This window comes from Odontesthes bonariensis, chromosome 7 (genome assembly GCF_027942865.1).
Source record: "Odontesthes bonariensis isolate fOdoBon6 chromosome 7, fOdoBon6.hap1, whole genome shotgun sequence".
Taxonomy (NCBI): Eukaryota; Metazoa; Chordata; class Actinopteri; order Atheriniformes; family Atherinopsidae; genus Odontesthes; species Odontesthes bonariensis.
Window position 1 is genome coordinate 39,058,183 of NC_134512.1, and position 70,619 is coordinate 39,128,801.

Consider the following 70,619-nt stretch of genomic DNA (forward strand, 5'->3'; position numbering starts at 1 on the left):
AAGTGTAACGCTCGACTTCACATCGGGAGATCCGTCCCCAGTTAAAGCAATCCCAACAAATTATAAAGCACTTTCAATCTTTCCTCAAACATGTGCTCCACACAGAACATTCAGAACTAAAGTCCTAACAAGAGAAGGTGGTAATCCACAAAGAAGATTTTTAATCTGAACAAATGCAAGGCTTCTGATTGGTAGTTCCTGTTGCTGCTCTCAGGTGAATGTTTGCATATCTGCCGTAAATATTGTTGTTGATTTAAGCCAATTATTTCTCTGCAGTGTGACTACGTTGGTGTCTCTTTAGACTACCTAATCCAGTGAAAGCTGCCCCACACTGACCACAGATGAAAGGTTTCTCTCCTGTGTGAATACGTTGGTGTGTCGTTAGACTACCTAATCTAGTGAAAGCTGCCCCACACTGATCACAGCTGTATGGCTTCTCTGCAGTGTGACTACGTTGGTGTGTCTTTAGATGAGATAATGTAGTGAAAGCTGCCCCACACTGATCACAGCTGTAAGGCTTCTCTCCTGTGTGAATATGTTGGTGTGTCTTTAGATTACCTAATTGAGTGAAAGCTGCCCCACACTGATCACAGCTGTAAGGCTTCTCTCCTGTGTGAATACGTTGGTGTGTCTTTAGATTAGATAATGTAGTGAAAGCTGCCCCACACTGGTCACAGCTGTAAGGCTTCTCTCCTGTATGAATATGTTGGTGTGTCTTTAGATTACCTAATTGAGTGAAAGCTGCCCCACACTGATCACAGCTGTAAGGCTTCTCTCCTGTGTGAATACGTTGGTGTGTCTTTAGATTAGATAATGTAGTGAAAGCTGCCCCACACTGGTCACAGCTGTATGGCTTCTCTCCAGTATGAATTATCTGATGATACCTCAGATTTGATCGTTTGATAACTTTCCCACAGTCCTTACAGCAGTGCCATCTGGATCCCTCTTGGGCTCCATGTTTCTGCAATGACAGAGAGGAAGAAGACTTAGATCCTTTTGAAGTTCACACAAAAGATTTCTCTAAGCTAACCTACGCTGACCAACATATTCTAACTGGACCTGGACAGACCGAGCCACACAGGTCTCAATATCTCAGATCAAACGTGAACGCTGAGGGTGCGTTTATAAGTGCCCTCAGCTATCAGCACTGTGCTCTGATGTGTTCTGCACACGTTCAGCTTTTTAAGCAGTAAACTCTTGCTTTTTGCTCTTTCACTAATTCTTTTTGTCATGATGAAACTCTGAAAAGGAACTCGAGCTACAATATTTCTAAATGATGGAAGGAACCAGAGTCTTGTCCAAGTTGTTCACTTAAACACCATGTAGAGGTCGGGCTGAAAAAGGTTGATGGCCGCTGGTTTAAAGGAATAAAAGTGACAGCGGTGGTAATACATGACATTCTTTACACTTAACCCACTTGATGTGGTTCAACACTTTAAGTACCTCGGGGTAATCTTTGATTCTAATCTTAATTTTAAGCAACACGTTAAAAAAGTCACAAATACAATTAAATTTAACTTATCAAATTTCAAACATGTGAGACCCTTCCTGACTATGGAGTCAGCAAAGACTTCCACACATGCAGTGACACTTCCTCGTGTTTCCTGCTGTTATACAACATGGTCACATACATCAGAGTGCAAAATCTTGGACTTTGATAGCTATCAGCTGTTTTTGGATGTCTGTCTCATGTTTCAGGTTTCCAAAGGATTAGCCCCTCCACTATTACAGGATTTCATAAAGACAGAATCCTCTAGAGTAAACCCCAGAGCACTAGAGCAGATTGATGTGCAATGATGCAGGACTAAGTTTGGCCAAATGGTGGAGTCCATCAGAGGAACAGTGCTGGAACACACTGCCAACTGCTGTTAGAAACTGGGACAATTCCACCACCTTTAAAAAGAGCCTTAAACAGTGGTTGCAAACAGCCAGAGCTGCTCTCATGGGTCACCTCTCCGTCTTTTCCCTTTTGTGTACGGACTCTTAACTTTGATGTGAATCTTTCAAAATATTTTCTGTTTGTTTGTTCTTTAGTTTTTTGTCATGGTGTATTGTCTGTACAGTGTTTCCCACACATAGACTAATTCGTGGCGGTGCGCCACAGATTCAACACCGGCCGCCACATATTGCGTTTCGTTATTATTATTTTTTTAACGCTATTTAAAAAATACTCGTATTCGTACAGCTGCATTTCCTTTTCCTGCTCTCCCTCCGTCTCTCTGTCAGTCTACACACACACACACAGCCCCTCCCCTCCGTGCTTCCCTGGAAGCGTGGAAGCTTGCTAGCTTCAGCGTCGCGTAAGATTAGCTCAACCGAAAGAATTCACGAAAGGTTGGTATCACGTGCACCTTTATAAAATCACACATTAAAAAGTCCTATAAAAATATTTTATATTTTCAATACAATGTTGTCCCGTCCCGACCCGTCCCATAGCAAACAAGCGATTACGCCTTCTTTATAAAGTTAACTAGTCAAAAGTTTGCCGTAAAAAAAAAAAAAAAATGGAGTTGGGTTGTCGAGGTCTAAACACTAGCAGGTGTGAATCAAATAAAGTAGTTTTTTTAAACTCTTACACTGAATGTTTGCTGCTTCAATCCAGATGAGTATTGCAAACTATTTTCTGCGATTGAAAAAGAGACGTGCGTGTTGAGGATGAGGAGCAGCCTGAACCGGAGGTATCAGTCTGAAACAGCTGAACAGCCCCACCAGGGTAATTAATGTTATTCATTTGTTTACAATGAAGATGTGAATATTAATACAATAAAGTTCTGTGTGACCAATTATTAACCAAGGAATTATTTTGAAGAATTTTTATTTCTAAACCCCCCCGTGGCCCACCACCACACATTGCCTTCACATCTGTGGGAAACACTGAGTGTCCTAACCAAATAAATAAGAAATAAAATAAAAACCTCCTCCTCACTGACCTGTGGCCCGGTGGACCCAGAGGATGAGCGGGCTCGTTTCCTGGTGGAGGGGTTCTGCTCCTGGTTCTGCTCCTGGTTCTGCTCCTGGTTCTGCTCCTGGTTCTGCTCCTGGTACTGCTCCTGGTTCTGCTCCTGGTTCTGCTCCTGGTACTGCTCCTGGTTCTGCTCCTGGTACTGCTCCTGGTTCTGCTCCTGGTTCTGCTCCTGGTTCTGCTCCTGGTACTGCTCCTGGTTCTGCTCCTGGTTCTGCTCCTGGTACTGCTCCTGGTTCTGCTCCTGCTTCAGCTCCTGCTTCAGCTCCTGCTTCAGCTCCTGGTTCTGCTCCTGGTACTGCTCCTGGTACTGCTCCTGGTACTGCTCCTGCTTCAGCTCCTGGTTCTGCTCCTGGTTCTGCTCCTGCTTCAGCTCCTGCTTCAGCTCCTGCTTCAGCTCCTGGTTCTGCTCCTGGTACTGCTCCTGGTACTGCTCCTGGTACTGCTCCTGCTTCAGCTCCTGCTTCAGCTCCTGCATTAGCTCCTGGTTCTGCTCCTGGTACTGCTCCTGCTTCAGCTCCTGCATTAGCTCCTGGTTCTGCTCCTGTTTCTGCTCCTGGTTCAGCTCCTGGTTCTGCTCCTGGTACTGCTCCTGCTTCAGCTCCTGCATTAGCTCCTGGTTCTGCTCCTGGTTCTGCTCCTGGTTCTGCTCCTGGTACTGCTCCTGCTTCAGCTCCTGGTTCTGCTCCTGGTTCTGCTCCTGGTACTGCTCCTGCTTCAGCTCCTGCATTAGCTCCTGGTTCTGCTCCTGGTACTGCTCCTGCTTCAGCTCCTGGTTCTGCTCCTGGTTCTGCTCCTGGTTCTGCTCCTGGTACTGCTCCTGCTTCAGCTCCTGCATTAGCTCCTGGTTCTGCTCCTGGTACTGCTCCTGCTTCAGCTCCTGCATTAGCTCCTGGTTCTGCTCCTGGTACTGCTCCTGCTTCAGCTCCTGGTTCTGCTCCTGGTTCTGCTCCTGGTTCTGCTCCTGGTACTGCTCCTGCTTCAGCTCCTGCATTAGCTCCTGGTTCTGCTCCTGGTACTGCTCCTGCTTCAGCTCCTGCATTAGCTCCTGGTTCTGCTCCTGGTTCTGCTCCTGGTTCTGCTCCTGGTACTGCTCCTGGTTCTGCTCCTGGTTCTGCTCCATTCTGGTTCTCCGACTGATGGACTCTGAAACTGTCAGCACATACGATAAGATCCAGCTGTGGCGTGCAGCGTGTTAAACCACACCCACTTTTCTTCTTCTCTTGATAACCTTTCTGCACAGTTTTTAACCATCCAGTCACATTCCATTAAACTCATTACTGTGCTTTTATTTAAATCCCTGTGAACTTTAAAATGCTTCTTTAAAGACCCACTAAGGTCACAGTTCAAAATATTTGTAGCTTTTTGATCAAATTCAGAAAAAAAATGTAATAATAACTCTGTAGACCGACAGCCACTGTGTGCAATATCCCATAAATCTCATCTGAGTCAGTGGAACACCATCAACTTAAATCATTTTACTACATTAAGACAATGATCCTGTTTGAGGAAAGGGTCCCAACATCATCCCAAAGACTGAGGTTCAGATTCTCTCCGTTTCTAAACCTGTTCTCATTTCCAGAACCTTTTTATCATGTGCTCAGTCCTTGTTGGTTCCTGGATAAAAGAAAATATTGGATATGTAAAGGAAAGTGAATAATGAAGCTTTCATGAGACACTTCTGAAGAGGACAGTCAGACTGTCTTTTAATGGGCTTTGAGTGTAAATCTGAGAAATCAGACACTGATACTGAGGAGAACTGGATTTCTACTGCTCCTGTGATACGTTCCTGGATCACCCACAAGTCTTTATAATAATGCTATGACTCCTCTTCACACAACTTAAACTCTTCATGTAACTAAAGTATTCATATTGAGCATAATTAAGTCCCATTTTAAGATCTAATCATGAAATATGGCATATTGCAGGCATCACCAAATGGCGGACCGCGGTCCGGATCCGGACCGAGTAATGGTTCTGTCCGGACCCGTGCCCAATGGTAAATTAACGAGATGAAGTCATTTTTCTGACGCATTATTTTGGACGGTCGTGGCTAATTGACAGCGGGCGCTGCTACTCCAGTTAATACGACAATAGCTTCATTCAGTTGAGCCAATAAAATCGTCAGTTTAACCAGCGCATCACAGAGAACAAGAAGCAGAGAAGAAGAGTTTCGTTAAGAGACACTACCGAAGGAAACATGGCTTGCTCCAAAAGGAGGAAAGTAGGCGAAGAAAATCGTTGTTTTAAAGATGACTGGACGGAGAAATTTATGTTCATTCTTCCGGCGAACAGTTCAAAACCAGCGCGCCTCATATGCTCTGAAAACGTGGCATTAATTAAAAGCGGCAACATGAAGCGCCACTATCAAACAAAGCACAGCTCTTTTGAGCAAAGTTATCCCCTGAAGTCCGAGCTGAGGGCAAAATAACCGAACTGCAAGCACAGTATGACAGGTCTACCCGACTCATCACACATACATTTACAGCCCAGCAACGTGCAAACGAATGTTTGTCAGAAACAAGTACCGTTCTAGGCTCAACAATGAACACCTACATGTCTGCATGAGAATGGCCAAGATTTAAATTACTGGCAAGTCAGCCACATGCCCATGTTTCTCATTAAGAAAAGTAAAAGAAGAAGAATTAAAAGAGAAAAGTTCAAAGAAAAATCCCCCCGCCCTAAAAAGCCACTTGTTTCCTGAAGATGTGGACTTACCTCCTTATTTTAAGAACAAAGAAGAGAAAATGTTAAGTCAATGCTCTGTTTGCACTTTTTAGTTGTTTTCTGAGTTGACTTTTTTACTTGAATTGTAGGCCTTTGATTCCTCAGGTTGGGATCTCTTTCATTTAAGAGAAAAATGAGTTATTCCACTCAGTTTGCACTTTTTTATTTATTTATTTTTATTTATTTTTTCTTTAATCTGAAATAAAGGCCTTGAATTGATTTGATTGGGACCACTTTTATTTATGGTAAAAGAGATAGTTGTACACTCAGTTCATTTCCTGCATTGGATATTAACCATAGATATTGTTGAAACCATATGAAAATGTGGACATAGGAGAAGGCTATAAGACACAAGCCGGACTTCGGTTCGGACCTGGACAGAATTTAACAACTGGACCTCAGTGACTTTTAATTGAACACACCTGGCATATTGTGTATGTTAAACACACCAAATCACATGTTTTGGCTGCACACTTCTATCAAAAAGCCAAATGATACTCAGATAAGTCTGGAGAGAACCATTCTACATTTGACATTGATCATTAAACTTTTTAAATCACAAAAGATTTCAACAAAACTACAGAAAGAAGTTAAGAAAACTGCAGCTTTAGTGGAAAATGTGACAGGATGGTCAAAAACTGCCCCAAAAGGTTAGAAAAGAGGAAGAAAAGGGCCCAGAAGTATGTTTCACACGCAGCTAAAAGGATAAAGCTCCATCTTATTTGGCGGTTAACGGTTAGCATTAGCATTAGCGGGACGTGCTAACTGTGAATAGCAGCTAGGTTATTTGAACTTTTTACTCTCTGCTGCATGTTCTGACTGCCCGTGTCCAGGAGCAGGAATCAAACCAATGACACAGAGCACTTTGAAGACATTTCTGCTAACGTCTGGCCGCTAAATTCATTCTTTTTCTGGACTCACCTGCTTGTAGCTTTCTGTTGCTGTGTTCATAGATCCAGAATGGCTAGATGTCCCGTCCGCGTTGCTGGGCAACGGAGTGGAACGTCCGCAGATGGCCGCCATCTTACCACAGGCAGCTCTCTCCCCGACTACATTGTGTTGATGGTGAAACATTCAAACATTCAAGACATAACTTGCTTAATTCTCAAACGTTTAGGTTATTATAAACATCAAAGTAGTAAGCTAATTATCACACTGCAGACAAAGTCCATATATATATTTTTTTTTAATAAAAACATAAATATTTCACGTTTAGTTGCCCCATGACTCAACTTTATTTATCCCTTAGGATGACTCCCTCAGGGAAATTCAAGTCCCCAGTAGCTCCAAACACACACATAGGATCTCTATAAATCTAAAATACAGTGTAATATAGAATAATTAATATAATATATAATTAAAATATAATTAATATGAAAATTTAAAACAAAGTGTAAAAAAGAATATAGGCTATACAAGATATACAAAGTAAAGAGAGTTAAATCAAATAGGTTATAGCACTATGGTTGAGTTATTGCCCATATTGCACTACACTTGTGTTAATTACACATTGTATGTACATAGTCTGACCATAAATAGATAAGATATTGCACAGTAGTGAATTATTGCACAGATGACTGAATAAATAAAATATGGCACAGGGTCTTTTAGTATGTAAAATAGTGTAAAATTGTTGAGCTTTCTGCGAGATAAGAGTAATAGCGTCAGAGCAGATCACTTAGCGTAACTATGGTTACCTCAGGTTTGACTGTCTCCAGGACATCTCACCCTGTGGTAAGATGGCCGACTTGTGCGGACGTTCTAAACTCAGACGTAACACATCTAGCCATTCTATACACATCTATGGCTATGTTACCAGATGAGCCGAGATGAGCCGAGGCTTCGTAGTGTGTGTGCGGTAACTTCGGATGTATTTGGTGAAGCGTGTATCGTGTCGATGACTATCTGGTGACGTCAGAGGCCTTTGGAACCGGCCGTACCGTGACCTCTCCACTCAGTGTAATCTGTCTGGCTGGAGCCATGAAGTGTCAGCGCATTTAATCAATCACAACTCGCTGAATACAAAACTGATTTTCACAGGATTTTTGTTTCTGCAAACGTGATACATGCAGGCATGATACGGGACACATGATTCAGCGTATTTTAACATTCATAGTAGACTCAGCAGTAATAGAATATTCTGCTCTGTAACATATGTCATGTATGATAGGTGGGTTATTTTGCAAAAGACACCATATATGAAATATAATGCAAACACACACACACACATATATATATATATATATATATATATATATATATATATATATATTATGTATATACATAACCAAATATATAATAGAGAAGCAGAAGCAGATTGTGTACTACTCAGATATTTTATTAAGCTGAAAAATGTAGAAATAATACATTATACATATAAGATAAAACACAATAGACCGAAGTTATATATCAGAAAAGAATTATATCTATATCTACATATGTCTCAGAAGAAATGAAAATCTAAATCAAGATTGATTCAAATTGTCTTCATTAGATTTCTCAGAATCTGCCGGACTACAAACCCTGCAAATGTAGAGCAGAGCGTTTTCCACCAGAGCACCAAACCCAGTGGGAAGATGGCTCATAGACATTCCCTCCTCAAAGCAGCTTCCCACTTCTTCCTCACATCTTTGTCTTTGGGAAACCTTCAAAATAAAAACGGGAGATTCCACAAAGTCCACACAAAAACATTTCAAAAGGAGGTCAAGCTTATTTTCTTCCTTCTTCTGCCTTCACATTTCTAAAGATACTAAATACAGGTGTGAACGCATTCAGATCCGATGGCTCAGACCACATTCAGAGGTGCTCTGTGACACTTGTGTCCACATTCTCAGAACAGTGTGAACACAAATCCATCCTGGGCCACATTGAAGGACCTACTGACCTGACGGGACTCCACACAAGCAGTCCAGGTTCCACCAGGATGTTTTCTGGGAAAAATACATTGTGTAAAAGCAGCGTCCTGAATTCATGTGTGAATGATGATATAGTTGAGTTAGTGAACGTATCAGTGATTTTACAGAAACATCAGTCGACCTGCTGATGTCCTGTTTGTCCAACATTAAATATTCATTCTTACTGTTGCCTTAAAACTTAGATTTTTATAATAAAAGTAAAAAATGTCAAATATTCTAAAATAGAAATCTAATACCTAAATATATTCAGATAAATATGCAATATTTTACAATAAAAAGTAAAAAACATGACTGAGATAAAGAGTAAAAATGAGAGAAAAGATCTGAGACAAAATTTCACCAACTTTGAACTTTAATGAATAAAATAATCAGATAAAAACATGAAAAATGAACATTGTGATAAATAATTAAACAAAAAGTCCCATTTTTGAGATGAAAAATCTATAATTCAATCAATAATTCACCAGGTGAAAATGTCAGAAAGTCAGAATAAAGACAGAATGAGCCAAACAGACTAACAGTGAAACTCTGGCAGGATTCTGATGCTGAACATCAGGAACTTTCAGTCCAAAGCAGATGTTGTGGACTGTTAAAGTCTGTAGAAACAGGACGGTGGCTGCTGGGGGACAAAAAGCTGCTCTGAGTTAAAGAAAGGATGCTGCTGGGCTCTTCTCCTCTCCCTCTCCAGCCGGGAGGAAGAGGTGATCCAAAGTGAGGAGTGTGGCAGCGCCTCCTTTAAACTCTGTGGGCAGGCCCTCATGCTCATGCAAATGTTGTTTGTAAAGGATCATTTCAGTCCTCTGTGTGAGCGTTCAACAGCAACATTCAGCAACATTCTGCATCAGAAAGCAGCTCCAGCCCAGGTGTCCTTTCATCATCTAACAGGAAGTGAAAGTGAAGAAACATCAGGATGAACCCCGGCTGCTCACCAGACTTCTGCTCATTGCAGCAGAATCAGTGAAGATCTGTCAGCAGGTTGGAATCCATCTGGGCTGATGCAGCTCAGTGATTCCTCTCTGATGTCACAGTTTGTCACATGTGCAGCAAACTAACTGCAGCTGACATCAGCTGAATGGGCTCAGCTGAAGTGAGCTGCAGAGAAACACAACCTGCTGATACTCAGTGAGAAGCTCTGACTGGAAACACACAGAAAAACAACATCCTGGAAGAATGGCAGCTTCCATCTTTAAAGGACCGGAAGAGGAAGAAGTTTCCAAGGAATCATTCAGAAGAGTTTCAGACAGAAACTGACTGAGTCCATGAATCTGAAAAGGTGTTTCTGAGTGAAGGAGACAGACATGAACAGACTGAACTATCTGTTCAGCAGGGATTCTCTGACAGGAGGACACTCTGTGTACTCAGCACAGAGACAACCAGGAACCAGGTGAACAGACTGCAAATCCAGGATGCAGAGGTTCTTCAGTGAATGTGGTGCTGAAGGTGTGGAGGTGGATCAGTGTGTCAGAGGAGACTCTGTAGAAGGACAGAGTGCCAGCAGGACGGTCCACATACACTGCTGCTCTGTTACAGACAGAGGAGGAGGAGGAGGAGGAGGAGGAGGAGGAGGAGGAAGAGGAGGAGGAGGAGGAGGAGGAGGAGGAGGAGGAGGAGGAGGAGGAGGAGGAGGAGGAGGAGGAGGAGATGTATGTACTTCTGTTATTGTGCCAGACAGAGTATTTACCTTCATCAGAGCAGAACAGACTCCAGGACTGATCGTTCCCTCCAAACAAACACTCACTGCCTCCTCTCCTGCTGATTCCTCTGTAACTCACTGATATATAAACCTCTCCTCTCCACTCGACCTCCCAGTAACAGCGACCAGTCAGAACATTTCTACACAGCAGCTGAGGATACAGGCCATAAAACCTGCCTGGATGATCAGGATATGACTGAACCTCCACATGTGTCACCTTCCTGTTGCTGTCAGACAGTTTCAGGTCTCTGTTCACTGTGTTTGTGTCGATTGTGAGTTGGCAGGAATCTGATGGAGAGAACAAACACAGTCCAGCTGCAGTTATTGATCCATCATCTGTTGACTTTGATCAATGAGTGATGTGACAGTGTGAAGATGGCTGGATGTCATGAATCAGATGAAGAACACACTCACACTTCCTCAGCCCTGGTGTCAGCCATCGTTCTCCAGCAGGCTCCACCCTGAAAGGAGGAGGGGGGTCAGAGCAGCATCAAACATGGACATTACATGGCTCTCACACACACTGTTCTACACTGAGAAAGGAACAGTCCAACATCTGGACACATCCACTGGAATGGAGCATCTGGAAACTAGAATGAAAGCTGTCTGATCAGCACTGACACCAACAAACTGCTTCTTTCAGCCATCTGCTCCTGATCTGAGCCAGAGCTGCAACCTCTCTTCTTGGATCATTAGAGCTGTTGTTAAAGCTAACAGCACAACAGTGGTGAGTGTGTCAGTACAGCTGCTTTTAATTCATGCTACAGAGCTATCTCAGCTAGAAAACATGGTTAGCTTGTGTCCTCCAGGTTGTTCTCTGCTTCATTCAGTCAGAGTTCCACGTCCTTCATCAGAGACTGATCAGCAGCACAAATGTTCAGAGGAAAGATGGCTAATCCTTTCATATTTTCCTGTTGGAAAGCTGACAGGTGGAAGCACGGCAGACTGACTGATGAGCTACAGCAGCAGGTTACATACACAGGATCCAAAAAGCAACAAGATGCGTCTGTCAGAAACATTCAATCTGCAAACACAAAGCACAGTTAAAGATCCTGAAGGTTCAAATGCTTCTCATTTCCTGAGCTGATCATTAGAGACTGAGGGATGTCAGTGTCTCTGACCCAGGTGATGGAGCAGTGATCACTAACAGCACAAACTCCAGAGGCAGGGCATCTGTGTGCTCCATCAGTCTGATGTCATGTGGAGCTCAGAGGATAGTTGAAGTTTGCTCTGGTGGCTTCATCTCTGAGCTGAAACACATCCAGTTCCACACACTGTTCTCTGAATGTGTTGGAGCTGTCAGAGAGCCGCTCCAGGGGAAGATCCCCATGATCATCAACTCACAGGAGGCACAAAGTGACTCATTTAGTCATCTGTAAAAACACGGGAAAATGTGCACACCTGTACACAAACTCTGAGCCATGTGTACGAGCGTTTAGGACACACAGATGGTGAGGGGGAGTTAGACCTGAGAGTCTCTCATAGAACAAATATTCAGAGCAGCTGTTACTTAAAGCACCAGAACTGTTCCATAGTAAACGTTCAGCTGTAAGAGGCAGAAGCAAACTCAAATCCTGGATCACATTCATCTCATTACTGAGTCAGCGCCATCTCATCATCCAGCTTTGAAAGCCTGACTGCAGAGGAGACGTTGGACTGACACTGGTGGTCAATGTTAGCTGTGAATATACCGAGTCCTTTTCACATCAACCCCGTTAACCGGGCTAACTGATGACACCTTCATCATCCCAACACACACACTCTGCATGGTCCAGGCACCTCCCTCGTGTGTCCTACCGACTGTAAAGGGACAAAGTCTGGACAGAAACCCAGGGACAGCTCTCACAGTCATCCTGACTCATGATGAGTCCATATCAGAACGCAGCGAGCAAAACCTCAGGAGCCTGAAGAAGGAAACAACTTGTGCTTTCATTTCAAATCCTATCAGGGTGAGGGGTTCCACTGACTCACCTTCATTTTGATCAGGTGACTGAAGGAAAACGATGAATGCTGCATTGACACTTGTGTGTGATGTTGCTCAGAGCATTGGCACCAATGAATAACAACATGGATGAAAGAATTCGGATGGAACGAGTGTTCAAATTGCTTCCTTCTGCATATGGACCTTGATGTTCGTCTCATCTAAATTCACTTTCTGGGTCTGTTGCTGTGATCAGGAGCCTCCAATCAGCAGGAGCTGTGCATCAACATGCATGATGTGCTCTGCATCCACCATTTATGGTTAAACCTGGGCGTATGGAGGGAGGGACACAAGTCTAATCCACAGGTGCACATTTCCACGTGGACTGTGATTTATAAAGGGAACTTCACCTGAACATGTGCACACAGTTTTATGAACCTTTGTGCTAAGCTAGGCTAACATGTCCTGGACCCATCTCTGCGAATGAATCAGAGTCAGAGACAAAAAGGATGTTTAAATGACAGACTGTCCCTTTAACATGCAGATACCTGTCCAAACTGAATCAACTCTGACCAACAGACACTTCTCACTGTTGTTCCTGCAGATGTTCTCCTTGGAGAGCTCAAACACCTGCTGTTTCTGTCCAACCAGTGTTTCTGCTGAGCAAAGGAAACAGGCTCCTACATGTGTGATTGTTCATGTAACACTCAGCAGGAAGCAGAAGCACAGGGCTGAGTGCAGCACAGAGAACATGTTCCCTGCTCTGCCTCCTCTGTCAGACACTGTGAGGCTGCAGCAGGCCTCTCCATACCTGAGTTTGTGTGGATCCTTCAGTGCAGCCCTCAGCAGCTTCCCTCCTGAGGCTCCTGGATGGTTGTAGCTCAGGTCCAGCTCTCTCAGATGGGAGGGGTTGGAGGTCACAGCTTCAGCCAGAGAAGCACAGCCTTCCTCTGTGATCAGACAGCCTGACAGGCTGCAGACACAGAGCAACACAGCTGCTGTTAGAACAGATAATAATAATATAATAACAGATGTTACTGCATCACAGAGACTGTATGAAGCTGAAACAGCAGAGAATCCTGACCTGAGAGCTTCCAGCTCACAGTTTGGACTCTTCAGTCCATCAGACAGCTGCTTCACTCCTGAATCCTGCAGGTTGTTGTTACTCAGGTCCAGTTGTGTCAGGCTGGAGGACTGGGAGCTGAGAGCTGAGGACAGAGCTGCACAGCTTCTCTCTGAGAGGTTACAGCCGCTCAGCCTGAGGAGGGAATAATGAGATAAATCTGGGACTTTCTCTCCTATAGAAACAGCAGCAGGATATTCATACACATCCCTCTATATCTGTACTCACACAGCTTTGTTGGAGGCTTTGACCACTGGCAGCAGCCTCAGAAGAGCCTCCTCTGAAGCAGAGTACTTCTTCAGGTCAAACTCATCCAGATGTTTTCCTGATGACAGTAAGATGAAGACCAGAGCTGACCACTGAGCAGGAGACAGTTTATCTGAGGAGAGACTTCCTGAACTCAGGGCCTGTTGGATCTGCTCCACCAGAGAACGATCATTCAGTTCATTCAGACAGTGTAACAGATTGATGCTTCTCTCTGCAGACAGATCCTCACTGATCTTCTCCTTGATGTAACGGACTGTTTTCTGATTGGTCTGTGAGCTACTTCCTGTCTGTGTCAGCAGGCCTCGTAGGAGCCTCTGATTGGTCTGCAGGGAAAGACCCAGGAGGAAGCGGAGGAACAGGTCCAGGTGTCCGTTTGGACTCTCTAAGGCCTTGTTCACAGCACTCTGATGGAGATAATTCAGATTAGGTTTGTTAAATAGTTTTGACCACACAGAGGTTGTTTGTTGCTCCTCCATCAGGTTGAGTCCAGAGCTGATGAAGGTCAGATGCACATGAAGAGCAGCCAGAAACTCCTGAACACTCAGATGGATGAAGCAGAACACCTTCTCCTGGTACAGCCCTCTCTCCTCTCTAAAGATCTGTGTGAACACTCCTGAGTACACTGAGGCTGCTGAGATATTGATGCCACACTCTGTCAGGTCTGACTCATAGAAGATCAGGTTTCCTTTCTGCAGCTGCTCAAAAGCCAGTTTTCCCAGAGACTCAATCATCTTCCTGCTCTCTGGACTCCAGTGTGGATCTGTCGCAGCTCCTCCATCATACTTGAGCTTCTTCACTTTGGCCTGAACCACCAGGAAGTGGATGTACATCTCAGTCAGGGTGCTGGGCAGCTCTGCTCCCTCTCTGGTGTCCAACATATCCTCCAGAACTGTAGCAGTGATCCAGCAGAAGACCGGGATGTGGCACATGATGTGGAGGCTTCGGGATGTCTGGATGTGGGAGATGATCCTGCTGGCCTGCTTCTTTATTCTGAATCTCTTCCTGAAGTACTCCTCCTTCTGTGGGTCAGTGAACCCTCTGACCTCTGTCACCATGCCAACACAGCCAGCAGGGATCTGATTGGCTGCTGCGGGTCGTGTGGTTATCCAGAGGCGAGCAGAGGGAAGCAGCTCCCCCCTGATGAGGTTTGTCAGCAGCACATCCACTGAGGTGGGCTCTGTAGCATCAGCCAGGGGCTCCTTGCTGTGGAAGTCCAGAGGAAGTCGACACTCATCCAGACCGTCAAAGATGAACACGACCTGGAACTGTTCAAAGCTGCAGATTCCTGCTGCTTTGGTCTCAGTAAAGAAGTGATGAACAAGCTCCACCAAGCTGAACTTTCTCTCTCTCAGCACATTCAGCTCTCTGAAAGTGAATGGAAACATGAAGTGGATGTCCTGGTTGGCTTTGCCTTCAGCCCAGTCCAGAGTGAACTTCTGTGTTAAGACTGTTTTCCCAATGCCAGCCACTCCCTTTGTCAGCACTGTTCTGATTGGTTCATCTCTTCCAGGTGGGCCTTTAAAGATGTCTTCCTGTCTGATGGATGTTTCTGCTCTGCCTGCTTTCCTGGATGCTGCTTCAATCTGTCTGACCTCATGTTCATCATTGACCTCTCCGCTCCCTCCCTCTGTGATGTAGAGCTCTGTGTAGATCTGATTCAGAAGGGTTGGCTTTCCTGCTTTAGGAATCCCCTCAAACACACACTGGAACTTCTTCTTCAGAGCACATTTAACTTTACGTCCACAAACTGCAGCAACAAGTTCTGAATGAAGGCAAGAAATAACATCAGTAAACATACATTTCAACCATGTACAGAATGAGTATCTGAACATCTGCTGTTCTGTGTGCTGAGACATCAGTAAATGTGTCATTTATCCAGCAGGTTAAACCTTTAGAGAAATCCTCTTACTGCTCTGCAGACGGTCAGCCAGCTCCTCCTGCTTCATTCTCCTCAGGAAGTGAACTGTGATCTTCACTAATGCCTCTCTGCTGCTCCTCTGCTCTTCATCCTCACCCTCCCTCTGACTCTCTAAGCATTCTGGGTAATCTGGACTCAGAGCCTTCTGCATCTTCTTCAGCTCCTCCTTCACAAAAGTGAGCATGTTGTCCTCCAGCAGCTGGAACAGAAAACTATATGAATGAGCCGATCAGACTGAAACCATGGAGCCAAACATTAGATCCATGTTGGACACACTGACAACCCACTGGTCTACAGAGTGCAGCATGGAGATGGCTGTGAGCAGAACAGATGGGAAAGTAGTTGTTGCTCATGTACAGACCATAAATATGGAGTCCAGCTGTGTTTGATGCTGCTGGGCAGACGGACCACTGGGACCCTCTGAGCTCTGCTGGTCCACTCTGTGGAGGAATCATGAAGAATGAGCTCACATTGTGTCTGTCCACACAGAGAGCAACACAAGCTGAAGCTCCATGAAGGGATGTGTGGGTGTGAGCAGTGGATCAGAGGACTCCCTGGACAACCTGGTTTTCGCTGGAAATCCCAGAGACATCCATTTAAGGTAAACACAAGAAACTTGTGCTAAAGAAAAAAAAATGGACCAGACTCAGTGAATAATTCCCTATAATCCCTATAATACAGATCAGTGAGCAGTGCTGACCAACATGTCATTGGGGTCATCAGGTGGGAACCTCCTTTCATCAGTGTTTCGTCTAGTTGGGCCCACGACACCTCCAGGAGGCTAGACAGTGATCACTGGCGTCCCAGAGTCACTCCCCTAATGCCAGCCAACACTGCTCCTCACACCACAACAACCATCTTTTTTTTTTTCCACAGTCACAAGCTACCCCAGCCTCTCACCAACTGCACACCATTCACAGCGGGGTGGGGATGCAAACCCTGGTCCGGGTAGGGGGTAGAAATAGAAGAGGTAAAGATAAGTAGGAATGGGATTCAAACCCTGGTTCGGGTAGAGGGTAATGAAAGTATAAAGGCTGCCAGAGGTGGAGGCAGGACAAGACACACGAGCAGATTCAGCAGACAAACTCACCTAAACAGTCCTACAATCAATAAAAACATCAGTAAAAACAAAACCATACAGGCCAACTCACCTAAAATGGCCGCCTGGTTTCAAAAGGCTCACATGGGCCACACCCTCCACTTAAATATCTGGAACTTCTTCTTTGCTTCTTCCAAAAGTCTGTTTACACTGAGTGCTCCCCCTGCTGGGCCCCCAGCTGCTATTGCTTCTTCTAATCCAAATCCACTGACTGGACTTTACTGCCTCATCTGACACTTCCTTCACTATTTTCCTCACACTCTGTCCACTTACACCCAGCTCCCTCAGCAATGAGACAACAGACTTTGCAACAAATCCTCTACATCCTACTTCCACTGGACAGATTCTAACCTTCCATCCTCGCTGCTCTGCTTCTGCCCCCAACTCCACATACCTAAGCTTTTTCCTTTCATATGCTTCTGCTACTAATTCCTCCCAAGGAACAGTCAGCTCTATGAAATACACTCTCATTCTACTCCTAGACCACAAGACTATATCAGGCTTTAGATTTGTACCACCTCCATCAGTGTTGGTGGGAAACATCCAACACACACCGCTTCACATATGAACAGAGAAATGGATGTGAAGCAGAGCTGAGCTCACATTAAACACATGTTGGAGTAAAAACTGTTCAAACTGACTCATTTTACTCTGTTACAGCATTTACACTCAGCTCACCTCTGAGGGGACGGATGTTGGGCTGATTTGAAGTCATTACGCTGACCCATCGACCAGTCGCTCTGCATGGACACACAGCTGGGTCCAGATCCAGATCCAGGCCCAGGTCCGGGTCCAGGTCCAGGTCCGGGTCCGGGTCCAGGTCCAGGTCCAGGTCCAGGTCCAGGTCCAGGTCCAGGTTCAGGTCTGGGTCTGGGTCTGGGTCTGAGTCTCTTAAGGATCCTGACAGAAAAACACTTGTTTTCTTCAAACTAAAGTATCAGTGATAGTGTTTGAGTCTGCAGTGAGACGGCCTGTCAGAGAGTCAGTGTGGCTGCTGTGGAACAATGTTACAGCTCCCCCTGGTGGCAGCTCTGTGATCTTACAGAGCTCAATGCTGATAAACACACACACTCTGAGGCTTTTAACCCTCAGATTCAGACCAATCACCAGCGACCCTCAGCTGCTGCATTTTACTCTGTTACAGCATTTACACTCAGCTCACCTCTGAGGGGACGGATGTGGGTCTGATTTGAAGTCAAAAGGATGATCCATTGACCGGTCGCTCTTAAGGGACACACAGCTGGGTTCAGGTTCTGGTCCAGGTTCAGGTTCAGGTTCTGGTTCTGGTTCCTGGTGGATCCTGATGGAAAAAAAAACACTTTTCAGCCTTTATGCATGATATACTTAATAACCTCTAAACCAATGACCTGATGCTAACTTACTCTGCTTTCGAGGCCTGTAAGCTGAAAAGTGGGAGATCCTTCTGCAAGTGGCTCTGTGAGGACCCCCTCCTGGGTCCAGGTCTCTGTCCCTTCCTGTGAATAAAGGTGGTTTGGTGCTGTGAGCGCTGAGCTGGGACATGGAGGAGAGTCATGGACAGTTAGAGATGGTCACCTCACCTCTGAGCTTTGCTCTGGCTCTCATGTTCCCCACACAGAGAGGTTTCAGTGTCCTCACTCTGATCCATGCTGCTGAACTCACAGCAGCTCACACACACTTTCTACCTTCTTCTGCAGAGGAAACACACATCATTCATCTGCACAGCAGCTCACACACACTTTCTACCTTCTTCTGCAGAGGAAACACACATCATTCATCTGCACAGCAGCTCACACACACTTTCTACCTTCTTCTGCAGAGGAAACACACATCATTCATCTGCACAGCAGCTCACACACACTTTCTACCTTCTTCTACAGAGGAAACACACATCATTCATCTGCACAGCAGCTCACATCCTCCTCTCCATCATTTATGTAAAAAGATCAGCTCCTCCTCTGATTGGCTCAGATTCTCTGTTCCACATCACTTTCAGTTGAATCATTATTGTCATTAAATGTGTTTCTCAGCAAAGTGATGCTATAGAATAAAGCAGATATTTTAAATGAATACATGCAATAAAAGGTCAAAATTAAACAGAAAACTTTTCAAAACTCCAGTTCCAGTAATTTGACTCTTCATTCAGAGAAACTTATATCAGAGACGCCACTAAAACCTGTTTTTGGGTGATGTTTTCAAAAGAAAAGTATAAAAAAACTCTAAGATACTTGAAAAGGTCACAAGAAAAACAATCACTTTCAGCTAATCTCCAGATAAATGACGTGTTGTTGCAGCTCTAATTTAGCGACACATGAAGCAGATGTAAAACATGCTGGAATTTAAGTTTGTTTGTGGGATAAAGAGACATTTTTATTCAGTGAAGACGGGAAACTGAACACAGAGAAACAAGGAAAAACTGGCCTGACCTGTACCGACTGTGCTGGAACATGGAGGTGGTTATGATCAAGCTGATGGAATTTAAAAACCTTGAAAAACCTGTCTGACTCACTGAGTTACACAACGAGAAAACCACACCTCCATCCAGAGTGTTACCTTTAGTCTTTAAGAGAAAAACAGCAGAGTTTCTGTGTCTGACTTCAGTGGAAGAAACCGCAGTTATCCCCACAAATTAAAACACAATGGGATTTATTTTGGCAATAAAACAATAAATAATATGCTTCTAATCAACAACAATGGAAATGATAATCATGCAGATTTTTCTTCAAAGTTCTTCGAGTGACAAACTGGACCTGAAATAAGAAGTGAACATGTTCCCCAAACATTACAGAGCAGAAACAAACAGGAAGGTTACTGAAGACAAAGTCCAAACTCACAGTTTGTTCAAGCCAAGTGTTGAAGCTGACGCTCCGCTCCACAGACACAGGTGAGCTGCTTCCTGGAATCAGTCAGAGCTCCACCCCTGATGGGGCAGGACAGGTAGGAGGGGGGGCAGCAACAGGATCCCACTTCATTTCATCTGAGTTTAACAGCAGCTTGTAACCTGGTTGGGTTTGTTTTAAAATGAATAACCTTCATCAGTCTTACTCTCACTCCTGACTCCTATCAGCCATCATCTGCTTATTTCCTCCATCATGTCCTCACTGAGGAGTTATCTCATATTAGGCAGGGATCCCAGTGGAGGTCAAAATGGTAACTGAGCATCTAACAGCCAGTCTGGGCCTGGGAGGCATCCTGCTTTGGTATCAGGTAGACTGCTCATGTTGGCTCTGAGGCAACAATCAGATGGAGGAGGGAACATGCTCATTAATATCGCTGATGTTGGAAAGAAAGAGAGCATTTTCTTTCCATCTGAGCAGGACTGAAACAGATGACCTGCCTGAACACACATACAAATGTATACATGTACATTTATAAATGACAAACATGTCCATCCATCCATTTTCTATACCCACTTATTCTAATTCAGAGTCTCGGGGGGCTGGAGCCTATCCCAGCCGTCATTGGGCGAGATACATATTATTATATTAGATATTGGGCGGGTACACCTGGACAGGTCACCTGTCCATCATGTGGGAGAGCAAAGCCGTGACACTTGTCCTAATTACACAGTGTCCGCTTGTTGTCCGGATGCCGAAGATTGTTTAAGGTTAGAATGAGCTTTGTTTGGGGTGGCGTGCGGTGGGGTGTGGCGGTGCTTCTCCCCTTTTGGGGGCGGCTTGGGTGGGCCTGGGTGATGGTGGGTCTCAGGCCCGGGCTGTTATGACTGGAGTGATTATGTGGTTTGTTTGTTGTTTATTTGTTTTTGTTTGTTGTGTTCAGTTTTGTTTGTTTTGTTTTGTTCTTTTCTTTATTTGTAGGTGCCGTCTGGGGTGGGGTGGGTGGGTGCCTTCGGGTTGCCAAGTGGCTCCCTGAATACGCTGCGGGCCCCGGACCCGGTGAACATCGGGCCCTCCTGCTCTGTGGCGGATCCCAGGAAACAGGGGTGCCTGTTGCAGCCAATCCTTGGCTGCCCTCTCCGGGGGAGCCTCTCTCCCCCGGTCTCATAGACCCCCATACCCCTCTCCCTTCTGGCTCCTGTCCACAGCACACATTCACACACGTAGGGTTTGAGGGCGGGTGTGTTCTGTGGGGGGCGGCGGATGGGTCCACGTAGGTGGTCCCCTCTGCTGCAGTCTGCAGCCCCCCGCCCTTGTTTTAATTACACCTTGGACATCACTAATCATGAGACACACATACACACACACACACACACATTAGGTTTTGGGAGGTGATAGCACTGAGTGGCATCTGGTGGGCGGGGCTCTTTGGGTATGTAGGCTGCCCGGAGGGCCACGCTCCCAGTTCCACAAGGTTGCCTGCCCCTCAATTTTAAATGCTCACTATTAGGAAATATGAAAGAGCCAGAGGGGAGAGGGGAGGGGTCTTCCCGCACCCCTGTTGCCTGGTTGCTGCCTGGGGCGGGGGGTCCAGGAGGAGGAGTTGTCCTGCTGGTTCGGGGTCTGTGGTGGCTGGGGGGCTGCTGGCCCCCGGATGTGCCCACTGCGTCACACTCCAGTGGAGGTGGGGGATGGATGCATGTGCTGTGCGAGTGTGTGTGGATGTGTTTTTATTTATTTTTTATTATTATGTATTTATTTATTTATTTATTTATTTATTTATTTATTTATTCATTTATTCATTATGTTATTTTATTTTATTTATTTATTTTTTTTATTCCTTATATGATTTACGGGGTGACTGGGTCTGGGTCCTGCTGTCCTCTGGCCTGCTTGTGCTGTTCCTGATGGGGGGGGGGCATTGCTTCTCCCCCCTGCTCGCGGCCTCACCCACCTGTGGGCACGTCTTGACTCCCGGGGCGCTTGCCCAGGAGCACTGGGGCAGGCGCTGGCCCACTGCGCTTGGCTGTCTGGGGCGCCTGGCCCTCTCGGGTGTTGGGCGGGGCCCCTGCCGGGGGGTTTGGTGGCGCTCGGGCTCGCGGGGGCCGGTTCCGGCGCACGGCCCATGTCTGGGTGGCGGGGGCCTGGTGGGGCTGGTAGGCTGCCGCCTCTGGTCGCCGGGGGGCTCTGCCCGATGCTTGTGGGGGCTCTGTCCGGGGGCTTCCTCTGCTGTCTTCTGGGGGGATGCGTGGTTGTCCCTATGGTGGGCTTCCCGGGTTCTGTGCTCCTTGGGGGCTGTTGGTGGCCTGGGTCTGGGGGCCCTCTCGGCCTGCTTCTGATTGCTGGGGGGGGGGGGGGGGGGATTGTGATTGCATGTTCATGCACACACACTCACACACACACACACACACTCACACACACACACACACACACACACACACACACACACACACACAAACTCTCTCTCACACACACACACACACACACTTACACACACACAGACACACACACACACACACACACACACACAAACTCTCTCTCACACACACACACACACACACACACACACAAACTCTCTCTCACACACACACACACACACTCACACACACACAGACACACACACACACACACACACAAACTCTCTCTCACACACACACACACACACACACACACACACACACAAACTCTCTCTCACACACACACACGCACACAAACTCTCTCTCTCACACACACACACACACACACACACACACACACACACACAAACTCTCTCTCACACACACAAACACACACACGCACACGCACACACGCACACACACACACACACACACACACACACACACACACACACACACACACACACACACACACACACACACATTCATTAGCCCAGTAGCATGCTCACTAAGCAGTCCTGTGGTTTAAGGTCACCTGTGTATTAAATGAGATTGCTGCTGCTTGTGTTTTTTGTTTGTTTGTGTGTTTGTTCTCTGCTTGTCTGCTTCCAGATGCTCCTGGTGCTTCTAAGGCTGGATTCCCCACGAAAGCCGTGGATCGTCTTCAGTTTTGTTTTTACAGGTGTAGCAGCTGGTTGTCGGATTTTTCATTGTTTTTTATGTTTGTCTCTTCATGTTTCTGTTCCTTTTTTCCCTTCTTCGCTCTCCCTCTCTCTCTGTCCCCCGGTCCGGTTCAGCACTATCACACGACGCACTCAGCTTTTCACCAGACAACATGGCCTCGGTGGTGTGGTGGTCAGCAGCAGTGAAGACCAGGGGTCCGTTGCACAAAAGTAGGATTTAGACATCCAGGATGAGTTACTTAGCCAGGTTCAAGGAATCCAAAACATGGCGCCCGGGCTTAGTTGGTTGCACAAAGGCCAATCCAGGATGAGCAGACACGGATTCATTAAGCCAGGTGAAAGCGATCCTGGATAAGTGCTGCACACGGCTTTCTTAAATAGACCCCACGATCGATCATAGATTCACTGATTCACCATGGCAACAAGGGCGGCGTATTTCTACCCAGCAAGAATTATAAAGAATTATAAATGGAAGCATATGAAGAGGTGAAGGAGAAAATAAAACAAAAAGGAAATACTGCCACAGTTAAAAATCAAAGGGAGCAAGCGTGGCAAACCATTGCTGACTGCCTGAATGTGTAAGTAGTGCACAAATACACACTCACCACTCCACTGAAATCATCACAATTAGGCTACAATCCAAATAAAATGTTAATCAACATATTTGTAACCTACTTTGATTATGAATAAGTTGAAATTGACTGCATGTGAGTGAAACTATCTAAATGTAACTCCGTGCTCCTCCACTGTTTGTGTGTGTGTGTGTGTGTGTGTGTGTGTGTGTGTGTGTGTGGGTGTGTGTGTGTGTGTGTAGATTTAATATGACTGGGCCAAAACGGACATGGCAGCAAGTCAAAGTGAAATATAAGAACATCCTGCAGAATGGGAAGTCCCCTGACAAATACTTAACAAGTGCACTTTTTATTAAGACTGTGCCTGCCCACACATTGCCTGTACTGTGCATTAATTGGTTTAACATCTTATCATTTCAGATGGTCTGCAATGCTAACTATTTGATCAGTAATGTTGTGGCAAAGTGGCCCGGCTCGGTCCACGACTCCCGAGTGTTTCGGAACTCAGAGATCTATCGGCGCCTATCACAAGGTGAGCCACAGAACCTCTGTTGATAACCACTTTTAACATCATGGCTGTGTTAAGACTGTCACTACTTATGAGGTTGTGATGGTAACATTTTGTATTCGCAGGTGAATTCCTGGGTGTATTGCTGGGTGACAGAGGGTACGCCTGCCAGCCTTTTCTGCTCACTCCATTTGCAGACCCTCTGGAGGCACAACTGGCACACAACCATGCCCATGCCAGAACAAGGGCCCGGATAGAAATGACATTTGGCCTACTGAAGGCACGCTTTCAGTGTCTGACCCACCTGAGAGTCAGCCCAGACAGGGCATGTGATACCACTGTGGCGTGTGCTGTCCTCCAGAATGTGGCCTGCCTGAGAAAGGAGAGGGCCCCAGAGTGCCAGCTCTCATAGACTGGGACAGTCCTGCCATCTTCCCGGATGACGACTGTGGTCGGCTGGTCAGAGACCAATATGTGTTAAATTATTTTAATTAATATGCATGTTGATTTAAGTTGGGCCTGCAATGGCAGAGGAATCTTTGTTAGGTTTTTTGTGCTGTATAGGCAAGGCAATTTTATTTGTATAGGCCATTTTTACAAACGGTTTGTCTCAAACTGCATGCTCTGATTCTGTGCTTTGTCTTGTAGAGCACTGTGTGACTTCAGTTTTGAAAGGAGCTGATGGTTTACTTGCTTTGATTCATCCTTGTTCAATAAAGGAACATCATGGTACTCTCTAATGTGTATTTATATTTATATGGTGATGTACTTTATGTGTAGTCTGTGGGAAACTAAATTATCTAGTGGTTCATCTAAAATCATCAGTTATCTAAAATGTTTGCAATTAATGATCACAAATGTTTCAATAATGATAGTATAGTTAAATGTTTTAACAATGTTCTAGGCTGTGGAATAAATATTGGTTTCCATTTGTGGCGACCGCTGACTGAGATAAGGAATGAGATTAAATAGATCCTGGAACTTAGCCTGGTCTGGAGCAGGCTAGCTTCACAGAATAAATCTCCATGGTAACTTAGGTCTGAACATATCCCACTTCCCTCTATCCCACTTTTGTGCAACCGGATCACGGATAAGTTGATCAATGATAGCCAACATATCCCCGTTTAATCCCTTATCCTACTTTTGTGCAACGGGCCCCTGATGTTTCAGGTGTTTTCTAAAGATGTTGCTGATGAGACTCTGCAGAAAGCAGCTGGTCTGAGTGCAGGAGATGATGTGGGACAGCAGTTAGAAGAGGAAATGTTCTTCAGTCATCACCTGACAGCTGGGAACCACACCTGTTTCTGACCTGCAGGGACGGAGGGTGGAGGAGGAGAGGGTGGAGGAGAGAAGGGAGGAGGACAGAAGGAAGGAGCAGAGAAGGGTGGAGGAGAGAAGGGAGGAGGAGAAAAGGAAGGAGGAGAGAAGGAAGGAGGAGAGAAGGAAGGAGGAGAGAAGGAAGGAGGAGAGAAGGAAGGAGGAGAGAAGGAAGGAGGCCAGAAGGAAGGAGCAGAGAAGGGTGGAGGAGAGAAGGGAGGAGGAGAAACGGAAGGAGGAGAAAAGGAAAAAGGAGAGAAGGGAGGAGGAGAGAAGGAAGGAGGAGAGAAGGAAGGAGGAGAGAAGGGAGGAGGAGAGGGGGGAGGAGAGAAGGAAGGAGGAGAGAAGGAAGGAGGAGAAAGTGGAGGATCCCATCCACAATTTTCCCACTTTTTCCCGTTTTGCCGGAATCCCTTTCGACTAATGAGAGCCAAACATCATTGCACACTGATGGAGGTCGTTGCGCACGCAGCGGTGTGCTTTCTATGCCGGTCGGACCATCGCTGCTAGACTAGTAGCGAACCGAAATTCATGACGGAAACGGAAGAATAACAGTCCAGCACAGCAGTAATATGTGTGTCTAATGCCTTCGGCATCGGCACCCATAATAACCAGTAACACTTGGTTTTATCGACTGGTCTGAATATGTGAAAACCCTCATTCAAAGACCTCGATGGAGCGGCAGCAGAGTAACCGGGTCACCTGCAGGTCTCGGTTCCACCTCCAGATGCTGAAAACTAGTTCCTGACGTACTGCGCTCGTGCCACGGCGTTCCCCCGGGAAGTTTGAAGCCAAAACTTAGTTTCTACAGCTTCTTCTAAAGAATGAGAAAGCAAACTGAAAACTTTGTTCATTTAATATTTCCCAGCCTGTTCTTTTCTTGTGAAGTTGAATCTGAAAGTTTTCTTCTTGTAGCCAAAGTATATGTGCCTCTACTTAAAAAGAGGTTCTGTGTACTTTAGCAGCCTCTGAAGGAGAGTCAGAAAGCATCAGTCATACCTGAACACACCTGTTCTAACGCACAGACAGCAGAGAAATGTTTTCAGATCAGTTTGTTGTTCATTAACATGGAGGTGTGTTCTAACATGAACTCCACCTTCCTGTCCCGCCTCCATCACAGCTGGACTCTGCTCTGACTGCTTCCTGGAAACAGCTCACCTGTGTCTCAGTCTGTGGAGCGGAGAGGCTTCTTCTTCTTCTTCTTCTTCTTCTTCAGCTCTGAACAAAGTGTAAGTTCAAACTTTCCTGTTTGTTTCTGCTCTGTAATGTTGGAGAACACGTTCACTTCTTATTTCAGAACAAACTTTGATCAGTTTGTGTTTATAGACAAATCTACACGATGATCAGCTTATTGATTAACTGGTGTGGTGGAAATTTTAGTAAGGCACAGAGTCGGTTATTCTCTACTGAGGAGATTAGCTTTTAATAATATCTTGAAAGGCAGAACAGTACAAGGTACAGAGCTGCTCTGACCACTGAGACAAAAACTATTCGGTTATAATGCACATTGCTGCGTCATCGCTCCTCGGGTGTAGGTGAGCATTCTTATCTATTATCTTATCTTGCCAACCTTTCATCCTTAACTAGAGTTAAGGTTGCCCAGAGACGGCTGTAAAACCAGCTTCACCCCCCCTAAAGTACAGTTTTACCATTTTAATAAGGTGCAGAGAATCAGAGCCAATCAGAGGAGGAGCAGCTGATCTTTTTACAGCCAAATGATGGAAAGGAAGATGTGAGCTGCTGTGCAGATGAATGATGTGTGTTTCCTCTGCAGAAGAAGGTAGAAAGTGTGTGTGAGCTGCTGTGAGTTCAGCAGCATGGATCAGAGTGAGGACACTGAAACCTCTCTGTGTGGGGAACATGAGAGCCAGAGCAAAGCTCAGAGGTGAGGTGACCATCTCTAACTGTCCATGACTCTCCTCCATGTCCCAGCTCAGCGCTCACAGCACCAAACCACCTTTATTCACAGGAAGGGACAGAGACCTGGACCCAGGAGGGGGTCCTCACAGAGCCACTTGTTAAAGGATCACCCACTTTTCAGCTTACAGGCCTCGAAAGCAGAGTAAGTTAGCATCAGGTCATTGGTTTAGAGGTTATTAAATATATCATGCATGCAGGCTGAAAAGTGTTTTTTTTCCCATCAGGATCCACCAGGAACCTGAACCTGAACCTGAACCTGAACCTGAACCTGAACCTGAACCAGAACCTGAACCTGAACCCAGCTGTGTGTCCTTCAAGAGCAACTGGTCAATGGATCGTCCTATTGACTTCAAATCAGACCCACATCCGTCCCCTCAGAGGTGAGCTGAGTGTAAATGCTGTAACAGAGTAAAATACAGCAGCTGAGGGTCTCTGGTGATTGGTCTGAATCTGAGGGTTAAAAGCCTCAGAGTGTGTGTGTTTATCAGCATTGAGCTCTGTAAGATCACAGAGCTGCCACCAGGGGGAGCTGTAACATTGTTCCACAGCAGCCACACTGACTCTCTGACAGGCCGTCTCACTGCAGACTCAAACACTATCACTGATACTTTAGTTTGAAGAAAACAAGTGTTTTTCTGTCAGGATCCATCAGAGACCCATACCTGGACCTGGACCCAAACCTGGACCTGGACCTGGACCTGGACCTGGACCTGGACCTGGACCTGGACCCAGCTGTGTGTCCATGCAGAGCAACTGGTCAAATGATCGTCCTATTGACTTCAAATCAGCCCAACATCCGTCCCCTCAGAGGTGAGCTGAGTGTAAATGCTGTAACAGAGTAAAATGAGTCAGTTTGAACAGTTTTTACTCCAACATGTGTTTAATGTGAGCTCAGCTCTGTTTCACATCCATTTCTCTGTTCATATGTGAAGCGGTGTGTGTTGGATGTTTTCCACCAACACTGATGGAGGTGGTACAAATCTAAGACCTGATATAGTCTTGTGGTCTAGGATAGGGCTGGGCGATATGGACCAAAACTCATATCTCGATATTTTATCTCAATATCTCGATATCCGATATTATAACGATATTAAAAGGAGAAAAAAAAACGTCTCAGTGAACTGCACACTTTACCCTTTACCGCGGCTCAAATGAACAGAAACAGCAGCTTACCGGCATCTCTCCAGACGGAGTGCTTTGCATTACTTTTTCAAAATAAAAGCCCGTGTGAACGGACTTTTACAATCATTACAATAATACAATAAATAATTGCTAGTTACTTACCAATAGCCAAATGAAGTCGGTGACCAAAGCATTGCATCCTGGCATCATAACAATCATTTAAACAAAACCATGGCGGACACGGTGCAAGTGGAGAGTGAGCAGTTAGTAGCTAAAAAGAAACAACATGGCTCTGTTATTTGGACGTACTTCGGGTTTCGAATTACCGACGAACAGCAAAGCGACGCGATTTGCAAAGAGTGCAAGAAAATGGTTACAACAAAAGGTGGAAACACTACAAATCTCTTCACCCACCTGCAACAGAACCACCGACTGCTGTATGAAGAGAGTGTCAAACTACGTGGTTCTGCTGCTGTAGCCAAAGGCTCTCAGTCCCCTTCTGTCTCTCTCCCAAAGCAAAGCTCGTTGGAAGCTTCATTAATCAGTGCCGTGCCTTATGACCATAAAAGTAAGAAGTGGCGCGATATAAGGCGGTGGCATTCCATATTGCCAAGGATATGGTCCCCATAGCCGTGGTTGAGAAATGGGGTTTCTTAAATATGTTCAAAGTCATCGACCCATGGTACAAATTGCCCAGCCGTAATCATTTTGCTAGGGAAGTTCTCCCAGAGATGTATGCTACGTACAGAAAAAACTTAGCGGAAAGACTAGCTAAAGTGACGCATTTTGGGTTAACAACCGACATGTGGACAAGCCGCACATGCGAGCCGTAGCCTATATGTGCCTAACCGTGCACTTTATTGAAGATGGGGAGATGAAAACGGCGTGCCTGCAAACAAGCTACTTTCCCGACAACCACACTGGCGAACACATTGCAGAGGCGCTTCAACATGCTCTCGTTAACTGGGGGCTTGACTGAAGGGACTCGTAGCCATAACTACAGATAACGGGAGCAGCATCAAGGCGGTGGAGCTGAATAAGTGGCTGCCTAGAGTGCTGCGTGGGTTGAAGAAATACGTAGGCTCTGACAGAGAGCGTGCGGCGCGGAGAGTAAACAAACTAAAGATTGTTATCTCCTCATTTAAATCGGAGAAACAACTTTGTATATTGGACAAATCATCTTTAAAATTGCACACCATTAGCAGTTTATGCATGCAATAATATTTAGGACGCTTAAAATATGTATTAAAAAAAGTAGCTCATTCTTAGTTTATTAACAACACAAAAATATTTATGTGGTAGTGAATGCTCTCCTCGTTACTCTTTGGCTGGAGACGGAGCATGCAGAGATTTGAGAGAGAGGCAGAAAGAGAGAGAGAGAGAGAGGTAGGTAGATGAAATAGCGTTCGCAACGCAAAATCAAAATAATATAATATTATAATACCGGTAAAGCGATATTGTCTCAACTTCATATCACTTTCAAATTTGTACCGGTATAACGCCAACTACCGGTATATCGCCCAGCCCTAGTCTAGGAGTATAATGAGAGTCTATTTCATCGAGCTGACTGTTCCTTGGGAGGAGTTAGTAGCAGAAGCATATTATAGGAAAAAGCTTAGGTATGTGGAATTGGGGGCAGAAGCAGAGCAGCGAGGATGGAAGGCCAGAATCTGTCCAGTGGAAGTAGGATGTAGATGATTTGTTGCAAAGTCTGTTGTCTCATTGTTGAGGGAGCTGGGTGTAAGTGGACAGAGTGTGAGGAAAATAGTGAAGTAAGTGTCAGATGAGGCAGTAAAGTCCAGTCAGTGGATTTGGATTAGAAGAAGAAATAGCAGCTGGGGGCCCAGCAGGGGGAGCACTTAGGGTAAACAGACTCTTGGAAGAAGCAAAGAAGAAGTTCAAGATATTTAAGTGGAGGGTGTGGCCCATGTGAGCCTTTTGAAACCAGGCGGCCATTTTAGGTGAGTTGGCCTGTATGGCTTTGTTTTTGCTGATGTTTTTATTGATTGTAGGACTGTTTAGGTGAGTTTGTCTGCTGAATCTGCTAGTGTGTCTTGTCCTGCCTCCACCTCTGGCAGTCTCTATACTTTCATTACCCCCTACCGGAACCAGGGTTTGAATCCCATTACTTGAGACTTGGATCAGTTGTTGACGTCTCTGATGAGACTAATTAGCTGCATCATGTGTGTGATGTGATGTTTTAGTTCAGTCCTGCAGCTCTTTGTGAAAACAAAGGGAGAATATTGCTGAATATCTGTCCACTGATGTGGCTTCTTCACAGGATGCTGATTATGCAGTGAACAGGGCGGCTGATGCAGAAATATTATGTTTTTACTGATCTGATGAAAAACACTCAGAGCCAGTTAACATTTGGCATCAATGGAGTGTGAAGAATCTCAGTTTTCCAACAGGACGTCACACGTGCAGCCACTTCTATACAGCAGGAAGCTGTGCAGGAAGCAGCTGAGGGTCGCTGGTGATTGGTCTGAATCTGAGGGTTAAAAGCCTCAGAGAGTGTGTGTGTTTATCAGCATTGAGCTCTGTAAGATCACAGAGCTGCCACCAGGGGGAGCTGTAACATTGTTCCACAGCAGCCACCCTGACTCTCTGACAGGCCGTCTCACTGCAGACTCAAACACTATCACTGATACTTTAGTTTGAAGAAAACAAGTGTTTTTCTGTCAGGATCCATCAGAGACCCATACCTGGACCCAAACCTGGACCTGGACCTGGACCCAGCTGTGTGTCCTTAAAGAGCGACCGGTCAAAAGACAATCCTATTGACTTCAAATCAGCCCAACATCCGTCCCCGCAGAGGTGAGCTGAGTGTAAATGCTGTAACAGAGCAAAATGAGTCAGTTTGAACAGTTTTTACTCTAACATGTGTTTAATGTGAGCTCAGCTCTGTTTCACATCCATTTCTATGTTCATATGTGAAGCGGTGTGTGTTGGATGTTTTCCACCAACACTGATGGAGGTGGTACAAATCTAAGGCCTGATATAGTCTTGTGGTCTAGGAGTAGATTGAGAGTCTGTTTCATAGAGCTGACTGTTCCTTGGGAGGAATTAGTAGCAGAACCATATGAAAGGAAAAAGCTTAGGTATGTGGAGTTGGGGGCAGAAGCAGAGCAGCGAGGATGGAAGGTTAGAATCTGTCCAGTGGAAGTAGGATGTAGGGGATTTGTAGCAAAGTCTGTTGTCTCATTGTTGAGGGAGCTGGGTGTAAGTGGACAGAGTGTGAGGAAAATAGTGAAGGAAGTGTCAGATGAGGCAGTAAAGTCCAGTCAGTGGATTTGGATTAGAAGAAGCAATAGCAGCTGGGGGCCCAGCAGGGGGAGCACTTAGGGTAAACAGACCTTTGGAAGAAGCAAAAGAAGAAGTTCCAGATATTTAAGTGGAGGGTGTGGCCAATGTGAGCCTTTTGAAACCAGGCGGCCATTTTAGGTGAGTTGGCCTGTATGGCTTTGTTTTTGCTGATGTTTTTATTGATTGTAGGACTGTTTAGGTGAGTTTGTCTGCTGAATCTGCTCGTGTGTCTTGTCCTGCCTCCACCTCTGGCAGCCTTTATACTTTCATTACCCCCTACCGGAACCAGGGTTTGAATCCCATTACTTGAGACTTGGATCAGTTGTTGACGTCTCTGATGAGACTAATTAGCTGCATCATGTGTGTGATGTGATGTTTTAGTTCAGTCCTGCAGCTCTTTGTGAAAACAAAGGGAGAATATTGCTGAATATCTGTCCACTGATGTGGCTTCTTCACAGGATGCTGATTATGCAGTGAACAGGGCGGCTGATGCAGAAATATTATGTTTTTACTGATCTGATGAAAAACACTCAGAGCCGGTTAACATTTGGCATCAATGGAGTGTGAAGAATCTCAGTTTTCCAACAGGACGTCACACGTGCAGCCACTTCTATACAGCAGGAAGCTGTGCAGGAAGCAGCTGAGGGTCGCTGGTGATTGGTCTGAATCTGAGGGTTAAAAGCCTCAGAGTGTGTGTGTTTATCAGCATTGAGCTCTGTAAGATCACAGAGCTGCCACCAGGGGGAGCTGTAACATTGTTCCACAGCAGCCACCCTGACTCTCTGACAGGCCGTCTCACTGCAGACTCAAACACTATCACTGATACTTTAGTTTGAAGAAAACAAGTGTTTTTCTGTCAGGATCCATCAGAGACCCATACCTGGACCCAAACCTGGACCTGGACCTGGACCCAGCTGTGTGTCCTTAAAGAGCGACCGGTCAAAAGGCAATCCTATTTACTTCAAATCAGCCCAACATCCGTCCCCTCAGAGGTGAGCTGAGTGTAAATGCTGTAACAGAGTAAAATGAGTCAGTTTGAACAGTTTTTACTCCAACATGTGTTTAATGTGAGCTCAGCTCTGTTTCACATCCATTTCTATGTTCATATGTGAAGCGGTGTGTGTTGGATGTTTCCCACCAACTCTGATGGAGGTGGTACAAATCTAAGGCCTGATATAGTCTTGTGGTCTAGGAGTAGAATGAGAGTCTATTTCATAGAGTTGACTGTTCCTTGGGAGGAATTAGTAGCAGAAGCGTATGAAAGGAAAAAGCTTAGATATGTGGAGTTTGGGGCAGAAGCAGAGCAGCGAGGATGGAAGGTTAGAATCTGTCCAGTGGAAGTAGGATGTAGAGGATTTGTAGCAAAGTCTGTTGTCTCATTGTTGAGGGAGCTGGGTGTAAGTGGACAGAGTCTGAGGAAAATAGTGAAGGAAGTGTCAGATGAGGCAGTAAAGTCCAGTCAGTGGATTTGGATTAGAAGAAGCAATAGCAGCTGGGGGCCCAGCAGGGGGAGCACTTAGGGTAAACAGACCTTTGGAAGAAGCAAAAGAAGAAGTTCCAGATATTTAAGTGGAGGGTGTGGCCCATGTGAGCCTTTTGAAACCAGGCGGCCATTTTAGGTGAGTTGGCCTGTATGGTTTTGTTTTTACTGATGTTTTTATTGATTGTAGGACTGTTTAGGTGAGTTTGTCTGCTGAATCTGCTCGTGTGTCTTGTCCTGCCTCCACCTCTGGCAGCCTTTATACTTTCATTACCCTCTACCCGAACCAGGGTTTGCATCCCATTCCTACTTATCTTTACCTCTTCTATTTCTATCCCCTACCCGATCCAGGGTTTGCATCCCCACCCCGCTGTGACTGGTGTGCAGTTGGTGAGAGGCTGGGGTAGCTTGTGACTGTGGAAAAAAAAAAAGATGGTTGTTGTGGTGTGAGGGGCAGTGATGGCTGGCATTAGGGGGGTGACTCTGGGATGCCAGTGATCACTCTCTAGCCTCCTGGAGGTGTCGTAGGCCCAACTAGACGAAACACTGATGAAAGGAGGTTCCCACCTGATGACCCCAATGACATGTTGGTCAGCACTGCTCACTGATCTATATTATAGGGAATTATTCACTGAGTCTGGTCCATTTTTTTTTCTTTAGCACATGTTTCTTGTGTTTACCTTAAATGGCTGTCTCTGGGATTTCCAGTGAAAACCCAGAGACAGCCTCTGATCCACTGCTCACATCCACACATCCCTTCATGGAGCTTCAGCTTGTGTTGCTCTCTGTGTGGACAGACACAATGTGAGCTCATTCTTCATGATTCCTCCACAGAGTGGACCAGCAGAGCTCAGAGGGTCCCGGTGGTCCGTCTGCCCAGCAGCATCAAACACAGCTGGACTCCATATTTATGGTCTGTACATGTGCAACAACTACTTTCCCATCTGTTCTGCTCACAGCCATCTCCATGCTGCACTCTGTAGGCCAGCGGGTTGTCAGTGTGTCCAACATGGATCTAATGTTTGGCTCCATGGTTTCAGTCTGATGGGCTCATTCATATAGTTTTCTGTTCCAGCTGCTGGAGGACAACATGCTCACTTTTGTGAAGGAGGAGCTGAAGAAGATGCAGAAGGCTCTGAGTCCAGATTACCCAGAATGCTTAGAGAGTCAGAGGGAGGGTGAGGATGAAGAGCAGAGGAGCAGCAGAGAGGCATTAGTGAAGATCACAGCTCACTTCCTGAGGAGAATGAAGCAGGAGGAGCTGGCTGAGCGTCTGCAGAGCAGTAAGAGGATTTCTCTAAAGGTTTAACCTGCTGGATAAATGACACATTTACTGATGTCTCAGCACACAGAACAGCAGATGCTCAGATACTCATTCTGTACAGGGTTGAAATGTCTGTTTACTGATGTTATTTCTTGTCTTCATTCAGATCTTTGTGGACGTAAAGTTAAATGTGCCCTGAAGAAGAAGTTCCAGTGTGTGTTTGAGGGGATTCCTAAAGCAGGAAAGCCAACCCTTCTGAATCAGATCTACACAGAGCTCTACATCACAGAGGGAGGGAGCGGAGAGGTCAATGATGAACATGAGGTCAGACAGATTGAAGCAGCATCCAGGAAAGCAGGCAGAGCAGAAACATCCATCAGACAGGAAGACATCTTTAAAGGCCCACCTGGAAGAGATGAACCAATCAGAACAGTGCTGACAAAGGGAGTGGCTGGCATTGGGAAAACAGTCTTAACACAGAAGTTCACTCTGGACTGGGCTGAAGGCAAAGCCAACCAGGACATCCACTTCATGTTTCCATTCACTTTCAGAGAGCTGAATGTGCTGAGAGAGAGAAAGTTCAGCTTGGTGGAGCTTGTTCATCACTTCTTTACTGAGACCAAAGCAGCAGGAATCTGCAGCTTTGAACAGTTCCAGGTTGTGTTCATCTTTGACGGTCTGGATGAGTGTCGACTTCCTCTGGACTTCCACAGCAAGGAGCCCCTGACTGATGCTACAGAGCCCACCTCAGTGGATGTGCTGCTGACAAACCTCATCAGGGGGGGGCTGCTTCCCTCTGCTCGCCTCTGGATAACCACACGACCTGCAGCAGCCAATCAGATCCCTGCTGGCTGTGTTGGCATGGTGACAGAGGTCAGAGGGTTCACTGACCCACAGAAGGAGGAGTACTTCAGGAAGAGATTCAGAGATTCAGAGCAGGCCAGCAGGATCATCTCCCACATCCAGACATCCCGAAGCCTCCACATCATGTGCCACATCCCGGTCTTCTGCTGGATCACTGCTACAGTTCTGGAGGATGTGTTGGACACCAGAGAGGGAGCAGAGCTGCCCAGCACCCTGACTGAGATGTACATCCACTTCCTGGTGGTTCAGGCCAAAGTGAAGAAGCTCAAGTATGATGGAGGAGCTGCGACAGATCCACACTGGAGTCCAGAGAGCAGGAAGATGATTGAGTCTCTGGGAAAACTGGCTTTTGAGCAGCTGCAGAAAGGAAACCTGATCTTCTATGAATCAGACCTGACAGAGTGTGGCATCGATATCTCAGCAGCCTCAGTGTACTCAGGAGTGTTCACACAGATCTTTAGAGAGGAGAGAGGGCTGTACCAGGAGAAGGTGTTCTGCTTCATCCATCTGAGTGTTCAGGAGTTTCTGGCTGCTCTTCATGTGCATCTGACCTTCATCAGCTCTGGACTCAACCTGATGGAGGAGCAACAAACAACCTCTGTGAGGTCAAAACTATTAAACAAACCTAATCTGAATTATCTCCATCAGAGTGCTGTGAACAAGGCCTTAGAGAGTCCAAACGGACACCTGGACCTGTTCCTCCGCTTCCTCCTGGGTCTTTCCCTGCAGACCAATCAGAGGCTCCTACGAGGCCTGCTGACACAGACAGGAAGTAGCTCACAGACCAATCAGGAAACAGTCTGTTACATCAAGGAGAAGATCAGTGAGGATCTGTCTGCAGAGAGAAGCATCAATCTGTTCCACTGTCTGAATGAACTGAATGATCGTTCTCTGGTGGAGCAGATCCAACAGGCCCTGAGTTCAGGAAGTCTCTCCTCAGATGAACTGTCTCCTGCTGAGTGGTCAGCTCTGGGCTTCATCTTACTGTCATCAGGAAAACATCTGGATGAGTTTGACCTGAAGAAGTACTCTGCTTCAGAGGAGGCTCTTCTGAGGCTGCTGCCAGTGGTCAAAGCCTCCAACAAAGCTGTGTGAGTACAGATATAGAGGGATGTGTATGAATATCCTGCTGCTGTTTCTATAGGAGAGAAAGTCCCAGATTTATCTCATTATTCCCTCCTCAGGCTGAGCGGCTGTAACCTCTCAGAGAGAAGCTGTGCAGCTCTGTCCTCAGCTCTCAGCTCCCAGTCCTCCAGCCTGACACAACTGGACCTGAGTAACAACAACCTGCAGGATTCAGGAGTGAAGCAGCTGTCTGATGGACTGAAGAGTCCAAACTGTGAGCTGGAAGCTCTCAGGTCAGGATTCTCTGCTGTTTCAGCTTCATACAGTCTCTGTGATGCAATAACATCTGTTACATTTCCAGAGATGTATAAAATCACAAAGTAAAATATCTCCAGACCTGTGTCACTTTCCTCTGATCTGATCTGCACACACACATACACACACACACACACACACACACACACACACACACACACACACACACACACACACACACATATGAACTCTGGCTGAAACATTTATTTATAACCTTTGAAATAGACATAAAAAACAACTATTTTCAGGTTAAATCAGTCGCTGCAGCTGTGAAGATGCCGTCTACAGATGCTGGCCTGATGCCCAGATGTTTGATAATCATGAGGGGAAATAATTTCCTGTTATCCTTTGAAAACAAGCTCAGTTAAGCCAGTTCAGGACATAAACTAACATGTTATGATGAAAAACCAGCTTTGATTTGTGAACAATATGAGATAATCATTCATTTTCAGACAGCAGCATTCAAGAATCACTTCAAGCACGACTGTTTTCAGCCTCTGTGCCTCAACACCTCTGACAGGAAGCTGTAATACAGCAACAGTCAAAGGTTTGGACACACCCACTGATTCAAAATGAATGAGGAGGTCAGTCCAAACTCTGAAGTGGTCCCTACGATAAACAGAAATAAAGTTCAGTCCTTTGTGCAACTGACAAGAAGAAGACGAGTGTTGGGTGAAATAAAGATGTTCCACCTTGTGTTTCTTCTCCTGGTTGAAACCCGGCCGTCGTCCTTCTCCTTGATGTTCCTGTTGTTTGGATCCAGGTGCTGCAGAGACTCTTAATCCTTCTCTCAGTTCAGACTGCAGTTCTGTCAGCTCATGTGGGGAATGCTGCCACCTGCTGCTGTAGTTAGGAACTGCACCTCACATCGGTGCATCTTCTCTACAGATCAGCTGCACTAAAATGACACAAAACAGTCGCAGCAAAGTAACAGATTACATGTCACACACTGACAGGAAGAGATTCACAGATGTGCAAAACACATTTCACATGTAAAAATGGATCCACAACCTTTTACATGCCACTCTGCATGTGTTTTTGTTTCATGTTAAAGCATCAATCTGCACATATTAATCTGTAGTTTTACACAAGCCTTTATGAATCACAAATAAAATGTTCTTCAGCATCGGGAGATATTTGTGACTGATGGGAGACATTTACAGAATCTCTCCTGTGGATTACTAATTAAAATGCTTTAAAAAACTGCCATATAAAATCAAAGAATTAAACTATACTGTATATCAACAAATTCAGCAGCTCCTAAGTAGAAGCTAGAAAGATGCTCTGCCCGTCCATAAAAAGTCTTTCTAATATGCTGTTTATCATCAAATGCTTCAAATAGGAGCTAAAAGTGAGGAAGATATCTTGGTTTCTCAGAGCAACTTAATGTGATGTTTCCAAGGATTGTCTCTAAGATGACATTAAATGTGACTAAGTTTTAACACTAATGTTATTTAATATCTTCTCCTCAGACTGAGCGGCTGTAACCTCTCAGAGAGAAGCTGTGCAGCTCTGTCCTCAGCTCTCAGCTCCCAGTCCTCCAGCCTGACACAACTGGACCTGAGTAACAACAACCTGCAGGATTCAGGAGTGAAGCAGCTGTCTGATGGACTGAAGAGTCCAAACTGTGAGCTGGAAGCTCTCAGGTCAGGATTCTCTGCTGTTTCAGCTTCATACAGTCTCTGTGATGCAGTAACATCTGTTATTATGTTATTATTATCTGTTCTAACAGCAGCTGTGTTGCTCTGTGTCTGCAGCCTGTCAGGCTGTCTGATCACAGAGGAAGGCTGTGCTTCTCTGGCTGAAGCTGTGACCTCCAACCCCTCCCATCTGAGAGAGCTGGACCTGAGCTACAACCATCCAGGAGCCTCAGGAGGGAAGCTGCTGAGGGCTGCACTGAAGGATCCACACAAACTCAGGTATGGAGAGGCCTGCTGCAGCCTCACAGTGTCTGACAGAGGAGGAAGAGCAGGGAACATGTTCTCTGTGCTGCACTCAGCCCTGTGCTTCTGCTTCCTGCTGAGTGTTACATGAACAATCACACATGTAGGAGCCTGTTTCCTTTGCTCAGCAGAAACACTGGTTGGACAGAAACAGCAGGTGTTTGAGCTCTCCAAGGAGAACATCTGCAGGAACAACAGTGAGAAGTGTCTGTTGGTCAGAGTTTCTTCAGTTTGGTCTGAGGGGTGTTACTAGATGTTTGTTACCTGGATTTAAATGGGATGATTTGGTGAAGGATAGAAAGGAAATGTTCATTATACAACTGCAATAGTGCCTGTGGTTCAAAGTGGGCTGAGGACGCAGAATTAAATGCGTTGCAAAATGTAAATGCAGAGTCAGCACTGAAAATGTGAGAGTGTAAGGTGTGACCTTTGGAGTGTGTAGCCTCTTTCACTGACTGAGGTTAAAAGAGTGGATCAGATGTAAAAGCTTTAGGGCCGACAGAAGGTTGCAGCTCTGACTCAGATCAGGAGCAGATGGCTGAAAGAAGCAGTTTGTTGGTGTCAGTGCTGATCAGACAGCTTTCATTCTAGTTTCCAGATGCTCCATTCCAGTGGATGTGTCCAGATGTTGGACTGTTCCTTTCTCAGTGTAGAACAGTGTGTGTGAGAGCCATGTAATGTCCATGTTTGCATTAGAGCTGCACCGATCCGCTTTTTTCACCTCCGATACCGATATCTGAGGTTTAGTATTGGCAGATACCAATCCGATACGATACAGAAAAAAAGCGCAGAATTATGGTAGCAAACGGTAAGTTTCATTGTGTGGAAAAGACTGGGATCATTCTTTTGGGCAAGGCAACATCAGACTTGACTTAAACATTTCTTTCCTATTTTTTAAAAAAACACATAAACAATGATGAGTGATACTTTTGGACGCCGTGTTCCCTTGCCCGGACGCGGGTCACCGGGGCCTCCCCCTGGAGCCAGGCCCAGGGGTGGGGCCCGCCGGCGAGCGCCTGGTGGCCGAGTCTATGCCCGTGGGGCTCGGGCTGTGCCCGACCGAGAAAGAACGAACACGGGTCCCCCTTCCTACGAGCTCACCACCCGTGGGAGGGGCCATGGGGGTCGGATGCAATGTGAGCTGGGCGGCAGCCGAAGGCGGGGACCTTGGCGGTCTGATCCTCGGCTACTGAAGCTGGCTCTTGGGACGTGGAACGTCACCTCTCTGCTGGGGAAGGAGCCTGAGCTGGTGCGCGAGGCTGAGCGGTTCCGGCTAGATATAGTCGGACTCACCTCGACGCATGGCTTGGGCTCCGGAACCAGCCTCCTCCAGAGGGGTTGGACTCTCTTCCACTCTGGAGTTGCCCGCGGTGAGAGGCGTAGAGCAGGTATGGGCATACTTATTGCCCCCCGGCTGTGCGCCTGTACATTGGGGTTCACCCCGGTAGACGAGAGGGTAGTCTCCCTCCGCCTTAGGGTGGGGGGACGGGTCCTGACTGTTGTTTGTGCTTATGCACCGAACGGCAGTTCAGAGTACCCACCCTTTTTGGAGTCCCTGGAGGAGGCACTAGAGAGTGCTCCTCCGGGAGACTCCCTCGTCCTGCTGGGAGACTTCAATGCTCACGTGGGCAATGACAGTGAGACCTGGAGGGGCGTGATTGGGAGGAACGGCCCCCCCGATCTGAATCAGAGTGGTGTTTTGTTGTTGGACTTCTGTGCTCGTCACGGACTGTCCATAACGAACACCATGTTCAGGCATAAGGGTGTCCATATGTGCACTTGGCACCAGGACACCCTAGGCCGCAGCTCGATGATCGACTTTGTAGTCGTATCATCGGTCTTGCGGCCGTATGTCCTGGACACTCGGGTGAAGAGAGGGGCGGAGCTGTCAACTGATCACCACCTGGTGGTGAGTTGGCTCCGCTGGTGGGGGAGGAAGCCGGTCAGACCTGGTAGGCCCAAACGTATTGTGAGGGTCTGTTGGGAACGGCTGGTGGAATCCCCTGTAAGGAGGAGTTTCAACTCCCACAGAGCTCCGGCAGAGCTTCAGCCATGTCCCGGGGGAGGTGGGGGACATTGAGCCCGAATGGGCCATGTTCCGTGCCTCCATTGTTGAGGCGGCCGACCGTAGCTGTGGCCGCAAGGTGGTCGGTGCCTGTCGTGGCGGCAATCCCCGAACCCACTGGTGGACCCCAGTGGTGAGGGAGGCCGTCAAGCTGAAGAAGGAGTCCTATCGGGCCTTTTTGGCCAGTGGGACTCTGGAAGCAGCTGATGGGTATCGACAGGCCAAGCGGAACGCAGCCTCGGCGGTTGCTGAGGCAAAAACTCGGGCTTGGGAGGAGTTCGGGGAGGCCATGGAGAACGATTTCCGGACGGCCTCGAGGAGATTCTGGTCCACCATCCGGCGGCTCAGGGGGGGGAAGCGGTGCACCGTCAACACCGTGTATGGTGAGGGCGGGGCTCTGCTGACCTCAACTAGGGACGTTGTGAGTCGGTGGGGGGAATACTTCGAGGGCCTCCTCAATCCTACCGACACGCCTTCCGATGAGGAAGCAGAGTTGGGGAGCTCGGACGTGGGACCTCCCATTTCTGGGGCTGAGGTTGCCGAGGTGGTCAAAAAACTCCTTGGTGGCATGGCCCCGGGGGTGGATGAGGTCCGTCCTGAGTTCCTCAAGGCTCTGGATGTTGTGGGGCTGTCTTGGTTGACAAGCCTCTGCAGCATCGCGTGGACATCGGGGGCAGTGCCTCTGGACTGGCACATCGGGGTGGTGGTCCCCCTCTTTAAAAAGGGGGACCGGAGGGTGTGTTCCAACTATAGGGGGATCACACTCCTCAGCCTCCCTGGTAAGGTCTTTTCGGGGGTACTGGAGAGGAGGATCCGCCGGATAGTCGAATCTCGGATTCAGGAGGTGCAGTGAGGTTTTCGTCCTGGCCGTGGAACAGTGGACCAGCTCTATACCCTCCGCAGGATCCTGGAGGGAGCATGGGAGTTCGCCCAACCGGTCTACATGTGTTTTGTGGACTTGGAGAAGGCGTTCGACCGTGTCCCTCGGGGACTCTTGTGGGGGGTGCTCCGGGAGTATGGAGTGCCGGACTCCTTGATATGGGCTGTTCGGTCCCTGTATGACCGGTGTCAGAGTTTGGTCCGCATTGCCGGCAGTAAGTCGGACATGTTTCCTGTGAGGGTTGGACTCCGTCAGGGCTGCCCTTTGTCACCGATTCTGTTCATAATTTTTATGGACAGAATTTCTAGGCGCAGCCAGGGCGTCGAGGGAGTCCGGTTTGGCGACCTCAGAATTGGGTCTCTGCTTTTTGCGGACGATTTGGTTCTGTTGGCGTCGTCGGGCCGTGACCTTCAGCTCTCACTGGAGCGGTTCGCAGCCGAGTGTGAAGCGGCTGGGATGAGAATCAGCACCTCCAAATCTGAGACCATGGTCCTCAGCCGGAAAAGGGTGGAATGCCCTCTTCGGGTCGGGAATGAGATCCTTCCCCAAGTGGAGGAGTTCAAGTATCTCGGGGTCTTGTTCACGAGTGAGGGACGAATGGAGCAGGAGATTGACAGACAGATCGGTGCGGCGTCTGCAGTGATGCGGGCTCTGCACCGGCCCGTCGTGGTGAAGAAGGAGCTGAGCCAGAAGGCCAAGCTCTCGATTTACCGGTCAGTCTATGTTCCTACCCTCACCTATGGTCACGAGCTGTGGGTAGTGACCGAAAGAACGAGATCGCGAATACAAGCGGCCGAAATGAGTTTCCTCCGCAGGGTGTCTGGGCTCTCCCTTAGAGATAGGGTGAGAAGCTCGGTCATCCGGGAGGGGCTCGGAGTAGAACCGCTGCTCCTCCGCATCGAGAGGAGTCAGATGAGGTGGCTCGGGCATCTGGTGAGGATGCCTCCTGGACGCCTCCCCGGTGAGGTGTTCCGGGCCCGTCCCACTGGGAGGAGGCCCCGGGGAAGACCCAGGACACGTTGGAGAGACTATGTCTCTCGGCTGGCCTGGGAACGCCTCGGGGTCCCCCCAGAAGAGCTGGAGGAAGTGGCTGGGGACAGGGACGTCTGGGTCCCTCTGCATGAGCTGCTGCCCCCGCGACCCGATCCCCGGACCAGCGGAAGATAATGGATGGATGGATGGATAAACAGATATAAATGTACTGAATAATTTATTTATTTAATAATTGTGCACCAGTAAAACTATCTCAACCATAAAAATATAACAAGTGTAACTGGTTCGGTCAGTGCAATTAGGGATTATAATAAAGGAGCTGAAATTGAGAAAAAACAAAACAGCTTCATTAGCTTGGTTCTTAGACTTTCAAAATAAATAGCAATCAGCTCTTTTTATAGTTTAGTGCAAATAGGATTTAAACATCCATTACAAAAGCATCTGAACAAAACAATAGCTTCTCCAGTTTGGTAAAAACTAAAAAAAAAAAAGAAATCAGTGGTAGTACCAATTTAACAAGTTTTTCACCACTAGAGGGCGCAGAAGGCAGTTGGATAAATGCCAATGCTGGACAGGACAAGGGGGGCAAATAAAATAATTAAAATTAAAAACTAAAAATAGCAGCTGATATGGATCGGCTCATTGGCACCGATACCCGATGTCGAATTTTCACAGATATCGGTACCGTTATCCGATCCAAATATCGGATCAGTTTATCCCATGTTTGATGCTGAAAGAGACGGTGCTGCTCTGACCCCCCTCCTCCTTTCAGGGTGGAGCCTGCTGGAGAACGATGGCTGACACCAGGGCTGAGGAAGTGTGAGTGTGTTCTTCATCTGATTCATGACATCCAGCCATCTTCACACTGTCACATCACTCATTGATCACAGTGAACAGATGATGGATCAATAACTGCAGCTGGACTGTGTTTGTTCTCTCCATCAGATTCCTGCCAACTCACAATCGACACAAACACAGTGAACAGAAACCTGAAACTGTCTGACAGCAACAGGGAGGTGACACGTGTGAAGGAGGTTCAGTCATATCCTGATCATCCAGACAGGTTTTATGGCTGGCCTCAGCTGCTGTGTAGAAATGTTCTGACTGGTCGCTGTTACTGGGAGGTCGAGTGGAGAGGAGAGGTTGATATATCAGTGAGTTACAGAGGAATCAGCAGGAGAGGAGGAGGCAGTGTGTTTGGAAGGAACGATCAGTCCTGGAGTCTGTTCTGCTCTGATGGAGGTAAATACTCTGTCAGGCACAATAAGAGAGAAACACCCATCTCCTCCTCCTCCTCCTCCTCCTCTGTCTGTAACAGAGCAGCAGTGTATGTGGACCGTCCTGCTGGCACTCTGTCCTTCTACAGAGTCTCCTCTGACACACTGATCCACCTCCACACCTTCAGCACCACATTCACTGAAGAACCTCTGCATCCTGGATTTGGGCTCTGGTTTCCTGGTTCCTGGTTGTCTCTGTGCTGAGTACACAGAGTGTCCTCCTGTCAGAGAATCCCTGCTGAACAGATAGTTCAGTCTGTTCATGTCTGTCTCTTTCACTCAGAAACACCTTTTCAGATTCATGGACTCAGTCAGTTTCTGTTTGAAACTCTTCTGAATGATTCCTTGGAAACTTCTTCCTCTTCCGGCCCTTTAAAGATGGAAGCTGCCATTCTTCCAGGATGTTGTTTTTCTGTGTGTTTCCAGTCAAAGCTTCACACTGAGTATCAGCAGGTTGTGTTTCTCTGCAGCTCACTTCAGCTGAGCCCATTCAGCTGATGTCAGCTGCAGTTAGTTTGCTGCACATGTGACAAACTGTGACATCAGAGAGGAATCACTGAGCTGCATCAGCCCAGATGAATTCCAACCTGCTGACAGATCTTCACTGATTCTGCTGCAATGAGCAGAAGTCTGGTGAGCAGCCGGGGTTCATCCTGATGTTTCTTCACTTTCACTTCCTGTTAGATGATGAAAGGACACCTGGACTGGAGCTGCTTTCTGATGCAGAATGTTGCTGAATGTTGCTGTTGAACGCTCACACAGAGGACTGAAATGATCCTTTACAAACAACATTTGCATGAGCATGAGGGCCTGCCCACAGAGTTTAAAGGAGGCGCTGCCACACTCCTCACTTTGGATCACCTCTTCCTCCCGGCTGGAGAGGGAGAGGAGAAGAGCCCAGCAGCATCCTTTCTTTAACTCAGAGCAGCTTTTTGTCCCCCAGCAGCCACCGTCCTGTTTCTACACACTTTAACAGAACACAACACAGCGGCGGCTCCTCCATAGGGGCGATTTGTGCACTACCAAACACAGAGTTTTTTTATTTTTTTTTATTTAGTTGCTAAGGCGGGACTGATCTACTGTAGGCAAACTGGTTGTATATGTCATTGTCCAATCAGATTAAGGTCGCGCCTGGTGTTGCTACGCCCATTTTGTGCGATTTCTGTCAGGGTCGAATTTGCACCAGGAAGCTCCCATTGACATGAATGGGACCTCGGTTTTTTTCAAAAATCCTGCTCCCAATGCATTTTCTATGAGGGTTTATGTGCTCGCACAAACGACGCACAACGTGCTTTCGTCATATGTCTGCTGCGCGGGACCATGAACATTCTACTTGTTTGTTTTTGTTGTTCATTGTGGTTTTCAATAAAGAAAAAAAAAAAAAAAACATTCTATGAAGAAGATGGCGAGTGTCGAGTGCAACAACACGGTAGTGTTTCTGACAGAAGTTCCCTTTAGTCGTCGTTCTAATGCGGAGAAGGAAGTTTGGAAGAATTTTGCGGGATTTTCGGGCTCGCCTTGCGAGGCAAAGATGAAACCCAGGGCTCCACCAACCCTGCTATTTTTCCAGGTAGTATTTGATGTAGCTAAATAACTTACCCTTTTGTGCTCAATCATTGACTTGTAATGATTTAAATCTTTTATATAATGTTGACAACGATAGCAGAATGTATAATGACACATTCATTGTTAATGGTGCAGTATTATATTTAAAAAAGAGAGAAATCTCACAAAAGTAAGCTGCACTTAACCATGTTTGACAACTGGTTATGCTTTTCTAAGTCATATTTTCCAAAACTTCAATAAACAGTTGACTTGGATTTATATGTTGTCATTTTAATTACATTTTTTAGAATGAAAATTGAATGAATCTTATCATTAAGAGCTTATGTGTTTACTTATTTCATAGAATCCTGGAACAATATGAGGAAAATAAATAAATAATGATTAAGGTGTAATATTAACTGATTGGCAAATTATGCAAAAAATAACAAAAAATTATTTCAAATTGTTACAATAAATTATGCTACCTAGACAAATATACCTCAGTCCTATGGACTTTTATGGTACTTATGGACATAACGGGGGAAATTGCAGTCACTTTGGTTATTTGGAAGACCAAATAACCCCTCGACTCTGCGTTGTGTTTATTTAAGGAAGACAAGGAGTTTCTGGACGATTGGACATTTTATTTCCTGTGTGGGAGCATAACAGGTTTGCATCAGTGCAATCGGTTCAGCTTCGCACAGCACACTCTGATTCAGCTTTCACAGACTGGAAATTGCACTGCCTAAAAAAAATGTCAGGAGCCGCCACTGACACAACATCTGCTTTGGATTGAAAGTTCCTGATGTTCAGCATCAGAATCCTGCCAGTGTTTCACTGTTAGTCTGTTTGGCTCATTCTGTCTTTATTTGGACTTTCTGTTATTTTCACCTGGTGAATTATTGATTGAATTCTAGATTTTTCATCTCAGAAATGGGACTTTTTGCCTCATTATTCATCACAATGTTAATTTTTTAATATTTTTATCTGATTATTTTATTCATTAAAGTTCAAAGTTTGTGAAATTTTGTCTCAGATGTTTTCTCTCATTTTTCTCAGTCGTGTCTGACTTTTTATCAGAAAATATTGAGTATTTATCTGAATATATTTAGGTATTAGATTTTTATTTTAGATTTTTATAATAACAAAAGTATTTTATAAAAATCTAAATTTTAAGGCAACAGTAAGAATGAATATTTAATGTTGGACAAACAGGACATCAGCAGGTCGACTGATGTTTCTGTAAAATCACTGATACGTTCACTAACTCAACTATATCATCATTCACACATGAATTCAGGACGCTGCTTTTACACAATGTATTTTTCCCAGAAAACATCCTGGTGGAACCTGGACTGCTTGTGTGGAGTCCCGTCAGGTCAGTAGGTCCTTCAATGTGGCCCAGGATGGATTTGTGTTCACACTGTTCTGAGAATGTGGACACAAGTGTCACAGAGCACCTCTGAATGTGGTCTGAGCCATCGGATCTGAATGCGTTCACACCTGTATTTAGTGCTGTCCACCTGTGATCGGATCAGCCGGGACTCCTGTCAGCAGCAGGCGTGAACAGTCTCTGTGTTCATTACAGCCACATCGTGCAGTTTGTGGTTTCACCACCAGAGGGCGACAGAAAACATGCATTAAAGGGGAAGTTCGGTTTTTTTAAACCTGGACCTTATTTCCGGCATGAAATACGTTCATCTACTCACTGATAACAGTTTGGTGAAAGTTTGCATCCTTCAGAGGAATGAATGAATGAACGCGACCATTCATTGGTCTTAAAGTATTGGTGAAATAAAGACATTAGGCCTTATTTAGAGGCTGTATTGTCTCTGCCCTGTTCTCTCCCGTTATATGGATATACGCGGATCTCAGTGATCTAAATAGCATCCTGTTATTGGTGAGTAGATGAATGTATTTTATGCCAGAAATAAAGTCCAGCTTTAAAAAACTTCCCCTTTAACATTACATCGTAAAAAGAATGTATTTCAGCCCCAAACGTGATGTTTTCTGACCCTAACCCAGAGATTTTTCCTGAACTTGTTTTGTTTCTTGAAAGAAATGCTTGAACATTATTTTTTTGTCTGCTGTTGAAATGTTAAGTAGTCATTCTTTTTGCTGCAGCTCTTTTTAGTTTTAAATTCACAGAGAATAATAAATACTAAATGAATGAAGAATAAAATCAGATGAAATATGAACAAGTTGGACCTTCATGTAGAAACACGTCCGCATCCAGTTTAAACATTTCTCAGCCTTTGTGTTCCACCTGTTTGTGGGAGTCTCCATCCTCTGTGATGTTAAATAACTCAGTGTGCATAAATACATCATTCTCAGATTAAACCTTATCAGCAGGAATCTTGTGTCGGCCTCCTAAATGTACAGTTCATCCTATGTATTCCACATACAACAGAAAATGAATCCTCCCATAGAAAGTAATGAATTCCCTCCCATAAACGTATTGTCATGCAACTCCAAAACATATTTGTGGTTTGGTTCCACGTGCTTACACAATCTCCAGCCTGCCTTTTGGTTCAGCAGAAATAAATGTGTATGTTTTAATAAACGTGCCTCTCTCCATGCAGGATTGAGTTGTGGATGGTTGTTGCTCAGGCCTCGCCTTCGCCTGTCGCCCGGCTGATATTGCACCCGACCTTGAATATCCTTCCCTCGGTTGGTGAGCCAATGTGAGGGTGTTCTCCTGTTTCTTCTTAGGCGCTTGCCGGCGAACCCAGGCCTGGCTCCGTGGGGTTGCCCCAGTTTCCCTTTTCCAGGGGAGGTGACTCTCTTACACTGTGCTGACGTCTTTGAATGGCTCTCAGTCTGAGCCCTTTCCAGAGACCAGTCTGCCATGGGAGACTCTATCAGGGACTAAGACCCTGGACAACACAGCTTGTAGGGTTATGTGGATACACAAACCCTTCCACGACATTAAGGTAACGATTCTACGGAGGGGATGCATTTTGGGATACATTTCCTACACTGTGATGGAATGGAATGTGAAGCACCTTAAAACTCTCGGTAGCTCAGGTGTAAAATAATAATTGTTAAAGTATAATGAAGTGACATAAAGCAATAACACAATTAATCAAATTAATCTGAAAAGATGGTGTTTATTCACTGAAAAGTATGAACATCTGTAGCGCATCAGGTAGAATAATAGTGAACAGTATTTTACTTTGCATCCATGTTTTCCTGGTTGAAAACTATCAACTGTCCTGGGGTCCGTTTCACAAAGCAGGTTCAGCAAACTCTGAGTTACGAGGTTCCTCATTCTGATCATGTTTTACACTATAAAATAAGGAGGAGCTGGCCCTAAGCAGAATATTCTTTTTTAAGCCTATTCATATGTCAGGTTCAAATACCTACAATTTCATAAAGAAGAGAGAGAGAGACGTTATAGGACTTTTAACTCATGAGGAGAGCCTTCACAGCTTCTTCCTGATCAACTCTGACCATCTCCTCACGCCTCCTCTATTTTATTCAGAAGTGGGTGTGTACAACAACTCTCAACTGAGAGGAAAGGGGGTGTCACGTTTCAGGCCGCATTCCTAACAAGGAATTTACGACCTTAACACAAATGAACATGGCACACTTTTCTTACAACTCTTGATCGATACAAAAACAGAGTATATATGGGATCACAAAACAATACATGTATTTACAACTCAACATCATACAAATATTTATTTGTCTTTTATGTCTTTTTTTTCTTAAAATTCTGATGGTGACGCTCAAAAAGATAATTGTCTGTAAATGCAAAAACATCTATGATGGTCTGATAATCATCTCAGACGAATATTTATTTCTCTGCGCAGTAATGCTGCTCCTTCATCCACGGGATCGTTGTCTAAAGGACATGTTGGTGAAAACAGTCGCCTCCTGCTGTGCCTGATGGACTTCTAGAAGTAGAAGAACTCGCTCTGCTGACTGAATGAATGAGGAAATCAGATGGCTGAAAGAGGGCGGAGACAGAGATAAACTCCAGGTTCACTGAATAAAACCTGGTCCCGACCAGGTTAGGTTCATAGAGTCTGTTACTATGGTTACTGACTGAGAGCTTAAGTTACCTCTCTTTGTGAAACAGGCTAGAGTTACCCCTCTTTCTCGGGGTTGAGTTACCTCGAAAAAAAAAGGAAAGAATGACATGAAATAATGTAAAATTTAAAATATTTATGAATATAAAAAGACAGTTATTCAAAGATTATGAAATAAAAAGAAAATTGAAAAGAGAAGAATAAATTATAATATAATGAAATAAAATTTGAAATCTGAAAATAAAGGACAAACTGATGCAGGGATAGAACAAAGAAATAAAAATCATGACGAGAAAAAGGAACGAAATGAAAACAAATCAAAAGGAAATAAACTGAAATGTATTAAAATGAAGACGATCTGACAACAAAATATTAAAATGCATCAAAATCATCAAATAGTCAGACTAAATAAAGATAAATACAAATAAAAAGTCAGTAAAAACTTCTACTATCATTGTATGGATGTATTTACAGTAGATGTTATCATTAATATTGTTTCTAAATGTCATGGTGAGACTGTTTAGACTTTTAAGACAAAAAAGTTTTTTCCAGCCATCACACGCGCCCATGATGCACAGCGGTGGGTATTTAAAGCAAAAACTATTTAATTCATTCAATATAAACACAAGAAACTTGTGCTAAAGAAAATAAAAAATAAAATAAAATAAAATAAAGGACCAGACTCAGTGAATAATTCCCTACACTCCGTATTATATAGATCAATGAGCAGTGCTGACCAACATATCATTGGGGTCATCAGGTGGGAACCTCCTTTCATCAGTGTTTCGTCTAGTTGGGCCCACGACACCTCCAGGAGGCTAGACAATGACCACTGGCGTCCCAGAGTCACCCCCCTAATGCCAGCCAACACTGCTCCTCACACCACAACGACCATAATCTACCTCAGCCTCTCACCAACTGCACACCAGTCACAGCGGGGTGGGGATTCAAACCCTGGTTCGGGTAGGGGGTAATGAAAATATAGAGAGTGCCAGAGGTGGAGGAAGGACAAGACACACTAGCAGATTCAGCAGACAAACTCACCTAAACAGTCCTACAGTCACTAAAAACTTCAGCAAAAACAAAGCCATACAGGCCAACTCACCTAAAATGGCCGCCTGGTTTCAAAAGGCTCACATGGGCTGCACCCACCAGTTAAATATCTGGAACTTCTTCTTTGCTTCTTCCAAAAGTCTGTTTACCCTAAGTGCTCCCCCTGCTGGGCCCCCAGCTGCTATTGCTTCTTCTTATCCAAATCCACTGACTGGATTGTAATGCTTTATCTGAAACCTCCTGCACTATTTTTCTCACACTCTGTCCACTTACACCCAGCTCCCTCAACAATGAGACAACAGACTTTGCTACAAATCCTCTACATCCTACTTCCACTGGACAGATTCTAACCTTCCATCCTCGCTGCTCTGCTTCTGCCCCCAACTCCACATACCTAAGCTTTTTCCTTTCATATGCTTCTGCTACTAAATCCTCCCAAGGAACAGTCAGCTGTATGAAATAGATTCTCATTCTACTCCTAGACCACAAGACTATATCAGGCCTTAAGTTTGTAGAGGCTATTTCCTGGGGAACAACAAGCTTATTTCCTAAATCTACCCGCATCTCCCAATCACAAGCATCCTCCAAGCTGCCGTGCCTCCTTATCGTCTTTTTAACTTTCTCCCCCTGTTGAACAAACTGAATTGCAACTCTCTCTACCTTGGACCCTCCTAAGTTTACCCGCCTTCGTTTATCTTCAATACCTGCAGCTAAGCTTCTTAATACTTGGTCATGTCGCCATGTATACCGGCCTTGTGACAGACTAACCTTACAACCTGACAAAATATGCTTTAGAGTTGCAGTACCTGAACATAACGAGCATAACGGGTCTCCATTTACCCAGAGTTTTAGGTTCTGGGGAGTTGGCAATACATCATATGTTGCCCCTATCAAAAATCTAATACTCCTTTCCTCCATACTCCACAGTCCTTTCCAACTAAGCTTTTCCTTCTCTACACCTTCCCAGTTAACCCACCGTCCCTGCTTAGCCAGAGCCACTGTCTTTGCACCCCTTAACATTTCCTCCTGTCTACGAATCTGCTCAACAACTAGCTTTCTCTTCTCCTTGGGACCTGCTCTACTCCACACTAGTTTGCCTGGGCCAAGCCCCAAGCCTCCCCGGCCTATTTGCACATTACCCACAATCTCTGCATGTCTAAGAGTTGCTTCTGCCTCCTGAGCTGCCGTTCTTGGTTTCCACTTCCTCCCCTTGGTTGGGTTTGGAACCACCTTACTAACTACCACATCTTTACTCCCAGCTAACAGGAGCTCTGTCCTAACTTTAGTACATTTAAACTCCTCTACTAGACTAAATACTGGGAGCTGGAGTATGCCTTTCCCATACAGTGCCACAGTACTTAAGCTTCTAGGAACACCTAGCCACTTCCTAATATAAAAGCTAACTAATCTTTCCATTTTCTCTACAACAGATAATGTAATCTCATACACAGACAGTTGCCACATCAACCTAGGAAACAATCCAAACTGCAGACACCACAGCTTCAACTTTCCTGGAAGCTCTGATTTATCTATTCTATCCAGTCCCTCAGCAACATCTTCACGAAACTGCACTGCCTGCTTTCCATATAGTATACTATGACAAAATGAATAAGAAATAAAAACAGAAAACAGACTCTTTGCCACTATCCTGGTGAAGTTATTTCATGTTAAATCCTGTCAACTTGTTTAGGTTTCTGCTCCATCACATGTGTGGACCTCTGCTCTGATCCATGCAGCCGAGTTTTTACCTGGTCCACCATCACAGTCTCACTGCAGCCCCCCAAGACTTACGGGGAGCTCATCAGAGCAAAGAATACAAAGACCATCAGAGACAGCACTTCAAATGTGACCATGTGAGCTGAGAAAGCTTCAGGTAACATCGTTGAACTACTGACACCTAGTGGTCAGAGCTGGAGATAGCAGTCATCTCACTGGAACTCCAAACTGCATCTGTATACATTGTGTAATACGAGCGTTCTGCTGGGAAGAAGTCAGAAATGCTTCTTCCTGCAGTAATAAAACCATTTCTGTTCATCCAGCAAAGCTTCCAGATACTAATAGAAACAGTTTTTAATCTTTTTTTTCTCACAGATTCTTGTTATTGTGGCACATTACAACTTTCAGAGGAAATGAGTTCTGAACTGTGGCTTTTAAAGTTTGAAGTTTGGCCCAGAAGAGGCTCTCTCTGTCCGTTCAGACGCAGCGAGTGCGTTGCAGCCATTTCATGTTGGGAATTCTTCCTGCTCCTGGTGATCCTGCTGATGTTTAGACAGAGCAGATGCTGAGACGAACACTGCAGCACACCGGTAACAGTGGAACAGTTCATATTCAGGGTGGGAGGGCTTCTGAGCAGCGGGCCGACTGGTGCCGCGGCCGAGCTGCTCCTCAGTGTGAACGCGCTCGTGAAGCGTGCGCTGACCTGCTGATGGGAAGCTTTTCTCACAGTGTCCACAGCTGAAGGATTTCTGTCTGCGCTGGATTGTTTGCTGTCTTCTGAGGTCCGCTGCAGTGGTGAATGATGAGCCACCCTGCTGACAGCAGTCCTGTTCACCACTGGGACGGTGCCCACAGGGCTCAGAACTGGCTCCATCTGAGCCGCTCTGCTTCTGAAACAACAAAGACACAAAGACAGGGAAGGTCAGGGTCTCCTGCTGCTTTTTACAATGAACACAGCGGCTCTGAACTCAACCAATACCACCAAAGAAGAAGACAGACATCTGCCAATGTTGTAGGAAACTGAAAGCTCAGAGTTTGATTTCAGTCTAATATCTGGAGGTTAAAACTAGAAGTTGGGAGCATTCAGTTAGAAAACAGATCACAGTTTGATGCTTGATGAAGTCAAATTCCTTCTTAGCACAAAGAACAAATACTTTCTACAATTTTTCTGAGGAAATGTCCTGATTTCTGCACTTTGGGCCGTGTTTACTTTACTGATTTAGCTAAATGAAAACAAACTGTGGTGCTTCTGCTCTGTTAGTGCCAATAATCTGGCATCGAAATCCTAAACCAAACCAAACAAGCAAACAGAGACCGCTTGAAGAGGCGTTTTAGTCGGGATCGAGATATGAAAGGTCCAAAGACGTCCAGGAGTTTAGAAACATCTCTAGGATGCGCTGGGATGCATCATCAGTGATCTTCCTGGGGTCACAGTTAGCTCCGACATGATCACCCGCTTGGTGGCGTCTGAGTGAATAAGCAAGTCTGTCTGTCTTGTCTCGTCTGGGTGATGTGTTCAGGGACCTTGAACTGTTTTCCAAGGTCCACTTTCAGCTGCCAATCTGAGGCTGTGGACAGCAAACATGCATTTGTTTGCGGGCAGGATGGGGGCTTCTCTCCAGCCCTAAGAAAGGGGATGGGATTCTTCCTGGGGCGGTGTCTGCTAGAGAGAGTAGCTGAGGTGACTGCTTCTGCAGCTGCCTTCAGCACCTGGGCCATTTGTTTGTGGGCGGGAATGGGGCAAACATACAGAACAGATTCTTGATTTTAGACGTCAGTGAGTTCTAAACCTAGGAGCTGTGTTGCTCATGAGAGGTCAGCATAGGCATCAGAACCACATATTATCTTGATTTGTGTCTGTCCAGTTGCTGGATGTGGTCACTGAGTCCATTTGTAGTGCCATCAACAACAGGAAACTCTTCAAACCATCATCACACCAGATAACATTCATTAGAACAGGAGAACATCCCAGCTCCTGGCAGAATACTCAAGCAGATGCGGGTGGACCTGGGGAAGCAGCTCAGATTTACTAAAGACATCAGAGAAAAGGCTTTGACTGGACCTTATGCTTTTTGCAAAAACATCTAAACAGGTGGTCCTGGAGGATGGGGTTTAACTTGAAAGACCCAAAACCCTGTATGACCCAAGGTACTATCACTGATGATGTATACAAGCGTATCAAGAGATGCACGTTACAACCATGATAACCATTCCTTGCCAGGGAATTCCAGCATTAGGATGGTGGATGACCATGAATAAACCAGGATCAACTGGAGGGAAAGCTGACAGATGCATCCGGGTCGGAAGGGGCAGCAACTCAACCTGCAGCTTTTGTGTGGGAGGACGCAAACCTGCATTAAAAACTCCCAAAGAAACATAACCAGAAGAGAGGCCAAGAGGAGATGAAATTGAGCACCCCGAAAGACAGATAAGCAGGCAACAAGCCATGCGATCACACAAATTACATCAAAACAACCTAATGTACCGTATTTTGCGCACTATAGAGCGCACTGGGTTATGAGGCGCACTGTCAATGAATGGTCTATTTTCGATCTTTTTTCATATATAAAGCGCACCGGCCTATAAGGCGCATTAAGCGAAATAAAACAGTCAGATAAGTCAGTCAGTCAAACTTTATTAAACCTTTTCACAATAACTCCCAACCTTGCTCTGTTGTAACATGTAAAAAAAAGTCTGATACCGCTAAATCAAACCGTAGCGTATTCACAATAACTCTCAAAATTGTTCAGTTATAACACGTATAATTGAACACAATGCACACACTTTTTCAGTTCATTCCTCGTCCACAAATCCCTCAAATTCATCATCTTCAGTGTCCGAGTTAAACAGTTGGGCGATTACGGCATCCAGCATGCCCGGATCCATCTCGTCATTATCAGAGTCATGTCGTTGCTGTTACCTGGCAGTTCAGTGACGATTCCGGCTTTCGTGAAAGCTCGGACCACAGATGAGACTGATACCTTAGCCCAGGCATCCACGATCCATTGGCAGATAGTAGCGTGAGTCGCCCCGCGCTGTCTCCCTCCCTTGGTGAATGTGAGTTTGCCTTCTGTCATCCACTGCTCCCACGATTCATTAATATTGAATTCTCTTGCAGCTGCTCTATTACCATGTTCTACTGCGTGACTGATAGCCTTTAGTTTGAAGTCCGCGTCCTAAGCGTGTCTCTTGAAAGATGCCATTTTTGGGTCCTTATACACACACACTGTAATATTATGGTGAAGCACAATATATAATACTCCGCTACCGCTACGCTCATGACTACTGCAGCCGTAATGCTGCGGTGCGGCTTTGTAGTTTACCAAAGTCTTACTAAAACATTTTGACAGAGCGCCGTGTACCACACAAAATCACTTCGAGGTCAGTAAGCACAACAAGAATTAATCCATATATAAAGCGCTCCGGGTTATAAGGAACACTTTTGTTTTTTGAGAAAATTATAGGCTTTTAAGTGCGCCTTATAGTGCGGAAAATATGGTATGTGGCAAGATCTCCAAACACTCCCATAGGCCTGAAATCCACCTGGCTGAGATGAAACTGTAGGGAAAGGTGACATGAGGAGCCATGCCGGGAATCTCGCCAGAAAAGCAAGAACCCCCAAGCCCTGAAAGCTCAAGCAACAGGTGCTTTAAAACACCAACCATGGTTAAAGGGGCTTCCAGGAGGCAAAGGGAAGGAAGGGCACAAATCTGATGATCTGGATGGTATTCTGGAAGTTACCAAGAAGGACATGGCAGACAGAAAACTCCAGGGAACGACAAACACGACTGTCAGAATTGCCACAAAAAGGTTTGGTTTGGTAGAGGAGGGTTCAAAAGACAGAATTCCAAGAACAAATCCTCCAGTTGAAACAACAACTGCTTTTGAGGAAATAGCACAAGTGGAAGGTGGAAAGATGAGAAATCCGAACTACAAGGCATCCTGAGGAATAAACACGGTATTAGACGGGCCCGGAACACCTCACCAGATGCCCCAGGAGGCATCCTAACCAGATGCCCCAGGAGGCATCCTAACCAGATGCCCCAGGAGGCATCCTAACCAGATGCCCCAGGAGGCATCCTAACCAGATGCCCCAGGAGGCATCCTAACCAGATGCCCCAGGAGGCATCCTAACCAGATGCCCCAGGAGGCATCCTAACCAGATGCCCCAGGAGGCATCCTAACCAGATGCCCCAGGAGGCTTCCTAACCAGATGCCCCAGGAAGCTTCCTAACCAGATGCCCCAGGAGGCATCCCAACCAGATGCCCGAGCCACCTCATCTGACTCCTCTGGATGCGGAGGAGCAGCGGTTCTACTCCGAGCCCCTCCCGGATGACCGAGCTTCTCACCCTATCTCTAAGGGAGAGCCCAGACACCCTGCGGAGGAAACTCATCTCGGCCGCTTGTATTCGCGATCTCGTTCTTTCGGTCTCTACGCAAAGCTTGTGACCGACTTACTGCCGGCAATGCGGACCAAACTCTGACACCGGTCATACAGAGACCGAACAGCCCATATCAGTACCCCCAAATAGACCTTACCAGGGAGGATGGGGATAGAATTCAGAAAAAAAAGACTTGTGGGATGTGGTCCAGAATATACAAGAGCTGGACCAATTTTTTCTTTGACCTGACCTCGGATAAGCGGATGAAAATGAATAGATGGTTTGGATTGGCTATTTATGCCCCCTAACAAATTAATTAGTGGTTTTATTTAGACTACACAGCTGTTTGGTCCCAACATGTTGAATTCTCTCCACCCAGTATCTGATAATGCTCTTCCTTTCACAATATAACATGACATTACTTATACTGTTGATTCCCTTTGGTTCTGATTTCACCGAACATTAAAATGACATTGAACACTTCTGACATGCTGTTTAAGGAGAAACAACTATCTGAATATGTTAGGATTAAAAAACTCCAACATCGCTGTCCTTCTCCAATGGGAGCCTCTTGCCTTCTTGCTCAGTTAAATCCTAAACTCATCAGGAGATGGGAAAATAAGGGTTTGATGTACATACCTCACAGTGATTCTTCTTGGATCGTCTCTTTCTGCCGTGGCTTTGCTGGTGACTCTGAAAGCCACGTGGAGTCGTTACATTTTCATCACACTGGGAATCACTGCATGCTTGTGCTCCATAGCAGACAAGCTGATGTGTTTTTAAGGCAGAGAAGTAACCAAAGGACTTCCCACACTGTCCACAACCAAAAGGTTTAACTCCACTGTGGATACGTTGATGTCTTATTAAGGCACTTTTCTGAGTAAAAGCCTTCCCACACTGTCCACAACCAAAAGGTTTAACTCCACTGTGGATATGTTGATGTGTCATTAAACCACTTTTATCAGTAAAAGCCTTCCCACATTGTCCACAACTGAAAGGTTTAACTCCACTGTGGATCCGTTGATGTGTTATTAAGCCACTTTTCTGAGTAAAAGCCTTCCCACACTGTCCACAAATGAAAGGTTTAACTCCACTGTGGATACGTTGATGTGTGATTAAGCCACTTTTCTCAGTAAAAGCCTTCCCACATTGTCCACAACTGAAAGGTTTAACTCCACTGTGGATACGTTGATGTGTGATTAAGCCACTTTTCTCAGTAAAAGCCTTCCCACATTGTCCACAACTGAAAGGTTTAACTCCACTGTGGATACGTTGATGTCTTATTAAGTCACTTTTCTGAGTAAAAGCCTTCCCACACTGTCCACAAATGAAAGGTTTAACTCCACTGTGGATACGTTGATGTGTTATTAAGGCACTTTTATGAGTAAAAGCCTTCCCACACTGTCCACAACTGAAAGGTTTAACTCCACTGTGGATACGTTGATGTGTTATTAAGGTACTTTTATCAGTAAAAGCCTTCCCACACTGTCCACAAATGAAAGGTTTAACTCCACTGTGGATACGTTGATGTGTTATTAAGGTACTTTTATCAGTAAAAGCCTTCCCACACTGTCCACAACTGAAAGGTTTAACTCCACTGTGGATATGTTGATGCGTTATTAAATGATGTTTCCAAGTAAAAGCCTTCCCACACTGTCCACAACGGAAAGGTTCAACTGCACTGTGGATACGTTGATGTGTTATTAAGGTACTTTTCTCAGTAAAAGCCTTCCCACACTCTCCACAACTGAAAGGTTTAACTCCACTGTGGATATGTTGATGTGTCATTAAGGCACTTTTCCGACTAAAAGCCTTCCCACACTGTCCACAAATAAAAGGTTTAACTCCACTGTGGATACGTTGATGTGTTATTAAGGCACTTTTCCGACTAAAAGCCTTCCCACACTGTCCACAACTGAAAGGTTTAACTCCACTGTGGATACGTTGATGTGTTATTAAGGAACTTTTCCGACTAAAAGCCTTCCCACACTGTCCACAACTGAAAGGTTTAACTCCACTTTGGATACGTTGATGTGTTATTAAGTTACTTTTCTTAGTAAAAGCCTTCCCACACTGTCCACAACTGAAAGGTTTAACTCCACTGTGGATCCGTTGATGTGTTATTAAGGCACTTTTATGGGTAAAAGCCTTCCCACACTGTCCACAACTGAAAGGTTTAACTCCACTGTGGATACGTTGATGTGTTATTAAGGCACTTTTATCAGTAAAAGCATTCTCACACTGTCCAAAACTGAAAGGTTTAACTCCACTGTGGATCCGTTGATGTGTTATTAAGGCACTTTTATGGGTAAAAGCCTTCCCACACTGTCCACAACTGAAAGGTTTAACTCCACTGTGGATACGTTGATGTGTTATTAAGGCACTTTTATCAGTAAAAGCATTCCCACACTGTCCAAAACTGAAAGGTTTAACTCCATTGTGCATATGTTGATGCGTTATTAAATGATGTTTCCAAGTAAAAGCCTTCCCACACTGTCCACAACTGAAAGGTTTAACTCCATTGTGGATACATTGGTGTGATATTAATTCATTTTTCTGATTAAAAGACTTCCCACACTCGTCACAGCTGTGTGGTTTATCTCTGTTTGCTGTTGTTGACAGAGCTTCATCATTATCCTGAAGGCAGTTAGGTTCCACTGTATTTGGACCTTTAAACTCCTAAAGAGACCAAAAAAAAGAGATCATGAAGAACAAAGTTTATATGTATTTAGCACCTCAATAACATGAGCCAACTCCTTCTCACTGCTATTAGATAGAAACACCTCTATAATAACAGATCTATGACACAAAATGACTGAAACTGACCAGACAAACATGGAAATATCCTGAGTTCATGAATCTTTGGTAATATCTTTATATAGATTATTAACTGATCCTGTAACAGAGTCAAACTGAATACTGAATTAATTTGTAGTTACACAGTGGGATACTGCACATATCTCCATTCAGATCTGCCATCAGGAGGACTCTGATGGAACCTACAACACTGAGGCAGGTAAATAACCTGTTAAATATTGAGAACTGAAGATCATCCCATCAGAAACAGGGATATTAGAGCATCATGGGTTCATCCTCAACTCCGAAACCTAAACATTCTCCCTCTTCAGAGGTCTGTAGCACTAACACAGGTGACCGATATGTAATCGACCAGAATACATTTTTGGGAACTATATCATAATGAAACCGTCTCACCTCTTCTGAAGAAGCCATTTTCCATCTGTAGTGGTTGAGTTGAGAAAAACAAAATGTCTGCCAACGTCCCTCCTTTGTCTTCTGTTTATCCCGCCGAGCACCTGTAGCATCAGATATTCATTAGCCCCCATCATTGTTTCATGTCCATCAGCCAAAACAGTATGTTTGACAAAGACAGTCTGGGAGAGGACCTTTAAGTTCAAGATCCTTTGGGACAGATAAGATAAAGTGAAAAAGCACACTCTACTTATTTTAAGGATAAAGTACATAAATCCATTACATTCCACTCAGTGGAGGTCAGGTTGTGGAAGGAACATGTCCAGTTGGGACCTCATATATTATCAAATGACCAGTCCACTCCCTTTATTGAGCTGTTAGCGTTCCCCTGATGGACACGCAGTTCTCCATATAACACTGGTGTTAAGATCTACTGGTGAAACTAGAGTATCTGAGAAAGAAGTTTCATAGGCATCGTTTTTGGGGATCAAAGGTCAAAGAAGCAGCAAATAAACAAAGTTAGTCCTTAGAATCATAAAAGTCCTCTTTCTGAACCGTAACAACACAACAATCTTGTGTCAAATTAACTTTAGCCTGAAAAAAGTTATACTTTAAAGGAGACATGGCATGAAATTTTCACTTTAAGGTTGTTTAACATTAATATGAGTTCCTCTAGCCTGCCTGCGGTCCCCCAGTGGCTAAAAGTGACGATAGACCTAAACCATGCACTGGAAATTATTCTCCGCTGTTGGTAATGTGACCATGTAGATAGCCTGATCGGGAAAGCCGCCGCTTATGACGTAGCGCCTCATATGACGTGGAGGTTGCTTCCCCCCAGAGCCAATAAACTGCCTTTCCCCGCCCACAGCTCTTTGGCCAGCTCATTGCTCTGTACATGGATGTAAAAAATCTGTTTAGAGCTCCTGCATCAGAACCTCTAAAGAGCCAGTGGACAGATTTAGTTTTTTATGGGAAAGTGACAACAGAACCGAAGAGATTTGTGTATGTGTGCGCCAAACATTTCACCGACGAATGTTTCCAGAACTTGGGCCAAGCTGGCCTTGCCGAAGTTCTGAAAGTGAACCCTGGATCAGTACCAACTCTCTTTGGCCCAACTACAGACCTCGGACAAGTAAGTAATTTAATGCTCTATAATTGTGTTGCTTGCCTGTATGTACAGTATAGTTACATAGCTTGTTACCACAAGAAAGTGTCTGTATCGTTAGCTCTGCAGCTAATAGCCTCAGGTATGCGTGTGTCATGTTAGCAAGCTCTTATTAAGATCAGGATCCGATTTATCTCTGCCAACTGGGCTGTAGGAGGTGTTTGCATGCCCATGAGATGGTTAGCTCTCTCATTTTAGACCGAAACCCCCGACTTCAAGCTCCCTGAAGAAGAATGAATCTGCAAATTCAGTGCATTTCATCAGGATAATGATTCATTCATGGTTCCAGAGTCAAAACGGTCAGTCTGTCGTTAGCTCTGCAGCTAATAGCTCAGTCACTGTCGCTAATGTAACGGTGAATAGCATGAGGTATGCGAGTGGACACCTCATTTACTGTAACGTGAGTGTTGTGTACTTATTTGTTGTTTTGATAGCCGTCCTGCTGTTGGTGTTATGGCGCGCAGATATCTGCTTTTCCCCTGATGGAAATGACTCTTTGCAAACCAGAGCAATCTTTGCTCCGCCTTTCTCCTCCTAATTTGCATTTAAAGCTGCAGACCCTAAACAGCTCGTTCTGAGGATCCTAAGGAAAGCTCATTTTAGGGACTGGCTGTAATTCGGCACCAAGGCAGAATTTTGGGGAAAAAAACTCAGATACAGTATTAGGGGACCACTAAAGCCTATAAAAATACATAAAAGCCTCCATTTATTTTCATGCCATGGCACCTTTAAACTATGACAAATTCTTATTTTGACAATTATTAACTGATATTTCAGATTCATCAGTTCTCTGTTCAGAAGAAGGAAACGGAGGATGCTCATCCTGCCCCCCCCCCCTTCCTGCCTGGGGTTGTTCAATGGCTTCTTCACCATGACAACAGCTGAGCAAACAGCAAGTGACTGTTTTAAAAAACAGAGCATCTGTATCAGTTTGAACCAGTCGGACCCTGAAGAAGAAAGAGATCCTGCAGAGGTTCAACCGTCAGAGCTTCAACAGGTCGCTCATTTCCGCCTGGCGCGCGGCTTGAAATGGCGGCGCGGCGTCGTGCACCAGTCGAAATTTGTAACTTGGCGCACAGTGAGAACGACAAACCGGACGGACCAACTGGAAAACTGGCTCACGGCTGACGGTTGTGTCATGTAAAATACTTTGTGCAATTATTTGTAAATAAATGATGTCGTTAGGAATTTGCTGTTGTTTCATTCACTGGAAGCGGCTTTGAGTATTAAGCGATCTATTATTATTATTGTTGTTGCATCCTGAAAGGTAACGATAATTCCCAAGTGTGTCCATTGAAGCACACTATTTCATAACAAACAAAGGGTAACACAATACACTTAAAAGTCCTATAACAAGGACTTCCGGTTATGGCGGCCACTTAGTGAGACGTGTTTTGCGCTGCTCTGCCTAGCCACTTACATTTCTACTAAAAATACTCGTAATTATAACATAACTTGGTAATATAAGGTGAGCGTGGATATTGTAATGCCAGAGGCTGCCACTGTAAGTAAAGGGAAAAGAAACCCGTCAAAGCAGCCGAAGCTACCCGACTACCGTGTTAGCGGTGATACACAGAAAGCTAACGAGTCTAGCAAAGGGGAGTCACTCGGAGGAGCGACGGCGGATGCGGTGCTGGCTGCCATAAGCTCAATGAAAACTGAGTTTACTTCAAGATTTGATGGAGTTATGGAGGCGATAAAAAACATGATAAGAAGCTGAAACAATCTGAACTACGCAGTGAATCAGAAAGCTGAAACAATCTGAACTTGATGGTTTTACACCCGAGTTGGATCAGTTCTTTGTATCAGAGCCGTCCGATCAGCTTGGTTTCAACAGCAGAAACAAGCTGCTGAGTTCTGCTTCTTCTTCCTCTGCAGTCCACAGAGAGGAAACCCACTCAGACACTCTGACAGTGAAATAAGAAGGTTGTTCACACTCACCTGACTCATTCAGAGTCCTCACATCAACATACAGGTATTAATGTAAACCGGGCGAGTCTGAAACATGTCAGAAGAAGCAGAAACACAGAGTCAGTGAGCCGTCACAGCAGCCAGCTGGAGCGCAGCTCTCCACAGAGCGCACGCATCATAAGCAACATTAATAATTGCAATTACAGACATCAAAGACGCTCCAGTTCCACCTGAAATCACTGACTAATGCCAGCCAGAACATGTCAGCTGGTACAGAGGTGAGCATCATTAACATGCAGAGACAGAATAACTGAGACGTCCGCGCACGTGCAAAAAGTTGGAATAAGTTGGTTCCTTCTATTCTAAGCTTCTATTCTCTGGGGACTGCAGGTCGGGACAACTGAACCGTGAACTAGTGTCTGATTACAGCATTACTATCACCACCACTGTGGAGCCATCTCCTCCCCTGTCCTCCTCTAAAACGCTTATGATCAGACATCAGTGACAGCTCACCTGTGTCGGACGTCCCGGTGCTTCAAATAAAACCAATTTCATGTATTAGGCTGCCCAAAACCTATTATCATCAGTTTAAAATCAATAAGTGAACAGTGTTTGTCACTCCTTTTTGTGTAATAAACTATGTTAATATCATTAATTTGCTTTTGGGGTGCGTTATACCTGAGTTATATGAAACTAAATTACGCTTTAAAGACTTTTTCACATCTGTACACACGTCTTAAAACATGTAAAACGCATGAACAGGACGAAGGGACTCACCTGTTGAGTGACGCACATTTCCTGATATGGAAAGCCTTGTCAGAATGGTGGTTGCCCCCCCGGTGGGTGAACCGCGTGCATTATACATGAGGACGGTTGCCTTTATTCACATTTGCCACGTCAGCTGGAGGAAAACACGACGCTGATATGGTCTTCGGGACATATCCGGACACGTCGTCTTCTTCGATGCTGCACGTTTCACTGCTGAACAGCTTCTACAACACATTTCTTACAAATCACAATGATGACATTAAATCAATTTTTAATAAATCGATGACACCATTTTGGCTTACAGTGTAAAATAAATGTTTTGAGAACACAAGAGTGTTGTATGAGTCTGGCTTTTGTTTTCCCACTTACTAAAAGAACTTCTCACATTCAGAGGCCTCACCCTTTAAACATGGACAAATCTTTTCAAAGTGATTCTAATCTGGAGGTCTGCCAGTGGGTGGGTATCATGTAGTTCTTGTGGCTCAACACGTCCCACTTCCTTGCTTGAGTATGCAAATTTACTATCCTCGTGCACGTGCCCCTTAAATACGCACGGGTGGGATTCATCATTTACGCAGGTCGTTTACACACTTTTTCCGAAGTTAAGAGCATTTGTTGAATCTGACGTGGCGTGTTCGTACGAGACCTTCTTACGAAAAAAGTGAGAGAAATTTAGAATAAAAATACGAAAATGTTCTTGCATGAAGTCCATTGTTCTTTTTTGATTGGATAAGGACTTTTGGGATACAGTGAACCCTCGCTATAACGCGGTTCACCTTTCACGGTCTCGCTGCTTCACGGATTTGCATCGTGTTCTGGATTCTGATTGGCTAAACAGTCTCTCCGCTTCTTCTCTACCTGTGTGTCAATAGTGTTGCGGTTTAATATGTACACGTACACGTTCATTACAGTTCTCAAACATAATCGATGGTGAAATGTCGGTATATAAAAATCTTTTTTGCCCAGAAGAAAAAAAAAGAGCAACAACAACTACTGATAACTATGTTCTTCTCTCGAAAAAACACACCTGCACCGCGGGCTTTAGAAGAAGAAAACGCTACAGAGCGGAGTCAGGATGCAGCGGCTCAGTCAGAAGAGCAGTGAAATACACACGAGTCACTATTTGTCCTACTGTACTTTGTACGAGGGTGAACGAGGGTTCACTGTATTCTGTATGACTTTCCTATAAGTCTCACTGGAACAACTCATGCTATATTTAGCGTTAAAATCATTCAATTCAAGTATGTTTCCATTATCATCCATTATGTGTCCAACAGACCAAATTTGTTTAGTCATCCAGTCTTCCTCAAACTTCAAACATGTTCTCCTCCTCTGTGTTGTTGTTTCTGTCAGATTCCCACAATGCTTAGCGTGCGTGATGTGGCTGCAGTGGGTGGGGCCTTAAACGATCCAACTTCTCCTCATGTGGAGTATTTACCGGCCTTTAAACCCGACTTACATAGTAAATACTGATACATCCTCCGCCTGAACAGAGAAATCTGCTCATTTTCTCCAGGTGGAAAGGACAAACTTCATACTTTCATAGAACTTTAGTGCTTCACACTAAATAGCGCGCACTAAGAATTGTGGGAATCTGAGTCTCTGTGCACGTAGTTTAGGTTACGTCTTTACATGAATTATTAGCAGTGTTGCCATAGTTACTTTGAAACAGTAATCCGACTACTGACTACTTCTTTAAAAAGTAACTTAGTTAAGTTACTGACTACTTGCTTTTAAAAGTAACTAAGTTAGATTACTTTTAGTTACTTTCAGCAGAGGCTGATCCCCCGCCCCTATAACATGAAAATGACTACCAGTTCTGCCAATACTCACTTTATTGACATGTATTTTAACCGGAACATCAAAAATGACACTGACATTTGCAACTTTTTCTTGAAATAGGCTTACATGTATTTTAAATAAAAAATAAATAAGACAGTCTTTCTTGACTTTACTTAAAATATAAAAAACCCTCTTACGTAAAAAAGTAATACATAACGCCCCCCCCCCCCAAACTGCAGCTGTTACTGGATTACCCAAAGCTACAACTGATGAAGTATACATATAGATAAACACCCGTACACTCATTCAGATATCGTATATAGGTACTAGAAGATGTAATACAGTACAAAGACATTAACAAGTCATCTTTGAGTCATCAATTGCGACCAGGTAAGATAAACAGCTAGCTAGCCCTCTCCATAGCACTGCCTGAAACGTAGGCTATATGTTATAAAGTTAGCACGAATAGCTAAACCTATCAACTATCGTCTGTGACAGGCACTGATGAAAACTGTGGTTTAGACTGGTGTATTTATTGAAAATGATTAGGGAAAGTGAGTAAAATGTAACAAATGATAAGGCTGGTGTTTCACATTTTAGTGGGACAGATCAGTTTTACTGGGTAGGTAGATGTAAAACAACGAGTGACGTCAGGCGAACCCCGCTCCCTCCGTTGCGGACACTGATATAACTCATAAGAAAACGAAATTATCCCAAATTATTTCAATACAAATGTATGGTTATAATCATGAATATATGTTTACAAGTCAAATATATGTATTGGGCTTGTAAGTAACATTCAGAAATAACATGTTAGCTTTTGTATGGTCACTATAACATGCCGGCCGGCGGCGGCCGTTACAGGAAAATAAAGGACGGCCGTGGACGGCCGCTATGGGGTATACGTTCCCCCGAAATGCAGAAATAGTAACGTACGATGTTTTAGATAAGTAACTTCAATCCGACTACTAGTTTTGAAATAGTGGTTGAGTTAGACTACTCGTTACTGAAAAAAGTAGTCCGACTACAGTAACGCGTTACCGGCATCACTGATTATCCAGTGATGATGAGTCCAACCCCAGGCAGCATCCCATCATCCTGAGCTACGCTGAGAGTTTATTTTATTTAATTTTATTTTATTTAATTTTCAGAGTTTATTTCTTTAGGAGCTTTGATCCCTCATCTTGACAAACTAAAAGCTGCTCAGTACCAGTTTGAGACATTAAATCAGAGAATGAAACTTTCCACCTTAAAGCTTTTCACTCTTTGCTTTGGCCTCTAAAAGCTGGAGACATTTAAACTCTTTAAGCAGCTCTCGTAGGACTTGAACATATGATCTCCGAGTCCCAAAGCAGTTTATTGCCCCTCTGAGCGATGCCTCTGCTGCTTTGTGCTGCTTTCTTGGCACTTTTTACCTGAGACTGACGACCACAGACACTATCTTTTAGTCTTCCAACATGTTTCCTGTGAAGCAGCTTTGCTCATCAACTGTCTCTGGTTTGTTCAGCTGCTTGGTGTTCTGTCTCATGCTCTGTATCCCAATAAAGTCTCCGACTTGTTGGTTTCAAACTTTGAAGACTGAGAAAAATTGAGTGGAACCTGGAAAAGGCTTGAACTCAGTCCCTATGAAAAGAAAATGAAAAGAGAAAGTTTAAGATTCAACCTCTCAGTGTGTAGTTGATCCATGTAGTTGTCTTATCCACCAGTGACCTCACATTTCCCCTGATGATCGAGGGAGGAAATGCTTTAAACTTCCTCCTCCTTTTCCTCCAGTTAGTTCCTGCTCTGCATCCTAGACGTCTCCTCTTCAGCTCATCCAGATTTGGGGTATTTTTCCAGCCATTTCTTGGGCTTCTGTGAAGCTCAGTTAGCTGCACCACCAGGTGAACAACTTTCCCGTTGCTACGGTTACACATCATAACAGATGTGAAAAACTACCAGAGTGACCAGCAGAGGTCCTTCCAGCAGCATCCACACCAGCTCAGAAACATGTTTCAGAAGTCTCTGTTTTCACAGAGAAAATCTGAAGAAGATGCAAAGAACTCTGGAATAATGGTGCTGACCTGGTTCGGTTCCACCTGAACCCAAAACATTTCATCCGGAGCCAAAAGCTTCCATCTAATTTGTATCATCAATCTACATTTATAAATAACTAAAGCTGACATATGACTTTATTATTCTATTTTTTAAGTAGAATTATATTACGGTGGAATTCTGCAGTTAAAGAAAGAGGAAAACCTCCATTTAACCAGGAGTTACACCAGATTAAATCTATAAGTTAGTGTAAATATAAATATATATGGCGAAAAACACTAACTTCATGGTGGCACTGGAGGAAACTCAGGTATTCTGCAGAAGCACAGGAGTTCATCCCCTTCAGATCATGAATATCTGACGTTGATTCCTGCTTTTAAAAGAATCAATGAGAAATCCCCACCAGTGAGACGACACTGCCACCAGGAGGTCAGATTGGAACATTACACTATTGTTTGGATCCAGCACTGTGTTCTTCAACAACCTTCAGTTTTACAGATCATTACTGAGGTGGAAAAAGTGAACAAACCACTGAAAAACACTGAAGCACAGAAGCAGCGCTCAGTGTGCTTTGGGAGCAGGAACCCCAGAAAGACTTCTGGGGACTGAGGGGATTTTCCTCATTTTTACATCCCTTCATTCATTTGCCTTTTTCAAGCACTTGTTATTACTTCTTTGAATTGGCTGATGTGACAATTCTTCATGCTGCTTCCTGTTTTTGATTAGTTTCAGGTGTAGCCTGAGTAAGAGGAGAGAATAATGCAAAACAAGAAACTGCAGCACTGATCAGACACGGCTGGATCTCAGCAGGAAACACTCCCTGAGAACCAGATCTAACGTGTGACTTCCACTGTGAGTCAGCTCAGTTACAAACTGGGTTTAACTTCTGAGGTTGGTCTCTGACTGAGGGACTGTCTCTGTCACGCTAACAGCCCCCCCGGCTGGCTCGCCATGCTTTGCCACATATACGCAACATGACGGGGTTCATTCGGGGGAGGTGACTTCACTGATGACCATCTGCATACAGGAAGACCGTCCTGCGTAACATTCAGTCGCTACAGCGACTGTCTCGCATTTCTGGTGGCTACTTCCTGTTCAGCCAGGACCGTAGCGCCAGTCGCTAACACACAAAAGTCACCGCTGATCACATCTTCAGGCCAAAGTGGGATTTGTCAGTGAGATTCTCCCACTGTGAGCGGCACAAAGCGCTTTCTAAGAAACTCTTCAGGACATAATAGCTGTGGGGACGTAGCTACCACAAGAACACAAAACAACTCCAAGTCTGTGCTGAACATTTTCCACTGAAATGCTCAGGGTACGCCAAACACAGTCAGCTTAAAACTAAAGGGAACAGAAACAGTCTGAAGCAGGTTTACATGATCAGCGTTTGAGTTTGTAGATACAATCCAATAAAGTATAAGGGTGTCGTGTGCACACTCTGCCACCGGGTGTTCTGGGTAAGTTGTGTAGACGTCGGGGCAGAAGAAGAAGAAGAAGAAGAGCGACTGAGAGCATCTGAGGTTACAGCAGAATGTCTGTTGGATAAATCTGCTCAGTACCTGATTGTGTGAGTAACTGAGCAGTTGTAGAAGCAACAAACAGATCAGTTCAGTTTTCTCGTGTTAAACGGTTCAATTCAAAGTACCGTTAGCCCGCTTAGCTGCCTTTTCCCTCAGTGCAGCTGTGACGTTTGGACTAAAATGCGTTCACACGTCTGATTCCAACACAACAGACATTTGAAAGAGTTTCACAGCTTGAAGTTGAGCCTCGTGCCCTTTTAGTGTTGGAACAGCCTTAACTTTCAGCTTCAGTCATCAGCATCATACAGCTGTGTGGGAAGTACAGGGAACAACTCCAAACCTTTTTCAGACTGCGTTAAAGATTTCTGGGTCTTTGGGGAGGATGATAAGGGTCAACTTTCCCTCGTAACCAAACACACAATTTCTTCAAAAAATATCTGTGTAGCAAGAACATGAAAAGCATGAGAAAAGTTAACATCTGACCTTTACTGAAACGCAGAACAATAAAATACAGAGGATACATAAGATTTTTAATCTGAACAAATGCAAGGCTTCTGATTGGTAGTTCCTGTTGCTGCTCTCAGGTGAATGTTTGCATATCTGCCGTAAATATTGTTGTTGATTTAAGCCAATTATTTCTCTGCAGTGTGACTACGTTGGTGTCTCTTTAGACTACCTAATCCAGTGAAAGCTGCCCCACACTGACCACAGATGAAAGGTTTCTCTCCTGTGTGAATACGTTGGTGTGTCGTTAGACTACCTAATCTAGTGAAAGCTGCCCCACACTGATCACAGCTGTATGGCTTCTCTGCAGTGTGACTACGTTGGTGTGTCTTTAGATGAGATAATGTAGTGAAAGCTGCTCCACACTGGTCACATCTGAAAGGCTTCTCTCCTGTGTGAATACGTTGGTGTGTCTTTAGATTACCTAATTGAGTGAAAGCTGCCCCACACTGACCACAGCTGTATGGCGTCTCTCCTGTGTGAATACGTTGGTGTGTCTTTAGATTAGATAATGTAGTGAAAGCTGCCCCACACTGGTCACAGCTGTAAGGCTTCTCTCCTGTGTGAATATGTTGGTGTGTCTTTAGATTACCTAATTGAGTGAAAGCTGCCCCACACTGATCACAGCTGTAAGGCTTCTCTCCTGTGTGAATACGTTGGTGTGTCTTTAGATTAGATAATGTAGTGAAAGCTGCCCCACACTGGTCACAGCTGTATGGCTTCTCTCCAGTATGAGTTATCTGATGATACCTCAGATTTGATCGTTTGATAACTTTCCCACAGTCCTTACAGCAGTGCCATCTGGATCCCTCTTGGGCTCCATGTTTCTGCAATGACAGAGAGGAAGAAGACTTAGATCCTTTTGAAGTTCACACAAAAGATTTCTCTAAGCTAACCTACGCTGACCAACATATTCTAACTGGACCTGGACAGACCGAGCCACACAGGTCTCAATATCTCAGATCAAACGTGAACGCTGAGGGTGCGTTTATAAGTGCCCTCAGCTATCAGCACTGTGCTCTGATGTGTTCTGCACACGTTCAGCTTTTTAAGCAGTAAACTCTTGCTTTTTGCTCTTTCACTAATTCTTTTTGTCATGATGAAACTCTGAAAAGGAACTTGAGCTACAATATTTCTAAATGATGGAAGGAACCAGAGTCTTGTCCAAGTTGTTCACTTAAACACCATGTAGAGGTCGGGCTGAAAAAGGTTGATGGCCGCTGGTTTAAAGGAATAAAAGTGACAGCGGTGGTAATACAAGACATTCTTTACACTTAACCCACTTGATGTGGTTCAACACTTTAAGTACCTCGGGGTAATCTTTGATTCTAATCTTAATTTTAAGCAACACGTTAAAAAAGTCACAAATACAATTAAATTTAACTTATCAAATTTCAAACATATGAGACCCTTCCTGACTATGGAGTCAGCAAAGACTTCTATGCATGCAGTGACACTTCCTCGTGTTTCCTGCTGTTATACAACATGGTCACATACATCAGAGTGCAAAATCTTGGACTTTGATAGCTATCAGCTGTTTTTGGATGTCTGTCTCATGTTTCAGGTTTCCAAAGGATTAGCCC

General features: G+C 45.1%; 5 protein-coding genes across 5 annotated transcripts in view; 2 read left to right on the forward strand and 3 right to left on the reverse strand.

Annotated features, from left to right (window-relative positions):
• Positions 1 to 9,029: 9,029 nt before the first annotated feature.
• On the reverse strand, positions 9,030 to 20,026 carry LOC142384916 (protein NLRC3-like). Its single transcript, XM_075471221.1, has 10 exons — positions 19,439 to 20,026; positions 18,185 to 18,295; positions 18,008 to 18,100; positions 17,788 to 17,925; positions 15,888 to 15,966; positions 15,518 to 15,725; positions 13,570 to 15,370; positions 13,030 to 13,476; positions 10,712 to 10,758; positions 9,030 to 10,585 (listed from the first exon to the last, which is right to left on the reverse strand). The coding sequence occupies exons 2-10, from the start codon at positions 18,250 to 18,252 to the stop codon at positions 9,963 to 9,965; spliced, it is 3,504 nt and encodes a 1,167-aa protein (XP_075327336.1). The 5' UTR covers positions 18,253 to 18,295; positions 19,439 to 20,026; the 3' UTR covers positions 9,030 to 9,962.
• Positions 20,027 to 27,514: 7,488 nt separating this feature from the next.
• On the forward strand, positions 27,515 to 36,079 carry LOC142384497 (NLR family CARD domain-containing protein 3-like). The gene is made up of 6 exons (XM_075470775.1): positions 27,515 to 27,647; positions 30,645 to 30,776; positions 32,126 to 32,257; positions 33,580 to 33,658; positions 33,821 to 34,028; positions 34,176 to 36,079. The coding sequence occupies exons 1-6, from the start codon at positions 27,580 to 27,582 to the stop codon at positions 35,966 to 35,968; spliced, it is 2,412 nt and encodes an 803-aa protein (XP_075326890.1). The 5' UTR covers positions 27,515 to 27,579; the 3' UTR covers positions 35,969 to 36,079.
• A 222-nt stretch (positions 36,080 to 36,301) lies between these two features.
• Positions 36,302 to 44,390, forward strand: LOC142384917 (stonustoxin subunit alpha-like). Its single transcript, XM_075471223.1, has 4 exons — positions 36,302 to 36,318; positions 38,011 to 38,172; positions 42,907 to 42,953; positions 43,080 to 44,390. Exons 1-4 carry the CDS (start codon positions 36,302 to 36,304, stop codon positions 43,613 to 43,615), a joined length of 762 nt encoding a protein of 253 aa, XP_075327338.1. The 3' UTR covers positions 43,616 to 44,390.
• Positions 44,391 to 53,208: 8,818 nt separating this feature from the next.
• LOC142384544 (uncharacterized) lies at positions 53,209 to 58,587 on the reverse strand. Its single transcript, XM_075470847.1, has 3 exons — positions 57,871 to 58,587; positions 57,291 to 57,450; positions 53,209 to 53,327 (listed from the first exon to the last, which is right to left on the reverse strand). The coding sequence occupies exons 1-3, from the start codon at positions 58,585 to 58,587 to the stop codon at positions 53,209 to 53,211; spliced, it is 996 nt and encodes a 331-aa protein (XP_075326962.1).
• A 10,577-nt stretch (positions 58,588 to 69,164) lies between these two features.
• The window catches only part of LOC142384918 (uncharacterized), an 8,978-nt gene continuing 7,523 nt past the window's right edge, over positions 69,165 to 70,619 (reverse strand). Inside the window, exon 2 of the mRNA XM_075471224.1 lies at positions 69,165 to 69,808. Within this exon, the coding sequence (XP_075327339.1) occupies positions 69,165 to 69,808 (644 nt within the window). The remainder of the gene's footprint in view (positions 69,809 to 70,619) is intronic.

What these genes read in the sequence shown, in the direction of transcription:
- LOC142384916 (XM_075471221.1), bottom strand. Translation starts at nt 18,252, where the DNA reads ATGGATCAGAGTGAGGACACTGAAACCTCTCTGTGTGGGGAACATGAG. An exon ending in CCACATCCGTCCCCTCAGAG is followed by an intron (nt 15,967 to 17,787) that starts GTGAGCTGAGTG and finishes ATTCCTCCACAG; the next exon opens with AGTGGACCAGCAGAGCTCAG. An exon ending in AGCTGGACTCCATATTTATG is followed by an intron (nt 15,726 to 15,887) that starts GTCTGTACATGA and finishes TTTCTGTTCCAG; the next exon opens with CTGCTGGAGGACAACATGCT.
- LOC142384497 (XM_075470775.1), top strand. Translation starts at nt 27,580, where the DNA reads ATGCAGAGCAACTGGTCAAATGATCGTCCTATTGACTTCAAATCAGCC. An exon ending in CAACATCCGTCCCCGCAGAG is followed by an intron (nt 30,777 to 32,125) that starts GTGAGCTGAGTG and finishes TTTTTCTGTCAG; the next exon opens with GATCCATCAGAGACCCATAC. An exon ending in GGCTGAGCGTCTGCAGAGCA is followed by an intron (nt 34,029 to 34,175) that starts GTAAGAGGATTT and finishes GTCTTCATTCAG; the next exon opens with ATCTTTGTGGACGTAAAGTT.
- LOC142384917 (XM_075471223.1), top strand. An exon ending in AAGGATCCACACAAACTCAG is followed by an intron (nt 38,173 to 42,906) that starts GTATGGAGAGGC and finishes TCCTCCTTTCAG; the next exon opens with GGTGGAGCCTGCTGGAGAAC. An exon ending in GACACCAGGGCTGAGGAAGT is followed by an intron (nt 42,954 to 43,079) that starts GTGAGTGTGTTC and finishes TCTCTCCATCAG; the next exon opens with ATTCCTGCCAACTCACAATC.
- LOC142384544 (XM_075470847.1), bottom strand. Translation starts at nt 58,587, where the DNA reads ATGCACAATGGAGTTAAACCTTTCAGTTTTGGACAGTGTGGGAATGCT. An exon ending in GTTGTGGAGAGTGTGGGAAG is followed by an intron (nt 57,451 to 57,870) that starts GCTTTTACTGAG and finishes CAGTGTGGGAAG; the next exon opens with GCTTTTACTCAGAAAAGTGA. An exon ending in ACCTTTCAGTTGTGGACAAT is followed by an intron (nt 53,328 to 57,290) that starts GTGGGAAGGCTT and finishes TGCTGTCCACAG; the next exon opens with CCTCAGATTGGCAGCTGAAA.